The sequence below is a fragment of the Pinus tabuliformis genome, chromosome 2_1 (assembly GCF_031772625.1).
Source record: "Pinus tabuliformis cultivar Carrire ecotype Pingquan chromosome 2_1, CPIR1, whole genome shotgun sequence".
NCBI classification, from domain to species: Eukaryota; Viridiplantae; Streptophyta; class Pinopsida; order Pinales; family Pinaceae; genus Pinus; species Pinus tabuliformis.
Window position 1 is genome coordinate 383866910 of NC_142299.1, and position 72089 is coordinate 383938998.

Below are 72089 nucleotides of genomic sequence, written 5' to 3' on the forward strand. Positions count from 1 at the left end.
ACAGACGATCATCGATCTACCTGTTTGTTCCTCCATTCTTCAACTTAAATAACTCCAAGAGAAGGCTAACTTTCTTTGGAGGTTCATTCCCAATTATGCTTAACTGAACAAAGGATTTAATAACTTGTTAAAGAAAGGGGTTCCCTTCCATTAGGATGATGCTACTCAAAAGGCATTCAATGCCTTGAAAGATGTACTGATTCAGGCATCCTTGTTATATCCCCCAGATTACCAATGCAATTATTTCTTGTACCTCGCCACTGCAGTTACTACCATTTCTATGGTATTGGTCCAGGAGGATGATGTAGGAACTGAAAATCCTATTTATTACTTGATTTAGAATCTCAATGATATTGAAGTCAAGTATACTCATGTTGAAAAGTTAGCTTTGGCAACTGTCTAAGTTATCCAAATATTTCACCATTATATACTGCTCTGTAAAACTATGGTTTTTTCAGATTGCAACCCCATGATGTACATATTATCACGACAACTATTTGGGGGAAAGTAATCCAAGTGGATTGTCATCCTACAGGAGTTCGACTTGGAATTAATCAAATCCAAGTCAAAGAAATCCCTAGTTTTGGTTGAGCTAATTTGAAACCTTACCACTACTAAAACTGAGACGACATCTGGTGATTCTATTATGGACAAGTCGTTATTCATGATGTCATCATATGACCCTTGGTATGGAGACATTATCATATATCTCTAAACCTATACTTTTTGGTCCAATACCTCTCACTCTAACCAACTACGTATCTGATATCAAGCTAGAAATTACATTATAATTGATGACACCCTTTATTGTCGTGGTATTGATATGGTATTTCAAAGGTGCCTCACTCATGAGGAGGATGAGAAAGTTTTAAATGAATACCATTCTGGGGAATGTGGTGGTCATCTGTCTGGTTATGCCACCGCACAGAATATCCTGTGTGCTGGTTAATTTTGGCCTACCATATTTTATAACTGCATCCTTGTCATCCAAAAGTATCATGCATGCCAGATATATGATAGTAATACTCATGTTATTTCCACTCCTTTTCATCATTTTATTGTCTTTGGACCATTTGCAAAATGGGGCATTGATTTCATGACATGTAACCCTCACTCGGCCAGGGAGCATGGATATATCATTGTAGTGTTGACTATTTGACCAAGTGGGCCAAGGCGATGCCTACATACAATAATACCAATGAAACAACCACTCTCTTTTTCTTCAACCATGTCATTGCATGGTTTGGTGTTCCACAGGTTATAGTGATAGATCATGGAAAACATTTTCGAAATCACATGATGTCCAAAATGATTGCCAAGTTGGGACTCTCCCACAAGAGTACCATGCCCTACTACCCTCAGGAAAATGGGAAAGTTGAGGCAATCAATAAAGTTCTCAAAATGATGCTTCAGTTTATGATAGGGGTCAATAAATTAGACTACATCTTATCCTTTATGCAGCCTTGTGGGCATATCGAACCTCTGTTAGGACTACTACTGGGTTCACAACATTCCAATTGGTTTATGGTCTGGAAGTAATCCTTCCAATTTAATGAGAAATTTTATCTCTCAAACTTGATGTTAAACTCCTCTAGGCCACTTCCATAGAAAAGAAACGTATCTTACAACTGACACGCTTAGATGAAACCCAATGTGATGCTGCGATCGATAATGAAGCCCATAAGAAACATATCAAGGCACAATATGACAAGAGTGTCAAGCCTCGTGTCTTCTTGGAAGGAGACCTTGTCTTGTTATACGATCAAGAGTCTGATAAATTAGGATCGGGGAAGTTCGAGCCAATGTGGCTAGGTCCATACATTGTCAAACGTGTTCTTGCTAAAGGGGCCTATGAGCTTGTTGATTTCGATGGAGTTCCCTTGGCACAACCTAGAAATGGGTTGTACCTTAAGAAATACTATGCTTGAGTTTTTGTGTAGTGCATTGTGTACATGTTGTATATAGGTGTGTTGAGTGTGTTTTTAGTGTGTCCTCTTTAGAGTTTCCTATGGTTTTTGTTAATTTTGTTTACATTTGGTTTGAAAATTTTGGTATCCCTCGAACCATATGTTGGTTATGCTGATGGTGCTAGTCGTAGTACTCAGAACCTTTCTTCCGCAGCATGGGCTATATATGCTCTGAATGGAAAGTTAGTGAGTTTACAAGGGATTTGTATCTGTCACTGATAACGTAGTGATCAAGTTATTGTCTAATGTTATTTCCTATGGTATCCACCGTATAATTATCAGACTCGACTCATAACTTGTAGTATTACAGTTGACTAATGTCTATTCAGTTAGGAGTCCAACTATGCTTTGTATGTTCTTGAGGGTTTGCATTCTGGAAAGACATTTTGATTTCATCCAATATCAAGATATTTATAGAAATATAAACACATTGACAGATGCATTGACTAATCATGTTTTAGATATAAATGTGTGACACATGCAAATTAAATTCAATACACATCACGTACATTGAAAGAGATAATAGAACCATAAGAAACACTGAAGATATATATCTATATATATATATATATATATATATATATATATATATATATATATATATATATATATATCAATGTTTGGTTTAACAAAATTTGTGCTCGAGACACATATGCCCACACAACCTAAAATATACATGCAGTCAAAATATGGCTATAAACCTCCTAGTAGACTAATCATAGTGCTCATGGTAGCACAACACTGCGCGAGCCAGCTTGCACAATAGCCGACTAATATGGCTATGAACACTAATAGTAAGTTAGTGCAGTCTCATAGGAAACTCATCGACCCTTATTGTGCAAACGATCGCTCCTATGGACATAAGAAATCACTCTAGTCCTATAAGAGGATCTAGAAACAATCTAGACAAACATGTGCAAACTTTCCTAGTTTATATCAGAAAATACAAAGTAATAGAGATGACCTAGCTCGCTCGGATGCTAACACCTATTGATGTCGTCCTCGATCTTCTCACTTCCAAGTTTAGTCCTCTTTACGTTATCATAGATGAGTACCTACAACATCACAAGAAAACGATGAAGGCATACATGGCATATTCATTTTGACATAAAATATATGACAGATCAAGGAATATCATACTAAATGAGTAATGATTTACACACTTATGGAAAGTAAACACATGATGTATTTATTAATATAAAATGAGGGGAGAATACAGCAACTTAAGCCTTGATGTTGGAAGCCTCCTTTGGGTGAGTTTCCAATTCCTAACCAAGACCTTCAAGCACACCTTCTCCTTAGCAAGATGGGTAGCATTTAGGCATAGTTTCAGCATAGGAATGCAACCAAGCAATGAAAAACCAATTTTGGATAGTAGGTATCTCATTTATAGGTAAGGAGAGGGAGTTAAGGATCCATAAAATGAGGGAGAGGTTCCACAAATCAAGGGGAAGATCTATGAGAGTAGGATCAAGGACCAAGAATGGGAGATCTCGCTCTAATCCTTATTCCTTATTCACCGTTATCGAGGCTTCCAGTAAGAGAAGATTATCCTCCACTTTAGGAAAATTTTCCTAAAGAGATTCAACGCGGATTTCCCTATAAAAGGTTGTGCTGGCAGTGCTAGGTCATAATATTGCAAGAAGTTACCAGCATGGGCCACTAGTGGTGCAAAATGTGTTGATCTTGAAAACTAGGTTTTTGACAAGTTTTCTCAGGAACTCTTTCAGGGAAACTTTTCTTCTATTCTCCAAGGATGGTTCTATGTATGTTTCATGGTGAATACATTGATATCTTTCAACATTTTGATGCTTCAGGATACGTGACGGGAAGTTTGACAAAATACTATGTAACATATGCCCCCTAAAGAATGAAGGCAGAACATGGAGTGACGGGTGAAATGTTTTACAATTCAAGGAAATGACCTAGAGAAACACCATCAGGAGACCTGCAATCAAGCATGATACAATATATCTGAGATCTCTGATGTAGATATGCCTAATAATACATCTTTGAATAGGAATCTAACAATACATGAATCCATGGCATTAACGTAGCCATATGAATAAAAGGGATCATGTGTATGGATCCACGACATGGATGCGGCCATCCGAATAGAAGGGATCATGTATATGGACCCACGGTATGGACACAGCCATCCATATAGATGGAATCATGTGTATAATCACGAATAGCTAATAACTTCATGCAGCCTGGATTCATCAGACGAAATCAAGGGTCTTGATATCTGTCTTGATCCAACCAAAGTACGAATCCTATCATGTGAATAGATGTGTCAAAGTCAAACATGGTAGAAAACCACCTGATTACTAGTCAATGATGTAAACCGTTAATAGGCACGAGAGAAACCACCAATAATGACAATGGTTCTCAAGGTACAACAACACAATCCATAAGTGCAAACAAGGGCGTTGAAGTCGAACACTCGTAGAATCGTTCGATCGAAAGCCAATGATGTGAACATGTTGTCAAATATGAAGAACCTGTCATTGAGGCATGTAAGTTCCAAGGTACTGAAAGGGATTTTCTAGACCATCTTCCTAGATAACGAGCTGAAGTTGATAGAAAGTGATTCATTGAAGGAGGGTCATAATGTTTCCCACATCATCGGCACAAAACATATGATGTAGCAGAGTAGGTAAGAGTGATTCAGGATTGTTGCAAAAAGGTCAAACATGGTACAAGCGGTTAAAATTGCAGATGGGACTTCTCTTGAACATATCAGTGACATGACTTTGAAGTTTGGTAGCATTTGACTCAATCATAGGATCAGAGTTCATGATGAAAATAGAGTATAATCAGATGAAAGGTAAATGGATTCCAAAAACCCAGGAAGGCGGGTGATGAAGTGAGGATAACCCAAACCCAACACAAGTGAAAAATAAGTATCATGTTCAAGAGAAACATGTTGCCATGATACAAAATACAGGACATGTTTACTTCAATTTTTCCCCACTATTTATAGCAAGTAGCTCATCATTTTTTATCACGGGCTTGAAGAGGATAGCATATGCTTGTCGTAGAATTTTATCCCTCGGATAAATCCATCCCAGTAGTTTTAACGAGCCCTAGGAAGGAGTAACTGTTAAGTTATGGTATGTTCTATGCTTATAATAGTTTACTTATCTTTCTTATTATTAACCCCATATTAGCAATCACATGTACATAAAGTAAAGTGCAGATAGAACATTAAACGATCGACAGAAAACAAGCCAAGACAAGAGACACAAGATGTGGTGGCTAGCTAGGGACAAACCCCAATGTGGGGAAACCCTTTGATCAAATCTTCCTTTATCTTCAATAATCCAACAGAGAGAAATAATACATAAATCAGATTTACATTAGCAGCAGCAAACCCTAGATCAGTCCCAAACTAGGGAAAAAAATATCTCGCAAACCGACCGTCGGATCAGCTTGATTCCACCCCCAAAACATGCAACCTTCAGAGGAGATCCAGATGGACCTACAACGCAGTTTTGAGGAGGGATTCTTCTGGTCAACGCTGGTCAAAATTTGGTTCTATAGTTGCTACCCCAAAATTACATCCTTCCTTCCACATGTGTGACAGAGAGTCTCTTTTCTGTGCAGTAGAGAAGAGCCTCTTTTCTGCGTAGGAGAGAGAGAGAGATGTGATGAGCTGAGTGAGTGAAAATGAGGAAAAGTCCTCTTGTATTTATACACAACTGTTGATGTTTGAATAGATGCGACTGTTGGGCTTCTGAGCCTACATGAGTTGTAGGTCCGCTTGATAATAATTCCATAATCAAAATAAATTCATATATCCATAAATACTTATCGGAATCAGATGATCTTTAGATAAATCCTACACTTCTCGATGAGAGGAATCTAATAAAAATATTATCAGCCATGAATAAGATGACCCACATGGAGTTTGTCCCTAGTTTCCAATTTTAACACTCCCTATCAACTAGGGAGAACTCCATCTGTAATCTGTTTTTCAGTCGCTACTATTCATCCATCAAATGCACTACCCTGTACAGCTTGACCCCTGCTCTACTATGCTCTATCCTTCTTGCTCTGCTCTATTCTGTTCTGCCCTATTCTGATCTGCTCTGTTCTGCTATGCTCTACTTTTTCCGAATTATGAAGAGGAAGAAATGATTGAGGATGTATCATACTGACTCATAGTCAGTCTCAGAGTGTGTACCACTGGTCCCAGACCAGTCTCAACCGACCTGAAGTCAACGTCATAGTGGGTACAACTCCTACCACTGGTCCCAGACTAGTATCATCCTCCACTGACTCAAATTTAGTCTCAGAGTGTGTACCACTAGTCCCAGACCAGTCTCAACTGACCCAAAGTCAGCGTCATAATGGGTACCACTCCTACTACTGGTCCCAGACCAGTATCATCAGTCTCAGAGAGTGTACCACTGGTCCCAGACCAGTCTCAACTGACTCGAAGTCAGCGTCATAGTATGTACCACTCTCACTGGTCCCAGACCAGTCCTCCACTGACCCGAAGTCAGTCTCAGAGTATGTACCACTGGTCCCAGACCAGTCTCAACTGACCCAAAGTCAATGTCATAGTGGGTACAACTCCTACCACTAGTCCCAGACCAGTATCATTGATCCCAGATCAATGAAGGTCATCCTAGCATAGGGAGTATGGTAGATACAACAATACGTCCATTGGTACTACTATGGTCCCTATCCTCATTTCCCTGCTCATTAGTCAGATGACAGGTACTTGCCATGAGTCCTAGACTGCCTAGGTAGGATGCCTTGACAGGAGAACTTAATCAATCCTATCCTCACAGGAGAACTAATCATCCTGCTACTCAAATGCCATGGAGAACACATCATCCAGGCCTCACAGGAGAACTAATCATCCTGCTGCATAGTTGTCATGGAGAACACATCATCCAGACCTCACAGGAGAACCAATGATCCTGCTACATAGTCGCCACAGGGTGTACATGTATACCACCAGGGGATGGTGAATCACCTGTGGTCATATGTCGCTCCAAGAAGTATCCTGCACCCCCCCAGAGCTCCTAGAGCTCAATGTATCATACAGGTCCCTCATCAGAGGATCTTTGAACAACACCAAGTTGTTCTCGGAAAGTTAGGAATTTGACTTTCCCTAGGGGCTTTGTCAAAATGTCGTCGACCTGTTCATCTGTATCGATATGTTGGAGCCTTATAGCTCGTTGCTGCACCATATCTCGAATATAGTCATATCTAATAACGGTATTCTTGGAGTGATCATGAAATATGGGATTCTCTGATAAACGAATCCCACTCTCGTTGTCACATAGGATCACGATGGTATCCAATGTAAATCCAAACAACTTACTGAAGAGTTTTCGCAACCAGACTACCTCACAGGAGGCCATGCTAGCAGCAATATACTCCACTTCAGCGGTGCTCAAAGCCACCAACTTCTGCTTCCTGCTCATCTAGGATATCGAAGTAGATCCCAAGGAGAAATAGCACCCGGAAGTGCTCTTACAGTCCTCCACATTTCCTTCCCAATCAGCATCAGTGTATCCAAGTAGTCTCACATCTCCGGCAGTGTATCTTAACCCATATGTAATTGTGCCACGAAGATATCTTAACAAATTCTTGGCACCAATCCAATGTCTGTGGTGAGGTTCAACCATATGTTGACTCAACGTGTTGACTACGAAGGATATATCTGGATGGGAGTTCACTAAGAACATTAATGCTCCGACGAGTTGCCGATACTCGGTAGCATTTCGTAAAATAGGTCCAATAGCACTACTGCTTAACTTCTTGAAGTCAAGCTCCATCGGGGTAGTTACAGGCTTGCAGTCTACCATACCAAATCTTTCCAATATCTTCACCACATATTTTCCTTGATATAGGAAAATTTCCCTTGGCTTCTGCCAGACTTCAAGTCTTAGGAAATAGTGCATCAGTCCTAGATCCTTCATTTCAAATTCAGAAGCCAACTCCCTCTTACATTTGTGAATAAGAGGGTTTGCGCCTGTTAGGAAGAGGTCATCCACATACAGCACCAGTATGAGAGGTTTGTCATCTTCAACCTTAAAGTAAAGGTTAGGATCGGCTTCACTCCTAGTGAATCCCAGCTTCATCAAGTAGCTATCAATCCTCTCATACCATGCTCGAGGTGCTTGCTTCAGCCCGTAGAGAGCTTTCTTCAACTTGCATACATGAGATTTTTTATCATAAATCTCAAATCCTTCGGGTTGCTCCACGTAGACCTCTTCTTTGATTGAACCATGCAAGAATGCGGTCTTGACATCCATTTGATGTAGGTTCCATCCTTGTGAAGCCGCAAGGGTTGTGATCGAGCGGATGGTCGTATATTTGGCAACAGGTGCAAATATCTCATCATAGCCTATACCTTCCCTCTGGGAGAAACCACGAGCAACAATACGAGCCTTATACTTTTCCATACTTCCATCTGCTACATGCTTTATCTTGTAAATCCATTTAGAAGTGACAATTGTCTTGTCCTGGGGTCTGGTAACTACTTCCCAGACATCATTCTTGATAATAGACTCATATTCTTTGGTCATAGAATCCTTTCATACTTGATGCTTGACAACATCTGAGAATGATGAAGGCTCATTTTGTACAATCGTGCTCATGATGGTCAAGTATCCCTGATACCTGTTAGGTTTCTTACTTTCACGGAAGGTTCCTCGGGGTGCAACATGTCCTTCAGCATCATCAAGTAGCCCCCTAAGCCATGAAGGCCTCTTCCTAGAAGAGGAAGGCTCATGTGGAGGAGGATCAATCGAATCCATGGATTATTCCACATCGGGCATTGTTACATCATCTTCCCATAAAATCTTTAGAAATATTTGATCATGGAGCTTGCCACAGACAGCTTTCTTAATCGTATGGTTCTTCCTTTCTGCCACACCATTCTGCTCAGGAGTATATGGTGTAGTAGTCTCCCTCTTAATGCCAGCCTCAGATATATCTGAGTGAACCAGTTGTAGTATATCGGAGGTCTTGCTTTGGCTTGAGGGGAATGGTCCCCTTTTGAGATTTCCTTCGGCACATCCTGGACATACACCTTCTTTCTCTACTCTTAATTCGGGCATCCCTGTTACCATTTGTCTTACATCGGGTAGAGATTTGTAATGAAGGTGGGAAAACCTCTGATGCCAAAGTTCAGACTGAAGAGATGTGTCACAAGACATGACACCCAGCAGACTTCCACCGACCTGATATAATGAATCAACTCGAAACCCACGAGTGAAGGCATATTTAACATTATTTTTCCATATATGTACCTTGCCATCGCTAAAGGTTACCTTGTAGCCTTTGTCTTCCACTGCCGAGATGGACACCAGGTTCTTTTTGAGGTCAGGTACATATAATACATCCTGTAAGTGGATCGTATTACCTTGATTCAATTTGAGAGAGACATTGCCTACACCTTTCACGGGATATTTCATATTATCTCCAAGGACAATTTCTAGGTTAGTTTCTTTCTCTATCAGATTATGGAGAACATCTTTGTAACCAGTGAAGTTCCTTGATCCACCACTGTCAATGAGACAAATTCCCATTGAGTCCGAAGGAGCAGAGATAGATAGAGCAGCTGGTAGATAATATTCATCCTACTTATTTTCAACAATGTTGGATTCATACCTGGAATTTCTAGCCTTCTTGAATGGTTGTCCTCTTCCTTGACTTCCAACACTCCTTTTACCTTTACTATTGAATTTTCCATTCCTTTGATTGCCATGAGAGGGATTTTGATCATCGTCCCGGTGTGAGTCCTTTCTATCAGGGCACTCCCTTGCATAGTGACTTTCTTTGTCGCAAATGTAACATCGTCCTTTTCTTCCACTCTTAGGTCCAACCTTTCTTTTTGATTTATTCCTGGAAGTGTTTCTTTTCTTAGCATGAGAAGAAAAGGTAGCAGGAGGACCTTTAGGCATGGGCATTTCTTTCTCTTCTACCCTTGTTTCTTCTTGGATGCATCTAGCCATTAATTCCTCGAAACAAGGAATTACATTATTGTTCAGAAGAGTAGTCCTGAACACATGCCATTCGGATGGTAATCCTCCAAGAATCGTGAGTACCATTTCTGTATCAGTAATAGTCTCCCCAATAGATAGGAGATTGTTCCTGATCTCGGTGATTCTTAAGAAGTATGCTTGCATACTCTCATCTTTACCCTTCTTAATTTCCTTCAGCTTATTTCGAAGAAACAAAACTTGATTTGCATCATTAACTTTAAATAAACTCACCAGTCTATCGTAGATTTCCTTGGAGGTGTTCAGGTCGGAGATGTAGGCCACCAAGCACTTGTCAATAGAGTCCTGGATGATCTTCTTTGCTTTGACTTCTCTTGTTTTCCATTTGTTCCTGGAAGTAGTGGATGCATTTGATGGAGGCTCAACAATATTGCCTCTCACATGGTCCAACACTCCTTGATCTTCTAGGGTTAGATCAATATACATCTTCCATCCGTGATAGTCAGCTTTCTCACGGAGCTTGTCCTCGGCAGGAAAGAGTGATGAGGACCCCATAGTTCTTTTAGGATAGCCTTGCCAATATTCTCTTCAGTGATTGCTCTTGCTCTTGCTAGGGCTTTGTCTTCACCTCAGCTCTGATACCATGTTAAGTTATGGTATGTTATATTATTATAATAGTTTACTTATCTATCTTATTATTATCCACAGATTAGCAATCACATGCACATAAAGTAAAGTGTAGATAGAACATTAAACGATCGACAAAAAACAAGCCAAGACAAGAGACACAAGATGTGGCAGCTAGCCAGGGACAAACCCCAATGCAGGGAAACCCTTTGATCAAATCTTCCTTTATCTTCAATAAACCAATAGAGAGAAATAGTACATAAATCATATTTACATTAGTAGCAACAAACCCTAGATCAGTCCCAAACTATGGCAAATAATATCTTGCAAACCGACCGTCGGATCGGCTTGATTCCACCACCAAAACATGCAGCCTTCAGAGGAGATCCAGATGGACCTACAACGCAGTTATGAGGAGGGAGTCTTCTAGTCAACGCTGGTCAAACTTTGGTTCTGCAGTTGCTACCCCAAAACTGTGTCCTTCCTTCCACATGTGTGAGAGAGAGTCTCTTTTTTGCGCAGTAGAGAAGAGCCTCTTTTCTGTGCAGGAGAGAGAGAGAGAGATGTGATGAGATGAGTGAGTGCAAATGAGGAAAAGTCCTCCTGTATGTTAGGATATTCCGACACATAGGAAATAGTTAAGTACAACTTGGTCTAGTATAGAGTTAGGTATAGAGTTAGGTAAAGTGTGTTTCTTTACCTTGTACATTTTGTAACTTACAATCTGACGGTCACGATATGTAGTGATCCGACGGATCATTCTCTCCTCGGTATTACCGACACTTGATCCGTGGCTTGACACCCGATTGGCCCATGATTTCTATTTAAAGCACATGGAGGGTCATTTGTAGGGTAATCCGTCTATGAGAGAAGCTTATGTAAATTTTCATTCTTTTATTAATAAATTGCCTGAAGTGGCCGCGTTGGCTCAGGCCGTGGACTGTTTCCCTCTTTGAGGGTTTTAACCACGTCAAAAATACTGGTGTATTGATCTGCGATCTGGTTGTGAGTGGTGTCCTTTGGTGTTCTGTCTGAGGAACTTACCCTGCAAATTCCTACATGGTATCAGAGCTATTTGAGGGCCGCATCCATTGGTGATCCAAATCTGAAGCCGGTAGAACTGCATCCGACTGTTATTTCCCAGATCTACTATTTCTGACTACTTTCAGGCTGAGAGGACTGCTCTATTGTGTTGGGAGCATCTGTTCCAGTGAGGAACCCCTTTCATTTCACGCGAAAAGGTTTCTGGTAGCCCTAGTTGCGTCATTTTTAAGATCTGGAGGTATACAGTGTTTATTTGCAGTTTACAGTTATTTTCTCTCTGTTTATTTCGGTTTCGGTTTATTTAGCCTTTTTTATTACCGGATCTATACCTTTCATTTCTGCGTATGCTCTTTTCCCTGCGACTCTGTGCGATCTGGGCAAATCAGAAACAGAAAGGAAGGATTTTTCTCATGTGTATGCTCTTTTCCCTGCGCCTTAGTGTGATATCAGAAAATCAGAAACATTGAGGAAAATATTTAGTTTCCGGCTAAAGCTAACTTTGAGCCGCAAGGCTCATTTTTGAAAATATTTAGTTTTTCGGCTAAAGCTAACTTCGAGCCGCAAGGTTCGTTTTTTTGTATGTCCGTGTTGGGTTTTGTATGTCTCTCTCTCTCTCTCTCTCTCTCAAATTTTTTGTATAGCTCAATTAGTTCAAAGCTATTTTAAGAGACTAGAGGTCTTGGGTTCAAATCTCCTTTTTGTGAGGGCAGATATTTCATTTCCGCACATTCCCGCACTTCTTCGGCATCTTCAACAACTTTTTTTCCAAAAGCCATAACTTCTTCATCCGGAAGCCGTTTTTAGAGCCATTTTTTTTAAACCAGCCTAATTTTTCGAGATCTATCCATTGGAACACTTAGTTTCAGAATCTTTAGCTTCAGTTTCCATTGAAATGGAAAGTCAATACCAAGTTACCCTTGACAGCACCAACTACTTCCAATGGTTGTCCTACATTGAGGATTTACTTAGAAGTAAAGGTCTCTACAGAATAGCCTCAGGCCAAGAAAAGAAACCGAAGGATGAAGATAAGGCTGCTAAATGGGAAAATAGGCAAGATCAAGCACGTGGATTGATAGGGATGTCTATTTCTCCAGATCTTAGATTCCATATTGCAGAACTTGATACTCCTGACGAAGCAATGAAACAAATCAATAAAGTTTTTGGGATTAAAAATGAACTTAGAGCCCATCAACTTGAAAATGAGTTGCTTACATTGGACCCTAATAATTTTTCTTGCATTGAAGATTTCTTGTCCAAGTTCAAGACCCTTAGATATCTCTTGGAAGGTGTTAAGGTTAAGAAAGAAGATAGTAACCTTATCTATTCCATTCTTACTAAGTTGGGACCAGCCTACTCTGTGTTTGTTTCCACCTTCCATTCTACAAGAGAAGCCTTCATTTCTCAAGGAACAGACTACAAGTCCCCTTCCTTTGACTCTTTTTGTGATTCTTTAATAAGAGAATAAGAAAAACTCTTACACCTTGGTCTTCTTAATCTTGGAAACTCTTCCAAGAAAGCGTTAGCCGCCCAACAGCAACCAAATTCAAAGAATCCTAAGAAGTCATATCCTAAAAAGAATGGTCCTAAACCAAACAAGGGTCCTAAGCAATCTCAGCCTCAAAATGAAAAATCATTTCAACAAAATGATAAGACAAATAAAAACAAATGGAAGAAGACTGATAGACATTGCAACTTTTGTAATCGAGATGGCCACTTAGAATCCAAATGCTTTAATAAGATGGAAGCCTTGGAAGCAGCGATGAAGAAACATAACATCCATTTGGAGCATTCTTCACCTTCAACTTCATCTTCAGGAATGGCACTTTCTACATGTGGTTGTCAATCATCTCGGTCTGGTTATGCATTAAATGTATCTTCTTCTTCTCATTCTCATGAGTGGCTCATTGATTCTGGAGCTTCTTATCACATGGCCAAAAACAAAGCCATGTTTTCTTATTTAAATGATTGTAACACCAAAAATATATATGTTGGTGATGATAGATCTCTTAGTGTTGTAGGGACTGGAACTGTTCATCTAGACAATGGTCAGTTTAATGATGTATTATGTGTTCCAACCTTATCCTGCAACCTTCTATCTGTATATCAGATAACTCATTCAGGTGAAGGTAAAATCGTTGAATTTTCACCTCATGATGTTGTAATCAAGGACCTAAGAGATCCTAAATAGATTTTAGCTACTGGCATTGCTGATGATTCTACAAGGTTGTATAAGTTTCACAACTTTGGGTCATCAAATCTTCCCTCAGTATTTGTTGCTCATAACGATGAAGTGAGCAAACTTTGGCATGAGCGATTTGGTCACTTAAACTATCGCTCCCTTCAGCATCTATGTAAAGAAAATATGGTGACAGGTCTTCCTATGGTATCTTGCAGAGATGGTGTTTGTTCCGGATGTGTACTCGGAAAACATCATCGGGACAGTTTTGAAAAACGTGCCTCTTGGCACGCCTTAGCCCCTTTACAGCTTGTGCATAGTGATTTATGTGGTCCACTTCCAGTTGTTTCATTCTCTGGCTACAAGTATTTCTTAACTTTCATTGATGATTTCTCCAGACGCACTTGGGTATACTTCTTAAAACTCAAGAGTGAAGTATTTAACACATTTTTGGCCTTCAAGGCCTTTGTTGAAAAACAATCTGGACATCAAATTCTTAAGCTAAGATCTGATAATGGCGGAGAATATTTTAAAAACACATTCATCAACTTTTGCACTGAGAATGGAATTCAAATGCAACATACTGTTCCATATACTCCACAACAAAATGGTGTATCTGAAAGGAAGAATCGCACCTTAAAGGAAATGGCTAATTGTATGCTACAATCTAAAGGACTTGGTCTTAGTTTTTGGGCAGAAGACATTAACTGTGCAAATTACATAATAAATCGCACTCCTACTAAGGCTTTAAAGAATATCACTCCAGAAGAAGCATGGAGCTCAATCAAACCAGATGTAAGTCACTTTCATGTTTTTGGAAGTGAAGCATGGGCCCATATTCCAGATGAAAAGCATAAAGCTTTAGAACCTAAGAGTGAAAAATGTACTTTTGTTGGATATTCTGAAGACGTCAAAGGCTATAGACTTATTCCATTTAAGTCCAAAAATGTTATCATTAGAAGAGATGTAAAATTTGATGAAAATATATCGGCCTACGAGCCTAGTCCAGCGGATGTGCCACCTCTCCCTATCTCTTCTACTTTTGAAAACATTTCTTCTTCAGATGATGAAAGTGAGGATGACAATCCTCCCCCACCATCTCAGGATCCTCCTTCAACTCCTCAGCTTCCAAAATGGGTTCGTGCTACTCGAGATGCAGCAGGTGATCTTGTCGGTGATCCTACAGATCAGTGACGCACACGTTCTCAGTTTGACAGAGCCTCTTCTTTACTGGCTCAAGCTCCAGTAAATTATGATCCTGACACCTTTACAGAAGCTTCAGGCCATCCAGATTGGGAAGCAGCTATGAATGAAGAATATCATTCATTATTGGCAAATGATACATGGGATCTTGTTCCTCTACCAAAGGGACGAAAACTTGTTAGATGCAAATGGGTTTACAGAACCAAGTATGGACCAGATGGGAAAGTTGATAAACATAAAGCTCGTCTTGTTGCTAAAGGTTTTTCACAGGTTGAAGGCATTGACTACACTGAAACCTTCTCCCCTGTTGCCAAAATGAACTCTATCTTCCTTGTTCTTTCCCTTGCTGCCTCGTTCAAATGGGAAGTCCATCAAATGGATGTTAAATCTGCCTTCTTGCATGGGGACTTGCATGAAGAAATCTACATGGAACAACCCATTGGCTTCATAAAAATAGACTCTAGCTTGTATGTCGGCTTAAGAAATCCCTTTATGGTCTCAAGCAATCTCCTCGAGCTTGGTATGCCAAAATGGATAGCTTTCTTTTAGAATCTGGCTTTTCTAGGTGTCATTCTGACAATACTGTCTACACCAAGAAAGTGGGCAAGTCTCTTATCACTCTTGTTCTTTATGTTGATGATCTTATCCTTACCAGTAGTGATCCCAACCTTATAAACCATGTGAAGTCCAACCTTAAAAAAAAATTTGAAATGACAGACTTAGGACACTTACATTATTTTCTCGGTCTTCAAGTCTTGCAATCCAAGGAGGGTATTTCCCTTTCCCAGTCCAAGTATGCCTGTGATATTCTACGCCATTTTCACATGGAAGACTGTAAGCCAGCCCCTTCTCCCTTCCAGTCTAGAGTCAAACTTTCAGTCACTTGTACTTCTCCTGAAGTTGATGCTACCTTATACCGTCAACTTGTAGGAAAACTTTTGTATCTAACCCATACTCGACCTGACCTTTCCTTTGTCGTTGGCCTTGTTGCTCGATTTATGCAAAACCCACGTGAAAGTCATTGGAAAGCAGCTAAAAGAATACTTTGTTATGTTCGAGGTACAGTTCAGTTTGGGATTCATTACAGTGCCGAAGCATCTCCTCTATTGGTTGGTTTCACTGATTCCGATTGGGCTGGTGACCCTGATGATCGGAAGTCTACTGCAGGTTATGTGTTCACTCTTGGTTCAGGACCTATTACATGGGCTTGCAAGAAACAAGGCGCCATTTCTCTTTCATCAGCAGAAGCAAAGTATCGTGGTGCCGTAGAAGCTAGTAAGGAAGCCTTGTGGCTTCATCAGATCCTGTCAGAGTTTGGCTTTCAGCAACAGCATCCGACTACACTTTGGTGTGATAATCAAAGTGCCATTCAACTATGCAAAGATCCAGTCCAACATCAGCGTAGCAAACAGATTGAACTGCACATGCACTTCATCAGAAATCTCATTCACGACCATGTTCTTGAAGTGCAATATTGTTCAACAAATGATCAAGTTGTAGACATCTTCACAAAGGCTCTCACAGAGGCGAAGTTCACTAAACTTCGATTTATGGTTGGAGTTCAGGAAGTTGTCACTAAGGGGGGATAGGCTCTAGTGCCTCCTTCCTTGTCCTATTGTGTCATATTTGTAAATCCTTCAATCCTACCCCAAGTTGTTCTTAAGGGGGGATGTTAGGATATTCCGACACATAGGAAATAGTTAAGTACAACTTGGTCTAGTATAGAGTTAGGTATAGAGTTAGGTAAAGTGTGTTTCTTTACCTTGTACATTTTGTAACTTACAATACGACGGTCACGATATGTAGTGATCCGACGGTTCATTCTCTCCTCGGTATTACCGACACTTGATCCATGGCTTGACACCCGATTGGTCCATGATTTCTATTTAAAGCGCATGGAGGGTCATTTGTAGGGTAATCCGTCTATGAGAGAAGCTTATGTAAATTTTCATTCTTTTATTAATAAATTGCCTGAAGTGGCCGCGTTGGCTCAGGCCGTGGACTGTTTCCCTCTTTGAGGGTTTTAACCACGTCAAAAATACTGGTGTATTGATCTGCGATCTGGTTGTGAGCGGTGTCCTTTGGTGTTCTGTCTGAGGAACTTACCCTGCAAATTCCTACACTGTATTTATACAAAATTGTTGATGTTTGAATAGATGCGACTGTTGGGCTTCTGAGCCTACATGAGTTGTAGGTCAGCTTGATAATAATTCCATAATCAAAATAAATTCATATCTCCATAAATACTTATCGGAATCAGATGATCTTTAGATCAATCCTACACCTCTCAACGAGAGGAATCTAATAAAAATATTATCAGCCATGAATAAGATGACCCACATGGAGTTTGGCCCTAGTTGCCAATTTTAACAGTAACTCGGTCTCATCATTGTGACAAGTCTCATTTACGAGTACGACAGAGGAGTAACTTGACATCTTTTTCATGTTTAGAGAGTTCGAAAAAGAGGCAAAAAAGAAAACTCCAGAAGTCCCTTTTCGTAGATAGTCACTCAAATATGAAAAGGTAGAAAAAAATATTCAAGAGAACCTCTTAGCCATGGGTGTCCAAGGTATTATTTTTTCGTACAATAGTCTATCTCAGTCCAGAAAAGGGTTAAACTTATATTGAGTAGACATCATTTCATTTACTTTAACGAGTTCGAAATGATAAGTAGTTAGAAATATTTTCATATTTCGAGTCAGAAAAAAGTTGAAAGATGATTCTAGGGGGGTTCCTTTTTCGTTTCTTTTCTACGAGTCTGAAAAAGTAAAAAAATAGAACTCGCTAGTTAAGTCAAAATCAATCACTATCACCATTTATCCATGACCTATCGCAACACAAGTGAAAACATGTTACCCATTTCAAGAAAAATATTAAAATATAAGTAAAAATGTGCCCTAAATGGTAAAAATATCTTAAAAGGTTTATATAAACTCAGAAAGTAAAAACAAATTTACCATTTGTCATTTGGTAATTTGGAGAGCACTTTTTACCCCAAATTTCCCTGATCTTTAGGCGAGGAGTGTGACCAATCCAGGACACCGTTCGATGATCCATTTGTTGTAGGTAAGAGATTTGTCCTTCCTCTACATTTTGATTGTGTTTTTAAGTGATTTCATCCATAGAGTAGGTAGTAAGGAGGGCTTGAATTTTTTTTTTATGTCGAGGGTGATCAACGCGAGTTTTACCCATCGGACCCACACTGCTCTCCTTGAGCTCAATAGTGCCATTGTGCTAGAAGCGCAAAAAAAATTGGAAATGGTTGCACTAGCGCCGTGGGATATTTTTTTTTTAAACCTCCAAGATTAATGATTTTTTTTCAAATTTCCTTCCATAGAAGCTAATAAAAACTCTGTTTATGGATGTTTCATAGGTTATTCACTAAAAAAATGGTGATTGAATGGAAGGAAAGAGGTCATGAAGTGGAAGACCATCAAGCAACACAAGATCCAAATTGCATAAGGGCTCTTCGGGTATGTGGACTACTCAAATTCTTTTGTATCCCTGGGATTAGGACCCAAATGTAATTACTACAACATTTGATTGGATGGTGGGATGTAGACCACCAACTATTTATCATAGGAGACCAAGAACTCAAGATAGATATTGTAGACATCTATTTCATCACAGGTTTGTCCAGAAGGGGACAACGAGTTCAATTGTCTAGTTCTCGTACTGGGGGAGAGAGTATAGATATGTTGATAGTTAGACATTGCCTAGGTTCTCAAAAAATGAAGAGTGGGAAAATAGATATAAAAACTATCACTAATCCCCCTCTGAGAACGATTCTTCATACCATGGCTCGAATAGCTGGAGCTCATGCCCTGCATGAAGAGAGAAAGTCTCACTTCTAGTATGCAGTTGATTGTATTAGTTCCATAATATTTAACTATTTTGAAGCATTATTAGTAAACATGAAATACAAACTCACTAAATACGAGACAGGAAGATTGAAACAAATTGGCTATGGATCGATCTTGGTGACATTCTTCCTAGAATGCGTACCATTATTCAAGTATCAGTGCGAAGAGGTAGAGGTTCTAGGACCCAGGGATCCACGACTGTTAAGGTGGGTTGAGCTAATGCCTCATCATGGAGGTGGTCATCATATGTATTTTCCCGTGACGTTCTTTGGATGGTTGCAATAACAACGCATCATGGTAGATGATTGGGCATATGCCGGAAAATCTTGGATATCTCGACCTCCCAATTCCACCTGGCACATAGTGGACTGATTCAAGTAAAATATTATTTTTAAGTTTTTCCAAGTTTTTTGATGTTTTTGTTTTATGTGAACTCAAATTGAGACTTATGATTTTTGCAGATGTTGGAAAAGGGAGACCTCCATGGGTTTCTTTGATAGTTAGGAGGGTGGCACGGTAGATTGAGGATGCTCCCTATGAAGAGAGGGTTGATCCCATAGTAGAGGTGGAACATGTTGAAGAATCTAGGGCAATGAGATGTAGAGTGATTCTTCGGGACTAGATAACAATTTGTGAAGTCTTTTTACAATTTTTCTTTGTTAGCTTAATCTTCTTCTTCTCTTATTAATGCATGTGTGTGTACTTCATCAAACGGCTATCAAAAACATAAAACAAGAACATAAGATATTGGCTCTCTACCAGGGCCAAAACCTCTCCTCTCTAAAGAGGAAAACCCTTCAGTAAGTTTTCTCTTATTGAAGCTTCTTTCTTGATCAATGCCAAACCCTAGACCCTTGACTAGAATATCCTCCACGCACAATTCAAGTCCTTCCTTTTCTCTGCACTATGTCTCCTTGACACTTTGTCCACCTTCTTACAACACTTCATTCCCTGACACTTCTTCCTCCTTCTGGTACTTTGTTCTTCCTTCCATTGTTAGTATTCCTTCTAGAAGAGACACTTATCTTTTGTCTTATTGAGATCCTTCACCTAAGGATACTCCTTCCTTATCTTGACCAACAGAGTTCCTTCTTGATGTATAATTGTAGTCTTTGTGTGACAACATTGTAGACCTAATTCTCGCACATGTGAGAGGTCTTGTTGATGTTATATGGCTCCTCTTTCCTTCGCCTGAGGTCCTTCCTTCTTCACTTGGATAGGAGGCCTAGTAGGCCTAGTTTGTAGCCAAAAGGATGAGGTATGTTGGTACATGACTTGCTTCTGTCCTAACCGCAGATAGCCCTTCCTTTTATTCACACGTGTGGTTGTTATTGGCCCTAAAATAGTCCCATAACCTTTTCTCTTCCTTCTTACTTCTTCGTTGCACTAGAGGCTCCTTCTTCATCCCTTTGTTGGCTTCTTTTTCAGTCCTATATCTTCGTTGATTTCAGAGTGAGTTGCTTGTCATTTGAGGGAGTGGACAACCTCTATATATAGAGGATTGTCCCTCCTTTAGGCTAACTTGTAGTCTGACTTGCTGCCTTGAGGCCAACTTGACTTCCTTTGCTTCGATGGGTGATTTTAATGGTGCCATTTCTTATTTTGATTGTGTCTTTCCTAGGAGGAGACTTGACTTTGCTTGGAGGTGTCTTCTTTGACTATTATACATAAGTATACATAATGTAGCATACCCTTAAGGTCTTCAAGATAATTCTTTTGACTCTTTGACTCACTTATAACACTTTCACATGTGCTAGACCTACTTCAATGAGCAGGAAACTCATTGACATATATTATAAAAATAATATTTCTTTTCTTGAATAAATACAAATATCAAAAGTACATTTATGAAGACCGAACCTAGTTACATTTCCTTCAACACTCCCTCTTAACTAGGGAGGTATTAATAAAACATTACAAGGTGTTTGGCTATTATCAATATTGAATAATTTACATAAGAGAAACCATATTGGCAATCCATCTGTTATAACATCATAGTAACCAACATTGTATCCATAGCAAGGCCTTGACTGACAGCTCTATCTCTGGATAGATCAGAGCACAATGTTGGCAAGACCAATGACATATAGACACCATAATCATTGTCTCTCAAGGTACATACCCACCCGTGTGTTCACTGAGTATGACCTTATAGGAATATTCTTATCTTGGGTTCCCATCCCTCAAAGAAAATCGGTCCTCTTTCCTACTCTTTTCTTGGATGCCCTACACATCCTCAAAGAGTATCAGATTCCAAATGATTATCCAATCCTCCCATTATTTCTTCCCAAGTGAAAACAAGAATGTTGTGTCTATCACTTCCTCTCAATTGAGGAAGACATGCCCAAGTATCCTCTGACAAGGTACTTGTCCAAGTTCCTTTGTAATTGGGAACTTGTTATAACTCCCTCTTAGCTAGGGACTTGTCCATTCATCAACAACTTCTTCTTTGTGGGTCCTCCAACCGCTTGATCTCCTTCCTTCCTTTTTGAAGTCTTTGTTTGAACTTCTTCTTGGTAGGGCATCATCCATCAATCACTTTCCTTCCTGGTTAGTCATGTCATTGCTTCCTTCGTTGAAAGTTGCTTTGCAATATATCAGGTTCTCTTGTCATCATGGCTATTCCTTTGTCATTTGTCCATGCATCGAAATATTCTTCTCATGGATGCTTCGTTGTACTTTCTTGTTTACATGATTCTATCTAGTAGCCCTTCATGACTTCATCCCGATATTGCTTCAACATTAAATGGTGCTTTTGTTGGATGGCTTCTTCATCATGACATCTTTGTAGAGTAGAATCAGTTATCTGCACCTTTCATATCTCCAAGGCCTTCATAGGTGTCGAGGGACCTTTGATCATTTTCTTCCCTTGTCAGAGTTGTCATGCCTTCTTTCGGGAGATGTCTTCAAAGTATTTTTTTCAGATAGTGATTCTTGGTGATCATGGTGTTCTTCACATTCTTGATCTCTTTCTTCATTTGCTTCTTCATGGATAGATTGTTCAAACACCTTCTACTCCTTGTGGGAGCACTTCTTCATCTTCTACTAGTCAACATTTCTTCTTGCTTCTATTTAGCAATCTTATACTCCTTATGTGAGTATTTTTCTTTTGTTAACCTTCATTGAATTGTAGTACATTCCTTCGAGCATGCCATTGGTGAAAGAGATTCTTTCATACTTGATCATGTCATAGAACTATTTCCATGACTTCAATAATACACATATGATAACATGACATAAATTTGATGCATATATACCTCATCTTGATTCTCCTTTGATCATCTTGACTTTATTTGATTGGTCATGGTGTGGCCCTTCTTGCTTCATCTTAGCTTGCATGCACATCATCTTTTTATTGAGTCCCATGAATGGGACTTCCCAATGAGACATCTGCTTCTTATTCATGAATCTTCTTTTGAATACTCCATCTGAGGATCTTGAAGACCCTTATTCTGCACATGTTTCTTTATTTTGATGATGGATTCCTTATAATATTCTTGCTCATGATCAATTTTCCTTTCATAGTGGATGAGGTCCTATACTAGGTATGTTCCTTCTATATGAATATATTGAGCTATATATACCATGCTCCTATATTCTAGAAGGTATATTTTTAACCATGCATCCTATTCTATTCCTACATGCTCATATACTACTTAAAACTTATAAAGAAGACTTAAACAACAAGGATGACTTAGTCATAGTAGAGATCTGGAGGATCTTCCTTCTTTTGCTTCTTGTCTTCTTCTTTTATTTCTTGAGTCATATGAGCTTATTCCCTTTTTCTCTCATTGTTGTTGTCCTTCTTAAGTTTAGGACAATTCCTTTTGTAGTGTCCATATTCTTGGCATCCAATACATTGGATTTTGGACATGTCTTTGTTGTTTGTTCTTCGTGAACCAAATTTTCCAAATTTTCCCTTTCTCTTGGCCATGGTAGAAAATTCTTGCTCCTTTGATCCCACATCTTCCTTAGCTTTGAGTCTGGATTCCTCTGTCTTGCATAGAGACCACATTTCACTTTGTGTGGTAGCTTCCTTCTTGGCATATATTCTTGATGTGAATTTACCCTAGTCCTTAGGTAGAGCATTGAGTACTACGGTTTTCATTTCTTTGTCGAACATGACTTCCCCTAGCGCTTGAAGTTGATCCCTCATCTCAGAGATTTTCATGAAGTCGGGATTTATTCCTTACTTTGTTATATTCATCTTTTACAATTCATTCCTTAGAAATATCACTTCTCCGGATGTGGATACAAAGAATAGCTCTACTATCTTATCATAAATTTATTTTGATGTCTCAAATTTGGAGACATAAGGGATGAGAGAGTCCTTGATAGATTCTATTAGAATCCTTTGAGCTCTAGTATCATCCTTATTATACTTGGCTAAGGCTTGAGTTTGTTCCTTAGCAGGGACAGTGATATTCCCTTTGATATGTTCTAGATTTCATTCTCCTTGAGAAGCATATTAGTCACCTTCTTCCATGCAAGAAATTTTTTGGTACCTACGAATTTATCGCTTCCCTTGAAAAAAGACATTGATGTATATTCAGAAGGGGACATATACTTACTTGATACATTTTGAAATGTAGTTGACTTCTTTTCTCCTTGAAGTCTTGATGGCTTTCTTTCCTTGAATCTTGATGTTCCTCAAGATGTTTTGTCTAAGTGGGCTTGCTTGATGATGAGACTTTCTTGATGATTTGTGGCTTGATGTAGGTCCCTCTTTGATCAGCTCTTCTTTGTAGGTACCTTTATATAAGGCTCTTCTTCTAGCTTTGTAGTCTCCCCTGATGAATGATAGATGATATACCTTCTTGTCCTTGATGTGATAGAGACTTCTTGGCTTGATCCTTCAAATTTTGTAGATGTCCTTCCTTGATGAGTGTTCTTGAGATGCCATTTCCTTGATGTGTCACCTTAGCTCTCATACCATGTTGAAGAATCTAGGGCAATGAGATGTAGAGTGATTTTTTCGGGACTAGATAACAATTTGAGAAATATTTTTACAATTTTTATTTGTTAGATTAATATTCTTCTTCTCTTATTAATGTATGTGTGTGTACTTCATCAAACTGCTATCAAAAACATAAAACAAGAACATAGGATATTGGCTCTCTTCCAGGGCCAAAACCTCTCTTCTCTTGAGCGGAAAACCCTTTGGTAAGTTTTCTCTTATTGAATCTTATTTCTTGATCAATGCCAAACCCTAGACCCTTGACTAGAAGATCCTCCAAGCACAAGGCAAGTCCTTCCTTTTCTCTGTACTATGTCTCCCTGGCACTTTGTCCACCTTCTTCCCACACTTCATTCCCTAACACTTTGTTCTTCCTTCCACTATTAGTAGTCCTTCCAGAAGAGATACTTATATTTTGTACTTAGTGAGATCCTTCACCTAAGGATACTCCTTCCTTCTCTTGACCAACATAGTTCCTTCTTGATGTATAGTTGTAGGCTTTGTGTGATAGCACTGCAACCCTAATTCTCACACGTGTGAGAGGTCTTTTTGATGTTATATGGGTCCTCTTTTCTTCGCTTGAGGTACTTCCTTATTCGCTTGGATATGAGGCCTAGTAGGCCTAGTTTGTAGCCCAAATGATGAGGTATGTTTGGAGATGACTTGTTGCTATCCTAACTGTAGAAAGCCCTTCCTTTTCTTCGCACATGTGGTTGGTATTGGCCTTAAAACAGTCCCAAAACCTTCGCTATCCTTCTTTCTTCTTTGTTGCACTAGAGGCTCCTTCTTCGTCCCTTTCTAGGCTTATTTTTTGGTCCTCTATCTTCGCTGATTTCATAGTGAGTTGCTTGTTGTTTGAGGGAGTGGAAAGCCTCTATATATAAAGGATCGTCCCTCCTTTAGGCTGACTTCTAGGATGACTTGCTGCCTTGAGGCCAACTTGACTTCCTTTGCTTCGATGGGTGCTTTTAATGGTGTCATTGCTTCTTTTGATGGTGTCTTTTCTAGGAGGAGACTTGACTTTTCTTGGAGGTGTCTTCCTTGACTCTTATACATAAATATACATAATGTAATATACCCTTAAGGTCTTCAACATAATTCTTTTGACTCTTTGACCCACCTATAGCACTTTAACATGTGCTAGACCTACTTGAATGAGTAAGAAACTCATTGACATATATTATAAAAATAATATTTATTTTCTTGAATAAATACAAATATCTAAAGTACATTTACAAAGACCGAACCTAGTTACATTTCCTTCAACAAAACACAACCTGGAAGCCTTGACAAGAGGAATTCCAGAGTATGCGACTATTGATGAGGTGCCACTGTGGTAATAGAGGCCTATCGTAGGAGTATCAGCGAGACTACGTCAGTTATTGAATTGAGTTATCAGAGTTGTTTCATGCTATCATGAGCACCATGTCGATGGATAGCCATATCTCTAGTTTTTATTTTCTGCAATTTTGTAGGCTCGAGAAGCCATGTGTCTTAGAACATTGCAGTATTAGTAGGGAGAAGCCATGTGTCTCAGAACACAGATTTTGATTGTTTGATGTAACAAACATTTTGCAAACTCTATATATATATATATATCTATATATATATATATATATATATATATATATATATACATAGATGTTATACCTGTCATATCTACTGTTCCTACTATCTTATGGTTTTATTTTTACATGCGTCGCAGATTGTAGGGACCACTTCTATACTATATATATATTTATATTTTTTTTTAAATAAATCACAATAAAATACAACCAGAAGAGAAAAACATTGGGAATTCAAATTTATTCAGCACTGTCTAACACATTCCTGAATTTCATTTCACTGAACATATCATAAAATTTACATATATTTAACTAACGCCATAAAGAAATCATACAAAATAATATTGCAACACGTGTACCATTCACCAGAAGATGAGACTCCACTTGATTTTCCGTTACTTGCCCTCCCTTGTTGTCGGTCACCTCTGAGAGTGAATGACGACGTACTTGATCTGAATGCGATGACCCACCGGTTAACCTCCCAACCTACTCCTTGGGTACTCTTCTTCCCCGCAGACCCCCAAGCTGCAATGGGGTTGTACAATGGAGGAATGCAATAGCTGGTAGAGGAGAGCACTCCTTAGCTCAAGAGTCCCCTATCTAAAATCCTCCACCTCACCAAACTTACTATAGTTTCGTAATCACTGCTATGACATAGTCTTGTCCATCCAACAATAGGGTTTTCCCCCCTAAAAAGTCCCATCTCCCATGGCTTGCCCCTTATTTTATAGGAGTCCTAATAGGTGACACTTGGCATGTCATGCATAATTAATTTTTTTTTATAATTCAATAGTTTGATTATTCACCCACCCATGTGTCACTCTCTCATCAAGGGTCTCCAAAATTATTTACTTAAATTTTAATTTAAAACTAATATTTTCCTCACCTCAACAAGATTCCTATTTCTTCTCCTAGTTGCCTCTTGATCCCCCTTTTTATTCCTTAATTTGTGTTCATTACTAAAGTCAATTAATGAGTCAAGATTTGATCCCCTATCTACTCCCTAATTTAACTCAAGTTATCTCTTAGATGGATATTCTTATGTTGGTTGTTGCCACATGGAAGTTCTCTACATTTATCTAAAATTTAATTTATTAATCTTATTTTAATTCACCATCCTCTTCTCTTAATTAGGTTTAACTATTTTAGGATTAATCTTTATCCTTACAATTATGTCCCTCTTTCCCCTTTTTCCTAACTAAACTACATAATCTACCTAATATTTTCCAACATGGGAAGGGTAGAGTTTTTAAGGTAACATATTTTATTTCTCCCTATGATCCTCTTAACCCAAGTTTTATTTTTGATTTAATTACCTCGGTTTCTAACATCATTTACCCTAGTTTTCATTTCTTGATTATATTTATCAATTCATTTATTTTTAATGATTCCAAGGGTGCCAAGTTTGGTCGTGCCCTTCAAGAAATTCCCTTGAAGTTCCAAGGGTGCCAAGCCTAATAGTTTATTTGTGATGCCAAGGGTGCCAAGTTGGTCGTGCCCTTCAAGAAATTCCCTTAAAGTTCCAAGGGTGCCACACCACTTGCCCTTCAAGCATTCAATGACTACGAGGGGGAAGTATAGGTGCAACATCATAGACCACTATCATCTCTTATGTTGCCTGCTATAGTGAGACTAATGGTGTCAGGGATCAAGGAATCCACCTTGATGCACGCCCCCCGGTAAAATCCTCATGAGCGAACCAAATTTAGGACTTGCCCTCATGGCATTGTGATCTTCAAGGCGAAGGTGTTTCAACCTTTCTAGCCCAAGTCATGGCGGGAGTGCTAGTGGGTGAGATCAGGGACACTGTCCCACCCCTCCCATATAGTTCCATCCACTTGTCATCCATATGTGAGTCATTCGGCCAAGAAACTAATCTGTTCCTGCAACCATTAACATATCATCAGAATATAGATAAACATATATAGCAGGCTTCAAAATCGAATTACAATTTCAAAGATAAAATAATATAAATTTTCATCAAACCAAGTGTCATCGACTCGTCATGTGTGAGTGCCTCTGTTGGTTTCCTGCCATACTCAATAATAATTAGTAACAAGGTTTCTCAGTGTTAGTTATTGTCATAATAGCATTATTACCATCACCTGGTCATTCACATCAATGTTCATTATGAACCAGAACTAATGAAAGTAGGTAACATAGGGGGCACATCCATCAAAACATCAATGGAAACATACATATTCATTAAGCTATCAACCTCGTAACATCAATAGAAATATACCTATCCATCAATTTATCATCATCATGATTTTAATAGAGAGCATACATATCCTTTACTGCCATCATCATCATAAATTGAATAGAAACCAAACTTAACCATTTAATGTTACAATCATCATAATACCAATAGATAAAATACATAACCATTCATGTTATCTCCATCATAATATCAATGAAGAGCATACATAATCATCATAACCATGAATATCTCAATCACTAATAATAGTGTCATGTGCCCGGATCCTCAACCTGAGGTCCTTAAAGTATAATGTGTGGGCCAGTCCACTAGAGCAGGGCACTACATACACCCCCTCTTAATAATGGACTTCGACTCGAAGTCCTTGGAATAGGTAAGGAAAACGGTGACGCATCTCTTCGATGTCCTCAAAAGTAGCTCAATTGGGACTATAGTTGTCCCACTAACCTTAACTTGGTCCACTAACTATCATCTAAACTGCAAGGTTCGCTGGTCTAGTATGTGAACTAGTTCGGCCATTACTATTCCCTTGATCGAAACCTGCAAATGCCCCGAGTCAATAACATGCGAAGGATCTGAAATATAATGACGCAAAACATAGATATGAAACACATCATGCATACGTGCTAAAGATGGAGGTAAGGCAAGCTTATATGCCACCAACCCTTTCCTTTCTAAGATTTCAAAAGGTCCCACAAACCGTGGAGACAATTTTTCTCCCATTCGAAATCTTATAGAGCTTATTTTGGGGCCTTACTCTCAGGAACACCTTATCTCCCAATTCATATCTTCGGTCTGCCCGATGAGAATCAACATAGCTCTTTTGTCAATATTGTGCTTCCTTTAGCCTCTCCCTAATCATAGTCATTTGTTCTTCCATATCTTGCACTACTTCTGGTCCTATTAATACTCGGTCTTCTAATAGATCCCAACTAAGAGGTGTTCTAGAAGGTCTTCCATATAAGAACGCAAATGGCGCCATCTTGATGGAACTCTGATAACTATTATTGTAAGCAAATTCCACGAGGCGTAAGAACTCCTCCCCTCTCTTTTGTTGTTTCATCACATACATTCGAAGCATGTCTTCAAGGATTTGATTAGTCCTTTCTGGATTTAAGACATCTATGGTATATATCTTTAGACATAGTTACCAGAGAATCCATAGTAAAACTTATTTTCTGCCCATCTGTCTCAGGGTGATAAGCAGTGCTGAAGTTCAACTGGGTTCCCAAGGCTTCTTGGAAACTGGTCCAAAACCTTCCTGTAAACACTGCTCCCCTATCAGATATGATCTTCATAGGCACTCCATGCAGTCTCATAATCTCATTAATTAAAACTCTGGCTATTTTTGATGCCTTATATGTAGTCTTAACTGGTATGAAATGGGTGCTCTTGGTCAACGTGTCCACCGCTACTAGAATGGAATCATATCTTCTTGAGGTCATTGGTAGTCCCATAATGAAGTTCATTGTTATAACTTCCCATTTAGATTTTGGTATCTCATGGGGTTGCAATAATCATGCTGAATGTCTATGTTCAACTTTTACATCGTTGACACTCTAAGTATCTTGCTACCAAGTTTACGATGTCCTTCTTCATCCCTTTCCAAAAGAAGAGTGGTTTCAGGTCCACACTCATCTTCTTAACACCAGGATGTGCCATGTATACTGCGCGATGTGCTTCATTCAAGACTAACTAGCGTATATCTACATTCGGTGGTACATATATCCTTCCCTGAAATTGTAGTAGCCCATCGTTATCAAGGGAGTATTCTTCATATTTTTGGACCCTCATTTCATCCTCCCTCAAACTTTTTCTAATCTCCTGGTACCAGGTGTCTTAAAATTGTAAGTCAAGTAGTTTCTCCCTCAACTTTGTCCTTTAAGGGAATCACTGAAAATATCTGAGGCCTCCTACTTAAAACATCAACCACCCTATTTACCATTTCTTTTATGTAAGTGATATCAAAATCATATTCACTAATTAGCTCAGACCATTGTCTTTGTCTTGCTTTTAAGTGGTCTTGAGTGAATATGTGTTGTAGTCCATAATGGTCAATCCTAAGATCAAACTTCCTTCTTAGAAGGTAGTGTCCCCAAATCTTTAGTGCATAAACAATTTATGCCATTTCTAGATCATGGGTTGCATAGTTTTTTTTAGTGCATAAACAATTTCTGCCATTTCTAGATCATGGGTTGCATGGTTTTTTTTTTTTTTTTTTTTTTTTTTTTAACATGAGTCATATCTGCATCAATGAAGGAAATGGTTACGTCCTTACTAGTGCAACTTCAAGACATTCCTACCCTAGGAAGACGATTCTCGTTTATTTTTGTTAAATAAATTTAATTTATCATTACTGGTATTTGTATCAATGAAGGAAATGGTTACGTCTTTACCAGTGCAACTTCAAGACGGTTCTACTCTAGGAAGGGATACTTCAAAGACAACTGAATACAAAAACAGAGGTAAGTGTGCTTACTCCAAAAAGGGGCTGCTATATTCTTTTTTTTATAAATGGTTTTTAACTGGTTGATGTTTTGTTGCGAGATTGTCAATGTGCTTTTAATGTAGGCAACTAGCTCGGTGAAGGAATTGTTTTACATGGACCTGATACCCTTCAATTGATAAACTAGGGTAATTTCAAAAAGAACTAACTTATTTAGATTTGCCACTTACTGAATCAACTGTTATATCAAATTTGGGTATAATTTGTTTCTGCTTTTATTTTATTTTATTTTATGTTATAAGATACTTCCTTTAGCTATTACTATAAACAGAGATCTACCAGTGCATTATCAACCCCAAAGAAGGCCCCAAATCTGGTCGCCACGAGCACCATACAAACTCAAAAACTGGATGGTTTAGAAACAAAAACGGCCCATTAGATGAATATTGGCCCATTGGCAGTACAATAGCTTAACAATCCATATAGAGTCCCGTAAACATCATAAACACACAACACAAAGTGCAAGAATAATCACAAAACAAAATCATCAACGGCTACATGAGAGGCTCAGCAGTGGACAGTGGTTTATAGGAGTCTTTAGGAATTTACACCCCAACAAAATAGAACTTCTCTTAATATTATAGGTTTTTTTTTTTTTTTTTTTTTTTTTAACATGAGTCGTATCTACATCAATGAAGGAAATGGTTACGTCCTTACTAGTGCAACTTCAAGACATTCCTACCCTAGGAAGACGATTCTTGTTTATTTTTGTTAAATAAATTTAATTTAACATTACTGGTATTTGTATCAATGAAGGAAATGGTTATGTCTTTACCAGTGAAACTTCAAGATGGTTCTACTCTAGGAAGGGCTACTTCAAAGACAGCTAAATACAAAAACAGAGGTAAGTGTGCTTACTCCAAAAAGGGGCTGCTATATTCTTTTTTTATAAATGGTTTTTAACTGGTTGATGTTTTGTTGCGAGATTGTCAATGTGTTTTTAATGTAGGCAACTAGGTCGGTGAAGGAATTGTTTTACATGGACCTGATGCCCTTCGATTGATAAACTAGGGTAATTTCAAAAAGAACTAACTTATGTAGATTTTCCTCTTACTGTATCAACTGTTATATCAAATTTGGGTATAATTTGTTTATTCTTTTATTTTATTTTATTTTATTTTATAAGATACTTCCTTTAGCTGTTACTATAAACAGAGATCTACTAGTGCATTGTCAACCCCAAAGAAGGCCCCAAATCTGGTTGCCACGAGCACCATACAAACTCAAAAACTGGATGGTTTAGAAAAAAAAATGGCCCATTAGATGAATATTGGCCCATTGGCTGTGCAATAGCTTAACAATCCATATAGAGTCCCATAAACATCATAAACACACAGCACAAAGCGCGAGAATAATCACAAAACAAAATCATCAGCGGCTACATGAGAGGCTCAGCAGTGGACAGTGGTTTATAGGAGTCTTTGGGAATTTACACCCCAACAAAATAGAACTTCTCTCAATATTATAGTTTCTTTCTTTTTTTACTAGAGAAATCATTAACTAGCTGGTCATGTATTCATGTGATATAGGGTTGATTCTCACTGCTACCACTTTAACTCGTAAGTGAGCTACACACACCCTCACACATGACTTGTGGACTAATAAAGAAAATTTGAATCTTAGATCACATACTTTACATAATACTTAATAACACTGACAAGACCAATTAAACTACCTCCTTAAAATTATAATTATACAATTATATATATGACTTTATGATCAATTTAAAATTTTAAGCATTTATTTTTAATACCCGTTTCACTTTCTTAACACTCTTGGCCCTTTTTTTTTTTAAATCTAACTTTTTAAACAACTAAGTTTCTAACATCAAACATTAGTTAGCCATTTTTCTTTACTTGGATAAAGCTTGCCCACTTAAACTCCTAATCATGTTTGAAAATCTTATCTTCTTAAAATGTTATCTTTTTTTTTTGTCGGTAAATCTATTTTATTTTATTATGTACAGAAGAAAAACATTACAGGCATATATTCAAATTTCCCAAGGCCGACTGTGGCTCTTTGGAGCAAGATTTCTCAACACCAGACCCGCCCTTGCAGGGGTTGGTCGACCAGACAAAACTATCCTCACAGTACATTAAAATATGACAGTGAATCTTTGCCATGCAAAAAACATCCCGCGCAGGGGCACCGGAGCAGAGTAGAACATCCCTCGCAGGGGCAACAAACGAGTTATAGACATAGCCGGAGCCGACATAGACATAAACGTAAACTAGAGGGACATAGCCATAGCAGACATAGACAGAAACATAAACCAGAGAGACATAAACATAGATATAAGACCGGAACAGGACCTGCACAATTGTGGAAAATGACAGATTGAACCAGTGGAGGTTAGTCCTCCAGCTTCTCCTCGACAATTCTGCACCATCCATACTTCTCTCGCTCTTCTGCAGTGGGGAAGGAGTCCCAGTCTTCAGCAGTGTTCTCCTTGGATGTCGACGCCTGCTGAGCCTGAGGGCTGATGGAAGCTTGCACAGGAGCCCCCGCCGGTCTTTCCTCGTCACCTTCCATGCTTTCGTCTGGGACCTCCTCCTGATTGCGCGAGCCACCCTCACCATCCTGATTTTCCTCGATGAATAAGACCGAAATGTGAGCATTAATACGTGGTTTATTCTTCGAGATGCCGAAAGTGAAGATGGCTGAGCCAAACGCAGGAAGAGGGTCTGGTTCAGAGCTTGGACTGCTCGCATCCATGAACTGGCTCGCCTGGAGGGGATTGGCCTCTGCCCTTCTGTGGCAATTACAGCGGCAACATTGGAGATGGGGCTCTGTAGCTGGAGGACGAGAAGACCCTCCCTGAGCAGAGCCTCGTCGACTGAGCAGTCTTTGCCGGGGTCTAACCATAGTTGCAGGAGTACCAGCGGCTTGAAGCAGTATTGCGATTGAAGACCTTCCCAACTGGATACAGCCCCCAACTGAGTTAGCGTTGCTCTCAGCAGACCTGGGACAACACTCAATAGAGCAAAGGCGGCAACCAACAGAGTTTCCGGCCTGGAGGCAACCCTCTCCACCTTGAAAACTGGCCTTGACAGCAAGAGCTGTGGCCTGTAGAACAGAACAACACTCAGGAGCCTGAACCTTGTTACCACAACACTGAGTTTGACCCTGCTCCATACCTTCAACCACCTTAATAACCTCAACATTCCCTCGATACTTGTTTTCCATAATTGCAGATTGCAGTCGCACCAATGAACCGGACGCTGCATTGAATTCCCATCACCCTCACCTGGGCTTTTAATCTTCGGCGGTGAGAGATGCATTAGCATTTAAGCTTGAGCTTAAGGCTCCACATGGCTGGCATGTGTCTCCTCCCTGCCACCCGTACTATCACCCGCATCCAAGACTTAAAATGTTATCTTTAAGAACTAGATATTTTCTCATTTTTCTTCATTTATCCAAACCCCACTATACTTGAAACTTCCATGTCTTTTTGAAAATCTAATTTCTTGAACCACTCATGCTTGCGCCAATTTTATTTATTTAAATTCCCACTTTATTTAAAATTTAAATTTTAACTTCTTAAATATCTATTCTCTAAGCCTCAATTCTTTATCTTAATTATATAAAATTTTACATAATTAATATCTTAAATCACCCTTTAAAAATATTAAATTACCAAATATCTAGTTCCAAACTATAATATTTAATATATTTTGAACACTTGGAATTTAGCTTGAAAACATAAATTTGTTAATGTTTCAATTTAACTTCCTAAAAATACGAAGCTTCTCTCCACAATCGTTTTCCCTTAAATCTCTCATGCTCAATCAAACTTTTGTGAAAAGTCATATGCTTATATTAACAATTTCAAAATGTGGATATGATACCGAAGCCAATAACCTTCCTCTAACAGGTAACCAAATGAATTTAATTCATATTTTTTTTCCAACAACGAAAAAACCAACAAAAGATCTATTTTCCACAAAATAACCAAAAGTTAACTGAAGCCCACACATTATGCCTTTTATTACATCTTAGAAGTCCATATTAACTTTATCAAATGACAAAACAAAACTAGCAGGGGACAACCCAGAGCTCCATTGGCCGAACCATAGTGACATTAATACCAGCGTATAATAACTAAAAGTTATGACAATATCACAGGCCAGGAATGTGAAATTTTGGAAGGAGGTGTATAATATTTCACCAAAATGATAATTATGCCAAAATCTTAGACAATGAGTCAACGATTCCATTTGCTTCCGTTTGTAGACCAACCCACATCTTAAGCACCAAAACACAGAGAAAACCACCAAAGAAATCAAGTTGTAGAACAGAGGAGAAAACCACAAAAATCTATGCATAGAAACCACCATAGCATGGAGCCTTATGCGTACTACTCCAGATCTGCATAGAGAAGACTATGTGTACAGAGTATGGTGAATTGCGTGGGTATAGAAGGGAATTGAACAAATTTTTAACCATGCCTTTGCGCAGAAGTGATGGAAAGAGATGAGCACCATAAAGGAAAAAAAAAACATTCAAATCAAATGAATTTGTGCACAGTCAACTGTTTGATTTTTCTATATAATTTTTTTTTAAGAAAACAACTTCCCCATGTGTAATTAATGCTCTTCACAAAATTGAAAGGGAAAAATATGTTAATTTGCATTTTCTGAGTACCTATCACCACAATTTGGAGGGTTGAAATACTCAAAAAAAAATAGAAGATTCACAACAATAGTGATAATAAAAGATGAGAATATTCATAACAATATAAAAGAAGATCACATTGGTAAATTTCAAAATATTCATAACAATATTAAAAAAAGATCGCATTGGTAAATTTCCCAAAGAAAGATGAGGGCATCTGTGAAAACTTAAAACGAATTCTGACAAAACGAGGCACTACTTCACTTAACATTTTACAAAATTAAATGAGAACCATAAGGGGAAGCTAGGCTGTGGATGAAGCAAAGGCGAGATCGAAATGCTAGCAATCGCAGAAGCTTTTGGGGAATTTAGGTGATTAAATGTGTTCTTCAAATTGATGGATTGTTTGATAGAATAATGCATTTCCCGATCATTTTCCAAATTTAACAGAGTAAAATCTCAATCGTTACAGAACAGAAAAAGCTCAATTGGCTCACACACTTTGCGTTTCAACTCAGGTTCATACAATTTCTTACAAATTTCAAAAAATCTTCGAATGAAAGTATGTCGATGCCAGGTTCCGTAGCCTAGAATTTGTGGTCGTTGTTAAAAATGTTTATTGATTTAGTTTCTTGTCAAGATCTCATTTATGCTAGGTTCATGAGCCTGGAGTTTGTAGTTTTTCATTATAAAGAAAGCATGTCTTTATTTAGTATCGTCAAAAATTCCTTTGACATTAATGCGGTCAATTAAGCTTCTCGTTAGCATGCACAATCAAATCTGTAGTTACACATGAGCGATTGTGCATGGACAGATGCCCTTTCAAAATCAATTCTCATATGTGCTCTAGATGCCGGGTTGCAGAGTGTCATCTAAATGTGCCTCCGTTAGATACTCTTTGACATTAGGCCGGTCCAGATCAAGTTCTGACTTGGAAGAATTCATTTTCGAAAACTCGTCGGATTAAAGGAAAAAGAAACCTCGTGCAGAGGTTTCAAGATGTATGAGATGAATAGCACAGATTCTAAGCCATGGAGAAATCAAAGGCAACAGTTTAATCAACGTATCCACAACGTTCAGAATTTCAAGAGATAAAAACAAAGCAAAACAAAATTTATGAAATTAAATAGTGTTTCTTAAAAATGCCATGGAATTTCAGGCTATTGAAGAAGGAAAAGGCCAGAATTTGTGAAATTTAAACAGAGATGCTTTAGATTTCCCTAGCGAATATAATTTCAAGGGAAGCAACAGGGTAACAGCTAAAATTGATGAATTCGTGAGCAGAGATTCTTTAAAATCCCCCGCCAGATGAAATTACAAGGGATAAACGAAAGAGGAGGTCGGATTTCGTCACATTAGTTAGAGATTTTCATCATATTATTTAACAAAACTAGCCATGCATGCATGGGCCCATAGGCCTCAAGGGTTCAACATAGCTCTGATACCAAGTGTAGGACCACTTCTATACTATATAAATATTTATTTATTTTTTTAAATAAATCACAATAAAGTACACCCAGAAAAGAAAAACATTGGGAATTCAAATTTATTCAGCACTGTCTAACACATTCCTGAATTTCATTTCACTGAACATATCATAAAATTTACATATATTTAACTAAGGCCATAAAGAAATCATACAAAATAATATTGCAACACATGTGTACCGTTCACCAAAAGACGAGACTCCACTTGATTTGTTGTTACTTGTCTTCCCTTGTTGTCAGTCACCTCCGAGAGTAAATGACGACATACTTTATCCGAATGCGATGACCCACCGGTTAAACTCCCAGCCTACTCCTTGGGTACTCTTCTTCCTCGCGGACCCCCGAGCTACAATGGGGTTGCACAATGGAGGAATGCAATAGCTGGTAGAGGAGAGCACTCCTTGGCTCAAGATTCCCCTCTCTAAAATCCTCTACCTCACCAAACTCACTATAGTTTCGTAATCACTGCTCTGACATGGTCCCGTCCATCCAACAATAGGGTTTTTCCCCCCCCCCAAAAAGTCTCATCTCCCATGGCTTGCCCCTTCTTTTATAGGAGTCCTCATAGGTGACACTTGGCATGTCATGCATAATTAATTATTTTTTTATAATTCAATAGTTTGATTATTCACCCACCCATGTGTCACTCTCTCATCAAGGGTCTCCAAAATTATTTACTTAAATTTTAATTTAAAGCTAATATTTTCCTCACCTCAACAAGATTCATGTTTCTTCTCCTAGTTGCCTCTTGATCCCCCTTTTTATTCCTTAATTTGTGTTCATTACTAAATTCAATTAATGAGTCAAGATTTGATCCCCTATCTACTCCCTAATTTAACTCAAGTTATCTCTTAGATGGATATTCTTATGTTGGTTGTTGCCACATGGAGGTTCTCTACATTTCTCTAAAATTTAATTTATTAATCTTATTTTAATTCACCGTCCTCTTCTCTTAATTAGGTTTAACTATTTTAGGATTAATCTTTATTGTTACAATTATGTCCCTCTTTCCCCTTTTTCCTAATTAAACTACATAATCTACCTAATATTTTCCAACATGGAAGGGTAGAGTTTTTAAGGTAACCTATTTTATTTCTCCCTATGATCCTCTTAACCCAAGTTTTACTTTTGATTTAATTACCTCGGTTTCTAACATCATTTACCCTAGTTTTCATTTCTTGATTATATTTATTAATTTATTTATTTTTAATGATCCCAAAGGTGCCAATTTTGGTCGTGCCCTTCAAGAAATTCCCTTGAAGTTCCAAGGGTGTCACGCCTAATAGTCTATTTGTGATGCCAAGGGTTCCAAGTTGGTTGTGCCCTTCAAGAAATTCCCTTGAAGTTCCAAGGATGCCACACCACTTGCCCTTCAAGCATTCAGTGACTACGAGGGGAAAGTATAGGTGCAATAGACCACTATCATTTCTTATGTTGCCTACTATAGTGATACTAATGGTGTCGGGGATCAAGGAATTCCCCTTGATGCGCACCCCCTGGTAAAATCCTCATGAGCGAACCAACTTTAGGACCTACCCTCATGGCATCGTGATCTTCAAGGCGAAGGTGTTTCAACCTTTCTAGCCCAAGTCATGGCGGGAGTGCTAGTGGGTGAGATTAGGGACACTGTCCCACCCCTCCCATATAGTTCCATCCACTTGTACAACCCCATCACCCATATGTGAGTCATTCGGCCAAGAAACTAATCTGTGCCTGCAACCATTAACATATCATCAGAATATATATAAACATATATAGCAGGCTTCAAAATCGAATTAGAATTTCAAAGATAAAATAATATAAATTTTCATCAAACCAGGTGTCGTCAACTCGTCACGTGCGAGTGCCTCTGATGGTTTCTTGCCATACTCAATAATGATCAGTAACACGGTTTCTCAGTGTTAGTTATTGTCATAATAGCATTATTACCATCACCTGGTCATTCACATCATTGTTCATTGTGAACCAGAACTAATGAAAGTAGGTAACACAGGGGGCACATCCATCAAAACATCAATGGAAACATACATATTCATTAAGCTATCAACCTCGTAACATCAATAGAAATATACCTATCCATCAATTTATCATCATCATGATTTTAATAGAGAGCATACATATCCTTTACTGCCATCATCATCATAAATTCAATAGAGACCAAACTTAACCATTAATGTTACAATCATCATGATACCAATAGATAACATACATAACCATTCATGCTATCTCCATCATAATATCAATGGAGAGCATACATAAACATCATAACCATGAATATCTCAATCACTAATAATAGTGTCATGTGCCCAAATCCTCAACATGAGGTCCTCAAAGAATAATGTGTGGGCCGTAGGGTTAAATAAATGTTAGTGACATATCATTGCAAGTCCACTAGAGCGGGGCACTACACAGATGTCTATCTAAAACATGATTTGTCAATGTGTTTGTTAATGTATTTAAATGTCTTAGAATGCGTTGATAGGTAATGTAATCAAAATTTCTTTCCAAGAGACGAACACATAAGTACATCCTTAAAATATTAAGGTTTCTGAGAGAATTGTGCCCATTTAACTATAATACAATGAGTTGTGAGTCAAGTTTAACAACTAACACCCTAGTACCAAGAGCAATAGATTATGACAATAGTTCGACAACCGCACTATATTCGACAATATTGTTGGTTGTACGACCTACTCATATGCCATGTAAACTAGCTAACTCACCATCACGAGCATAGAGTGCCCATGCAGCAGAAGAGAGATTTTGTGTACTACGGTAAGCACCATCAGCGAAACCGACATGAGGGAGAAGGTTTGTCCACATGTGCAAACCAAGTGGAACACATGGTAAGCAAGAGAACATGTTCAAAAAAATGCAAACATTCACACAAAAATACTACACCCTAATGTACAAGGTATCTAGGAAAAATCTAGGCAATTTGTTTTTAAGGTAGAGCCCATTGCAAGATCAGACAACCGATTGCCATCATAGTCAACTAACTTGTATGCACCCTTTTGTAATACGCTTTTAACAAGATAGGGCCCATGCCACATAGGTTCGAATTTCCCAGCTCCTAATTTGTCATTAGCTTGATCATATTATATGACTAAGTCACATTTTGCATGTGTACGAGGGTCACAGTTTTGTCATCTAAGCTTTAAATCATATTTTCTAAGTCTCAATTACCAATGCAGTAATTCAATGAGTCTCATCAAGATGTTTTGAATAAAGTAACCGTTATTCCTCGAGTGAAGTACCAGGGAGTAATTCAACAGCTAGTTTTAAAGATGGGATTTCACATTAGATAGGTAGGGTGGCTTCCATCTCATAAACCAATTGAAAAGGTGTGAATCTAGTTGTCGTTTTGGCAGCAATTCGATATGCCCATAATGGCGAAAAAAGCATGAGATGCCAGTTCTTTTTATGCATCCCAATGGTTCGTTGAAGCATCATGACCAAAAATTTGTTAACAACTTCAACTTGGCCATTGGCCTATGGGTAATACGGAGTTGAGCTATCGTGATGTAAGACGTCATGTGATTTCATAAGTGGGAGCCATGGTCGATTACTACGACTTGTGGTACACCAAACCGAGTTATGACATGGTTGAATAGAAACAAAGCTAAATTTTCACCATCAGCATTGTAGGGAGGCATCGCCTCAGCCCATTTTGTAAAATAATCTATAGCTACGATGATGTATCCATGTTTCTCGGACAAGTGAGGGTTACAAGTCATAAAATAAATGACCTATTTGGAAAATGGACCAACGATGATAACTGGGTGTAGAGGAGAAGGTGGAGTTCACTGTTTCTGATTGTAGATATGGCAAGAATGACACTTTTGGACTACAAGAATGCAATCTTTGAAAATAGAGGGCCAAAAATAATTGGTGCGAAGGATATTTTGAGTGGTGGCATATCTTGACATATGACCGCTACAGGCTCCAGAGCAGCAGTAATTTAAATATTTCTTAGCTTCCTCATGTGTTAGACACCGTTGAAGGATTGAATCCACACCAAAGTGGTATAAGGTATCCCCAATAATGCGATAGGTTTGGGACTAGTACCAGATTCAACATCGCTCAGAGCGATATAACTCTAATCTAAGGGTCTGATTTTGGAGATATATGATGATATATCCATACCATGGATTTTGGGTGCTAATAAGGAAGAGATACTAGTCAGGAATCAACTCATTAGATACAACAGTCATGTTTGCGGAGGGAAGGTCACGAATTAATTCAAAAAAAACAAGTGATTTCTTTGACTTAGCTTTAGTCAACTCTAATTCAAACTCCTACAGGATGCAATCCATTTGGAGTATTTTGCCCCAAGAAACTGAGATAGAATATAATTCATGGGGTTGCAATCAGATATCACTACAATTTTGCGTAAGAGAATATAGTGGCGAAAATGTTGGACAACATGAACTTCTTCCAATGCCAAATTCTCTATATGAGCATATCGAGTTTCAACATCCATGTGGTTACGGCTCAAGTAGTATATAACATTCTCATTTCTGTTGTCATCATCCCAAACAAACACCATACCAATGGTATTGTAAATGGTGACCAAGTACAGGAGATAATCGCGATGGTAATTCGGAGGATGCAATAAAGGTGTGCTAATGACTATGGCCTTTAAATCATCAAAGGAATTCTGAGCAATGTCATCCAAAATTAATGGAACTCCCTTCTTTAGAAGGTGAGTAAAACCCTTGGCAAGCTTGACATAATTTGGGACGAAGCAACAAAGAAACTTTTCCTTTCCCTGCAAACTCTGAAGTTGATGTAAGGAAGATGGAGGTGGAAACTTGAAAATGACCTCCATTTTGAGAGGATCATTATAGATGCCTTATTTGGATACTACGAAGCCTAAGAGACGACTAGATTCAATGAAAAAGACACACTTATGAGGATTCAACTGAATATTGTAGTGTCACCCGAAGGTGAGCTAGATAGTCTTGATGTTTAAGAGAGTGTGTGGGTAAACTTTCAAGATATGGCTGAACAATATTTTTGGTATCGTGGAAAGCATAAGACATGGCCCATTGGAAGGTTGCACCAATGTTTTTTAGGCCAAATGGAAGCCTTTTGTAGGAGAAATTCCCCAAGGATAGATAAAGGCAGCCTTGTGTTGATCAACAAGAAGGATATTACTATGATTATATCCAGAGAATCCATCCATAAAGGAGCAAATTTTACTTCCCGAATATTCGTCGATAATCTGGTCGATAAAAGGAGTAGGGTAATTATCCTTAGGACGGGCTCAATTAATATCTTTATGGTCAACACAAACTCATATGGTTCCCTGTTTTTTAGTTACCAGAATGATATTGGAAACCCAATCTGTTAGTTGTATAGAGTAAATAAAGCCATCTTTGAGAATTTTTTCAACTTCAACCTTAATGGTAGTTTCCTTTCTTGGGTGCATCGGACGAAGACGTTGTTGCATAAATTTCACATCTAGGTAGGTAGGGATCTCATGTACCACAATACTTAGATTGATGCCAAGCATCTCTTCATAAGTCCAGGAGAAGACATCACAATTTTTTTTGAACATGGTTGTATAGATCTTAATCTCATCAGGAGAACAAGAAGCCCCTATGTGAATGTTTTCGACAATCCCAGGTTTGACCTAGATGTTGATGGGCATGGTTGCCGAAATGTTCCCTAAATTTCCTTCAGAAAACACCTCGTGAACCAAGATGGGTGCCTGAAATGGAGTAGTTGTTTCAGGGAAAGTAAAGTACCTAGACCAGTTGGAATTGATCTAAGGCTAGGAAGAAAAGAGGAACGATGGTGAGTATCATTCCAAGGGGTTTCTTCAAGAGACATCAATTCAATAATGCTTTCATCAGTAAGGAACGTCTCATTCAAAGGATCTTTGGAATCAAAAGAACCAAGCCAAGAAATTCATAGATATGAGTTTAGAACAAATCTCAATCGATTATTAGTTTCAAATGCAATCGTAGAAGCCAAAAGGGCTAAGAAAGATGGTGTCACCAAAATTATTGATCTGGTTAAGACTAGGGATGATCTATGGGTCATTATTAGAAGAGATCATGTTAATTGAGGCAGCATTGGAGGGAGAAGGAAGGGAAAAAGTTCCCATTAAGGAAAAGTATTTGAAAAGACCTGCTCCGACATTTTCATAAGGAATGTTGGGTTTCCCAACATAGGGCACATTACTAGTTGAAGAGCCGGAGGAAAATAAGGCCAATTGATCAATTGTGAAAATTTTACCTTGGTGGGGAAAATGAAGCACATGGAAAAGGGAAGAAACCACACAAAACATTGCATGAGTCCAACTCTGACCAAGTATAAGGTTCTAATTGAGATTAGTGTCAAAACCCTCTACTTCTAAATTGACCGTCTTTCCTTCCAACTGAATGGGTAAGGAGTTGGGAATACCATATGGGCGGAACCTCGACCATCAAAAGACTGTTTGACGGGAGGGGAACCAATGGCTTTGCAACATGATATGGACATGATGCATGTGGAGGCTCCTTCATCAACAACATTCTGGTGGATAGTCTTTCCCATAATATGAGAAAAGCAAGTTGAGGTGGTAGACAAGGAACATGGTTTTCAAGATCAAAAGTAAACAAATTGGAATCTGCGGGATCAATTCCTCCAATAGTAGATAGAAAAGCTTTCTATTGTGACAAACACGTCTGAAGGACTTCCAAGGCCAACATCACTGAGGGTGCTTGAGCCAATTCTTCTACAATACTGTAGTGTTGGGTAGCTCGCGCACTCGGATTATAGGACAGTTTCCGAAGAACACCTTTAGGGGTTGGTTGGATTATGGAATCAGTGCTAGGTTTCTCAATATGGAGAGGACTGGAACTGGGTAAAGTGGAGGAAGAAGGTACATCAGTGGTACCTTTCTCCACTACAGTCTTCTTAAGATGTGAATAATATTTTGAACTCATGGCTATGAAAATTTGTTCTGATCCACTCATGAACACTTGAGAGCTTCCAGAGGTTTGAGCATGGGGTTGGTCTACCAATTGCGTCTGCTGAGATGGGAAAGGTTCCTTCAACACAACTAGCATCCCTGTGGTGCCTTTCAAAATATGACTTACCTCAGCATGTCAGGGGAAATCCTTAATGTAATGATCTTCATCACAAATAAGGTAAGGATATTTAGGCTTTCGCTTAGATGTATCATCAATTGACAGTTTTGGGGAATCCTATTTAGGGGTATCTTGTTTAGCTTTCCCTTTACCCTTCTTCTTTCCTTTCAAGGATTTATATACTATGGTAGACTAGATCAAATTTACATTTGAGGCTTTACTAGGATTCTTAGGATTATCAACAGTATTGGAAGTTGCAACGACTGGAGTAGATTTAGATTTCGAAGAAGTAGCCAGAGTACTACTAGACCGCTGAGCCACAGATCCAATGATGCCATCAATAGGTGGTGAATCTATGAGTTTGGAAGATGTAGGGCCAGTCGAAGGTCACTGGGCACCAGGTAAGAGTTCACATAACATGCCAGATTGTGAATAAAGAAAATCCAAATACTGGGCACGGGCAATGGCTTGTTCCTCAGTCACACAACTGCCCATGGCCATGTCTATAGCAATAGGAGGGATGAATGATTTAGTAAACCATTCAGTCAAAAGTTGATCCGAGATATCAAATTTGATGAGACGACACCTACACCTCCATTCATGGATATGATCAGAGATATGAGTAGAAGTCGTATGTTGCAAAGACATTAAGAGATGGGTTCCAGTCTCATACCAGATAGGAAATTGGAAATGGGCGAGGCAAGCCATGGAAAAAGTATTGAAATCTTGGAAAGCACCACGAGGGATCTTGATGTACCATTTAGTGGGAGTTCCTGTTAAAGTGCACTAGAAAATAGGTAATCGAATAGAATCGTTGACCCAAGAGTTAGAGGAACACCAAAGGTGCTAAGTCATAATGTGCGCTTGGGGGTCTTCTCCAAATTTACTTTCGAATTTGGGGCAACCACTACGTATTTTAGTTGGTACTGGAGGCCAATATGGTGAGTTAAGTATTGGGCCATTCATAAGCCTTGACACGTCTGACAATTCCAATGTTGCCAAAAATGGCAGATGTGGATTGTATGGGCTATAAGGTCTCTGGTAAGTACCAAACTGAGTGTTCCAACCTTGTTGAGTTTGGGTTTGCCATCAATGTGGTGGGTTTTATCCATAAGACGATTGACCATATGGAGATTGACCATATGGAGGTTGACCATAAGGAGGTTGACCATATGGGCGCTGACCATACAAAGGTTGACTATATGGAGGTGTTGTGGCCACAACTACCACCCTATTAAAACATGCTCTGATAACAATTTTTTGAATGGGTCCCCTAGAAGTTTGATTTCTCATTTGTCAGAATGATCTGTTTTATCACAAGGATGTTAAATATTTGCCCAGTCAGATTTTCCATGCCTGATGGATAAGCCATTGAATAAACCTCCACTGCAATGGTTCATTCCTGACACAGCCTAGCTCTTTGTTCACTCCCTCCATGAGGACTTTTTAATCTTCGCAAACATGCATGATAGTTTATGCCCACACAAACAATCACCCCCACCCTTATCATAATCTTCGATGCGCTTAACTCATGAAATATTCCATCGCATCCTTTTTCTATCATAATTCCTCATAACCGAAATACTCCACAAAACAAGCGTAAACCCTTTTGGGCCCATCAGAAATAACATAAGGCATTCATGGCTTCCGGACCAGACGAGTTTTATTAACTCAAACGTATACGTTTCAGGTCCGGAGCCCATCGCAATTCACTATCGGCCAAGGCCCAAAGCCATGTGTATAAACAATGCACCCCTGGTCTCTAGACTCGCCGACCCTAGGAACCGCATTGTATATATTGTTGGGTTCATCCCCAATCGCATATCGGCGGAGCCCCGAGTCTTATACATATTACGCGCAGCGACATAGCAGACTCGCTGACCTATATATATATATATGATATATATATATATATATATATATATATATATATATTGTCGGGTCTAAAAGCCCCGTCGCATATCGCAATCGGCCTAAGTCCAAGGTCCATACATATATATGGTTTGCCCCTGGCCTCCGGACCCGACGACACTATGAACTGCAATATATACATTATTGGGTCCAGTTCTCAATCGCTCATCGCATATCGACGGATCCTAGGGTGATGCAGTTAGCGAAGGGGCGAAAGCCGGACCCGCCGATGATTATAAATCCGGGCATATTAATTTTCAAATCCGCCCTAACAGCCATACACAAGTTTTCCCATTTGTCCATGTGTTTGCAATGAAACATTAAAGTCAAGGTTTTCCAAAGGGAATGGTAACATTGCGGACCCGAAGGGATTTATGAACATTGACATATATGTGTTTTCGGGTCTGCCTCCCGTATCGCATATCACAATCGGTGGGGTCCCAAGGATTGAACATAAGGTGTGCAGCGATGTGGAGGACCCGTCGATCCTATTAAGCATATCATATAATGTATCTGGTCTGGAGTTAATCACTTATCACTATCGGGAGGCACAGGGCTTATGTATATGGCGTGATACCATCTACCAGACCCGATGTTTTATCAAACACGATATATATATATATATATATATATATATATATATATATATATATATATATATATATATATATATCAAGACCGGATCATTTCACATATCGCAATCGGCCTAGTCCAAATTTTTATATATAGCACACCATAACCTCCTGGACCCGCCAATAATTACAAAGCTGAGCATATAATTTTTCAAGTCCACAATTGGATTTCGACTATGTTTTGTGACAGTTTTTAGTGTAAACCGAGTTTGGCTTTCGAGGCTTAATTTATGCATAAATCTAAAAACCAGGGGCCGATTCTCTTGCAATTGTCATTATTTATGTTATAAATGTTTCATGGATGTGAAATTTGTGTTTTTTAAGCATTTTGCAGCATATCTATATATGCGTAACTGATGTTAGTTGTCTCTACAGGTGAGGACCGAGAGAAGGCAAGCGAAACCTCAAGATGGATGCATAAGCTTCAAGTTCGACTCCAAATAAAAGATGCATGCGCCGATCCAAAGAGCTTGCCCCCACGGATATGTGTATTTGAAGATCGGGTTCTATGGTGTGGCAGTCATATGTCCAGGTGTTTCCCATGTATTCCCAAAAGATAAAACCGCTCCAGATTGCATCATGAAGAGATCACAAACAGTCATCCTCTCTAATCAATAACCATTCAGTGCCCAGGAAATGAAGCGCCCTTATGACAAGAAACGCCCTTTACGTGTCGACAATGACACTGACTGTTTCACCTGCTTCTTCTGATCAGCATAACGAAGGAAGGAGAGGGAAGGCGAAGAGGCAGGGAAGACCAAGAGCGAGAATATTTTAGCATAAATATTACCTCCGAAGAGGAAAAATGGCTTTTGATTCTGGAGAATAACAATGTTGCTTTATTGTGAATGAGGAGGATTGTTTTTTGAGGGAAGAAGAAGCCTTTAGTTCCAGACTCATTGTAGTGTTTTGGATCAGAGTGTTGTTACTGGCATGACTGTAAATATGATTTATATTTATGCATATTGATGACTTACAGTTCACTATTAGTCTTGTTAAATTGAATGTGATTCAGTTTCATGGTTAACTTGTGAATGGTCTCTGATTTGAAACTAAATTAAACATCAGTTGCAGTTTTAATTCCATAGAAGAATGTGGATTCCTATATGAGTGATTAGATTGCAATTTAGCTTTAATATGGTCTTGTCCAGCTAGTATGAATTCAGTGATTGATTCATTTGGACTTGAATCTATGCATGATGTTTAACCTTCTTTATCACGCTCATGCTGAACATATATATGATGTTTAAACCTCTGTATCATGCTCTTGCAGGATAGATTAGAGTAGTTAGAAGTAGTATAGATAGGATTTAATACATAGAGGTTAGCTGTTTCATTTTGTTGATTTAATTGAAGTCTTCCTCCTGGAAGCAATCTTTCGACATATTCAAGTGGTTTACGGGGTCCCTTAAAACCCGTCGGAGCTAGCCAACCCAAACAAAAGCAAGTCTAATTGGGGCTTGCGATCAGGTTAGTTCCCTTTGTTGGCATCATGCACATTTTCCATGTCAACAGGAGGTTGACCATAAAGGGGTTGACCATACTAAGTCTGGTGACCATATTGGACGTATGGAGTTTACGAGGAAAATTGACCATATTGTTGTTGGTAAGGTCCCCGTTGCATCTATTGCAACTGTGGCCATGGTTGTTGGTAATGTCCTTGTTGGGATTGGTAGGAAATATGTTGTTGTGGCTATGAGTAGGGTCATGTTGTAGCGGTTACAACCACCCTCCAAAAATTTTACTTAGCTTCGTTTTGGAGCCTACCTACCAACCATCCTTGCAGCATGTCTTGCACTGTCAAGTACATAGGCTTCATTTGTTTTTCAATGGCTTGCCAGCCTGTGCATGTCAGTTTGCTTCACTTCTTTCACAGGCTCCCATTTTGGACTTAAGCTAGTTGTTGGCTAAGCAGCTCCCTCAGAAAATTGCACAATTCTGAAGGGGAACCAACCTTCCCTTCAGAAATTGTGCAAATCTGTTGGGCAGCTTGTTGGGCTCAGAAATTGCACAATACAGTGAGACAGGTTTCCTTGAGAAAATTGCGGAATCTCGCCCAGCACTGCATCTCAAACCAGAAATTTCACAATTATGGGAAGCAGTCACCTATTGACCCAAAAAATTGTGCAATACCTCTGGGATAGCCAGCCCAACTCCTCCCAGAAATTGCGCAAAACCCTCTCTCAGTCTTGCAGGCTATTGCATGTGCCTTCTGGTTGACCAGTTCCCTCCGGGACCCAACAAACCTGATTTTCATGCATGGGCTTATTTTCCTGAAATAGCAAAAAAGAAACATGCAAAAAGCATCCCTAGATTTTAAGGATCTATTTTTAGGAGTTAGAGGTTACATGCAAAGATCGTTTTAGAAACTTTCCTCCAAATGTCACTTTTTCCTAGATTTGTGGCATGCACGTCATAAGCCTCAAACTTATTTATTTGATGCTTCAAAGCTCATTCTTCACATCGACCTTGGAGCTTTGACATCCCATAGAACATCTACGAGTCTTCGACACATCCAGCTCAACTATTTCCAGGGAAGTGCGCTTTACTAACCTTTTGCAACATTTTTGTTTCTTTTTTTGTTTTGGCTTGTGTGAGTGCGGTCTGCTTGATTTCTATGAATGCTAGTTTTCGTTCGCATGCATGTTAGCCTGTACAAGAACCGTTTCAGTTTTCATTTGCATTTCACTATTGTCGCATGCATGACACTGTGTTTCCCAGACGATCGCCGATTCGGCGACTCGTTTCACACACATGCATGTTTTCCTGTTTTCTGAATATTTCATTCATTGTCTGTATGCATGATCGTTGACTCTTACCTACACTCAGTTTCGCCATGCATTCAGATCTTCATATGTTTTCAGTCACCCGTCGGTAGGTCTGGGCAACCTTGGCCCAGACTCTGCCTTGCCCGGACAACATTACACATTTCTGAGAGGGAAGGCTTTGCTTTCCTCATAGAAAATGTACAAATCTGGCTAGATAGTGTCCTCCAGACTTGCTTTGTGCAATTCTGAGAGGTAGTGTCAGCTGGCCCAGAAAATTATGCAATGCAGTCCCTGGGCCTGCATGACCTACTAACTGAAATTGTGCAATGCGCAATCTCAACACCCAACAGGTCAGTCTAGATTGTGCATTGCACAATTTCGGAAATCAACTGGCCTCCCGACAGTTCAGACTACCTTTTGTGTAGTTCCGGCAGTCAGTCTTCAGGCCTCCTAGTGAAAATTGCGCAATCCTTTCCATCAGTCTCCTGGGTATGTTGCCTGTCAATCCTCAAGTTTGCTTTGTTTTAATTGACAGATTGCTTGCCATGCATGTCACATGTCTCTAGGTATAGAAGGTGTTCGTCCATCTCTCAACAGTTCAAGATCAATGGCCTCCAAGAGAGAAGGGTCAGAGGACACCAACGGAAGCGCAAATGGAGATGCAGTTGAGCGAGTGTCTACGCGTTTGCCAATTTACGAAGACACCAAGTTGATCCTAGACAAAGAAATCATTGAGCTCAAATGACAGGAGATCAATGATGCATTCTCAGGCACATTTGAGGAATATCTTGAAGACTGCACAGTCTTTTTGAACATTCATAAGTCCAACTTGTACTGGATTGTATGCAGGTATCCCATGTTTCCTTGCATAGACATGATACATTGGATCGTATCACACACTGATCCCGAGACAATGGCGTTAAGCAGTGTCAGTTGGACAGAGATTGCTACCTTTAGGGCAGAGGACTATCAGCAGATGTACCACTTGCCGAAGCTAGTGATCACCATGAAGACACCCTTTAACATGCCTAGCAGCAATGCAAACTCTAAGGATATCTTAAAGAGTTGGGTGAAGGAGCCAGCCAAGTTCAAGATGAACCCAACCATATTCACAAGACGAAGATACTGCGGAAGGCATATCAGTACTTGGTCATCTTTGCATGCTACTTGTATGGCCAAGAGAGCACGAAGACCTTCCCACAAAGTTGCGTGATCATGTTGGACCAACTAGCCAGTGAAGGAAAAGAATGCAACTCATCCAACATGTTGGCTCACAGGCTGAAGGAACAGGTAACAAGAGCTTGGAAGCCGCCCAAAGGTCAGCAAGAATAAATCTACATGTCTGCATACATCTTGGATGCAATATGTGCCCGTCAGTAGTTCCAGGGCTTAAAGTGGGCATGGACATTAGCGGAAAGCTCTATGAACACTTATTGCATATTGTTTTCTGAATGCACCTTCTGTGAAGTCATCACATAGTTTTCAGACCATTTTATCACCCCAGTGTACAAGATGATATTTGAGCAGGATCCACCTTGCATGTCAAAGGCATCAATGGAGGCCTTGATCGACTAATTAGTCGCTTGTTATGATGAGTAGCTCTCGCTATCGTCTACTACCATGATCATCATGCGTAGCTGCTAGTCATAGGGCTAGATTTTGTTTTTTTGATGATGTATCGGCATGTTCGGACAATAAAGGCCACGGGGCCTCATGGCTTGGATGACATTTTGTAAAGCCACACTTTTTACAAACATTTAACTAATAAAAACTACTTTTATCTCAGTTTATCTTGTACAATATATGGATGAATATTGTTTTTCCTTTCTTACGAATTTTACAAATGCCAATTTAACACATAATTAGTTAATGCATCAGTTAATGTGTTTAAATGTCTTGGAATGTGTTGATATTCAATGTAATCAAAATATTTCTCCAAGAGACGAACCTGCAAAAACATTCTTAACGTTACAAAACTTCTTACTAAATAGACATCATTTAAATGTAATATTGTGAGTTGAGAATATAACCTAATGATCAATCGACGAATACCAAATTAAATGGCATCAGATAATAGCTCAACAACTGCACTATATTTTGCGATGTTATTCGTTGTTCGACCAAGGCATATCCCATGAATAGAAACTAACTCTCCAATGGGTGAATAAATGACCCAAGTTGCGAAAGAAAAGTTTTGAGTACTATGACTAGTGCTATCGGCAAAGCCAATGTAAGCTTGAGGGAGCGTCGACGTCTACAAATCAAGTGTAACACAAGATAAGCAGGAGAAGTAACAAAAAATTGTAAAAAGATACAAAAATTGCCACACACAAAATATGATACAACAATATACAAATTCTTCAATAAGTGATTTAAGCATAATATCTCTTTAGGTAAAGACCATTTATGGGCTTTCCTAAAGAAATGTCATGATAATCAACTAGCTCATAATCCCCTTTTGCCAATACACGTTTTACAATATAAGAACCATGCCACATGGTACCAACACTTAATTTATCGTGCTCTTGATCATAGACCAAGACTAAGTCACCTTCTGAATATGATCGAGGATTTACATTTTGATCAAACTCTACCTTAACTCGTCTCTTATGAGCCTCACTAGCTAATACAACATCATGGCGAGTCTTATCTAGTCATGCTAGGTACCAAAAATGTTCCTCCTCTATAGAAGTGGCTGGTAACAATTCGATTGCCAACTTTAATGACGGTATTTCACATTCAATAGGCAAGACTACTTCCAGACTGTAAACTAGCTTGAAGGGAGTAAAACCAATTGAAGTTTTTGTTGAGGTACGATATTCCCACAAGGCTGGAAAAAGCATCAGATACCAATTTCGTTTATGAATTCCGACAATTTGTTTAATCATGGTGGTCAAGACTTTGTTTATAGCTTCTACTTGGCCATTTTCCTAAGGGTAATATGGAGTAGAATTGTCATGACGTGAGCCTAGCTTCACAGTAAGTTCGGTCATCATAAAGTTTCGAAAATGGCTACCATGGTCTATGAAAATGGCTTGTGGAATACCGAACGTAGAAATCACATAATTGAATATGAAAATAGTTGTTTCGCCATCATCCTTATATGTAGGCATCACCATGTCCCATTTCATAAAATAATCCACTACAAGGATAATGTACCCATTCCCCTATAAAAATTCCACAAGAGGAACCCCTACTGCAACAAACTGATGTTACTCCTCCTACTTGTTAATTCATGCAAGTTATTTACTGTGATATACGGTAAATATTGAAGAAAATACATCTGAAGCCTTCACTCAATTAACATATATGCGGAAACAAAATACTGAGCAAGAAATAAAAATACAACACATAGGACACAATTATTTTTGGACAAATAGTCCTTGAAAAAACCCAACTTGGGAAAATTGGTGCGGCAGCTCTGAGGGTTTTATTATTATGCAAGAGAAATTTTAAGTACAATTCTAGGATGATCAACTAGAAATCCAATACAGAGAGAATACTGAGCAAAATATTGGTGAAATGATCTCACCCTGTCACTGGAGAATCAGTGATTGATCCTGCCGCTTTGGAGGCTTTGTGTGGCCTCTGTGTAGAACTGCATCACCCTGGGAAGTTTTTGCATCACCCCTCCTAGGTATTATGTTGCCTCTCCTCTAGATCTTCTATTGGCTGAGAAATCGACTTTCTACCTCCCATACTCACACCTTAGCTTCCGACAACTGTATTTTGACTTCCCTCAGCAAGAACTTGACTTCCCCTCAAGGACTGCACTCTCTCTACATCAGCAATGCATGGGCCAACATCATCCTTCCTCTAGACGTCTTTTTGTTTTCCCTCTACCTTGTACTCTTCGGAAGTTCCTTCTCCCGTATTCTCACTGCCCCTTTGCTCCAAGATCTCCTCAATCGATTTTCCTCCTAAGAACTTCTCACTTCATAAAAAATATTTTCTCAATCTCTGTGTTTTCCAAATGAACCTCAAGCCCCTTCTTATATCTTCCTGTTGGAAAACTAGCGGCCTAGATTAAAACATAATCAAAGGCTCAGATTGTTTTGGATTGATCCATGATTTTTTCTAGAAGTTTCACCCTTGATTAGATTAATACCCATTAATATTTTAATTTACCTAAGTTTAGACTTAGGAACCCCATTAAAAATATTAATTATTTTAATAAAATCACTTCTTGGTGGAATTTCCCAAAATTCTTTCTGGGTTCTTTGGAATACCTGTGCCAAATCCTCCCTGCAAAATGTGAGGCTTATATCACATTTAATGCTACCCCAAATCAACACTCCCTCTTAGCGAGAAATGTGCTCTAGCAATACACTGCCTCTCTGCATACTACTTTGACTTTGAAGCATCGTCTCTGCACTGCTGATGTATGACATGATGTCCATCAACCACTACATTGTTGTTGCTACTATACTGCTTCCTTTGAGACTACCACTGCCAATGCTACATCTATACGGAAGCTCCCTCTACATTCGTGTTTTTTTTTTCCTTCCTCCCAACACTACATCTGCACTGCATCCTTCTCCTCCTGTTGTTGCTCAGCTACGGAAAAACCTCCCAAATGAAATAAGTGTGCATACCATGTGAATGTTGGAATTTGACTACTACTAGTCTCTACGCTGACCCTCTGCATCCTCTATGCTGCTACTAACCTCTGCTCTATGTTTCAACTACAATGTTGTCAACCTTCCTCTGCGCTGCTCGATCCTTGGTGCTACTAGTCACTACAACTGTACCTACTACACTCTTCGGCACCATCTGACACTATTTCATCCTGCTACTCCAAATCTGGGCTAATGTAGCTAGGTGATTATCCAAAAGGTGGACTCCTCAAGGATCTTGCCCATCTACATTCTTCCTGACTACAGCTCTATATCAGCCCACCTCCTTCCTGGAGGTATATCGGCTGTCATGGTGAACTCCTCCTCGTCGATCTTTGCGGCCACAACCTTAGGATAATGCTTCTCATCCTTGTCCTTTTTATTCAAACGACACGAGGATGCATAGTGGCCCATTTCGCCACATCTGAATCACTTCACCTTGGAGACGTCCTTCTTTCATCTTTGTTGTCCCTTCGATGCAAGGGTTGCGTTATCCTCTTCCTCCACTTTGGGCTTTGACCCAATGCTACTACTGCTCTCGTCATGTTTGACCTTGAACATGTCTCTCCTCATCTCTTCTTGTTTCAGAGCTGCCCACATCTCGTCCCAATTTGGCAATGCTACTCTGCCCATGATGCTCTGGAAAAAGATTTGCCAATCATATGAGATGGAGTTTAGATTCAGCCTCACTAACTCCGAGTCCTGAGGTGTATGTCCCATAGCTGACATCTCATCACGGGTCTCCTTCAGTTTCGTGAGGAACGGATCCACATGTTCTCCATTCTGCATCTGAGCAGATATCATCTTTTGCTCTAAGTACATGTTTCGCTGCTCGAAAGATCCCTAATACAATGTGGCCAAGGCATCCCACATCTCCTTCGTGGTCCCTTTGCTTACAACATGGCATACCATGTGATCCTTGACTCCATCCAAGATCATCCTCTTCGCCTTCGCCAGCTTAGCTCTATACTTCTTTAGAGGATCTTCATTTGCTGGGACATCTACCACATTATGAACGTACATCTTGAGGGCATGCTCATCTAGAAGGAAAATCATCCTAACCTTCTAGATGGCATAGTTGGAAGCCCCATCCAACTTGTCCTGATCCCTCAAGCCACTGGTTTCCATATCCTCCGAAAATTGTCGAACAACTCCCTCTTTCTCCCTACTACGTAGCTCCTAGGCTATGTTACGCACTCACTAATGGAGTTGGTAAGTTGTTTCTCCTCTGCTGCTCAGTGAATGAGAAATTTTGATTTCCTCGATAAGAAATCGTTGAGGAAGCATTCAATATAAGTCATTAAAAGTTATTATGCCCATATAGCATTATTATCAAGACAAATCATCAATCGTCAAATCAAATCATTAGTGATCAGGTCAAAACCCAAATTTGTTATCACAATGAGATCTATCACTCAAAACATATCTCAACATCAAGTCAAAGTTCTAAATCATTATCAAGCATCATGTTAAAATTCCAAACACTGTTTATTTATAACAATCAACTAAATCTAGACAAACCCTTTCAACTATTATCAAATATTGTCAAACACAAGCATCAATGATCAAATCGAAATAACATACTAATATTCATATTTTAGTCATCTTCAAACACAATTTTAGTCAACACATTCACATTTTCTATAGTAAGTTAAATATTCAAACTTCCCCACTCGTAGAACTTCTTGTTGTCTGCTCCATGTTTGTAGGGTTGTCATCCTTCATGTGAACTTCTGATTTCATGTGCAAAGCTTTACTTTTGTGTCCTACATGCATAACCACACCCATAGGCCTTCTTCTGTGCAGTTGAGAGGCGACAGTAACACCCTTAAGCTTGATTCCATGCGACTGGGGCCTAATCTAAGATAAACCCTCTCTTAAGAGACCAGAACTTGTTGCAGACCAACAATGTCATATATTTCTCTGTTTATGTCCATAAATCTTACTTCAACAAAAGAGCATATAATGCAAATGATAATAGGTGTAGGGATCTTATGGATAGCCTTTGAATGGGAAGCCACTTCATTCATCTTCATTCAAGTCACAATACTGTTATGCATCAGCGAATCTGTTAGATCATAAAGTCAGAGTATATCATATATTTATCATGGTCGTATCATGTTAGCATCAACTACTTCACCATTACATAATGACATCAAACTTTTATCAACGGTTAGTGTCAAATAGACAATAGGAGTATACTTCAAGAATCATGATCACAATATTACTTCTTTGTCACATAACTTAATCCATCAAGTGTTATGCTCTTGACCTGCGAGATATCCAAAATACTAGAAATACGAAACAATATAGCCCAAAACACAAAATTTTCACATGAAATGAAACAAACTGCAAGATATCTTATTATTCATAAGAATATTACAATGTTCACTTGTCTCTTCGAGGGGGCAACCTCCAACATAACAGAGCTCAATTACAATAAGACTCAATGATTTTCCCTTACTAACTACGACTATTTATAGCTTAATGACATCCAAAACCCTAAATACTAGTGGTCCCTTGCATAACACGGGTTAACCACTTTATTTATTAACTATGGTCTGTTTACAACTAGTTGTGGTCCCTTTTCTATAATGTGGGTCAACCACTTACAATTACTATTAATGAGGATAATTGCTTATGGATTTTATTGACTCTCTAACTAATTATGACACTTATTAGGCCCCTTGGGCTCATTACAAAATTAAAGGGTTAGGATTGGACCCTAACATGTCTGAGCATTTAAATTTACCATATGCCATAATTACCAAGCTCATCAAAACTTAACTACGATCAACAAGAAGATCATGAATATCAATCTCATCGTTACATTTCTATCATCATGGTTACCATGCTTATCACAAAAATTATCAATAGTATCAAGTTACCATTTACTAGAATCAAGGTGCTAACCTTCTATGGGATCAAGATGTCCAAAATAATAGAAATCCAAAAATCAAGTATACCAATATATTAAAGATTAATATTAAGTAGCTTCATAGAATCATGAAGTTCATTATGTCTAAAGGTAATATACTTGTTCACTACCAAGTGCATCATTTCATCATAAGAACCATGAATCCAAATCACTTTCATATGCATGAGCCATTTGTGAAGGAGACATTCTTATTATACCTTAGGGCTTACCTTGTTGAAGAAAGTGTAACTAGGTTCGGTCTTCATAATGACATGATCTTTGTATTTAATGTAATAAAAGAGAATAAATTATATTTGTAATCTTGCTACATGGTTTTCATGAGCAAGAGGTGTCATTAGACGAAAGACTTCTTCTTGATGTCTTTAGAATTTATTTCTATGTCAAAGAATCATGTCATCAGTCCATGTAAATGTGTACAAGTCTTCAACTAGTGTAGCAACCCTCCAAGACCAAGATCAATGCCTCAAATCAAGCCCTCTGAAGTCCACAAGTGAAGGAATAAGGAGATGATCACGTCAGCTACAAAGAAATGAATTAAAATGTATAAATACATGTCATGTTAGCTTGAAATAATGGACAGGTCGATTCATGAGTTAAGGCCAGCTTACATATATGGATGACCACTATAAATACCCATGAAGGGTAGACGAAAATGACAGAAAATTTTGGATGTCTCTGATGAGCCGCGGTGAAGGGTAAGCCACAGTCAATGGAGGAAGAGGAGCCACAGTAAGTCGTAGTCAATGGAGAAGGGAGTCGCATTAAGCCGCAATCAAGGTTAAGGAGCCGCAGTAAGAAGCTACATCAAATCCACATTTCTCTGTGGGATAGATCTAAGGTTAAGTTGCCTCCTCGGATGGGTATAAGGAGCAGCAGAACCAAGGCCTATCCCTTATCGGCATATATATGATCTAAAGGAGATAAATTCAGATGAATAGAGAAGGGATGGATGAGACTGGGCATATGAAAATGATGAAGTAATGTCATTGTCTCATTCGCGGCATACACAGTAGGTGGACTATCCTCAACCTGTCTTGGCTCAATAAAGATCATGTTGGTAGAACCTACAGTGGTGTAGAACTATATTATCTCGATAAGCTTCCATGATGGCAGAAACCCTCAGCATACCTGTGGCAGAAACCCTCGGCATACCTGTGAGGAGAGACATACAGTCTCATTGGTTACCACATCATTCTGATTAAATGTGATACAGCCTTGACGTGCTACAAAGAGCAGTGATGGATATTGATCTTGCAGATCAGTGATCTCAGTTTTGATGTAATGAGAAGGAGCAGCCTCACCATAATGAAAAGAAGCAGTGTCAAGGTCTTGGTGACTAAACATGATGATGAAAGGATCTCATCATAGTATAAGATTATCTCAATCTAGATTAATGTACAGTCATGACAATACTTCAATTATGATCTTGATCCTATAGATCATAACCTCGACGAAGGCTACAGTAGTGAAGAAGACCTTAATGAACAAATCATGGTGCAACATTGACCTAGCTGGAGGAGTAGCAAGATGATGATCTCAACAGTGCTTGAGTAAGAGGATTGGTGGCATGGTCTTGGAGAGGCAGAATATGTCAAGGGTCATGGTCTTGGTATTTGTCAATGGAATCTCTATAAGAAGAATTTACGCATGGGTTTTCCTCTCCAAGAGGGAGAGGTTTTTTCCTTGGCAGATAGCCAAACATTTGTGTTCTTGTCTCTTTTGTTTTTTATAACAGTTTGATGAAGTCAATATACACATGCTAATAATGAAGTAAACATCAAGCTAAGATAAATTGTTATCATGTAGCGAAGAATCAATGTAAGTATGCATACCCTAGATTCTTCAACATGGTATCAGAGGGTTTGGTTCAGCACTTAAGGAAAGGGGCAAAAAAGAGACATTCAGAGGTCAAGGAATCAATCTAGCTGAAGGATCTACACTCAAAGGACGAGACCTAAATTCAAGAAGCAGTATACATCATCAAATCTACAGCAATAAGGGTTGTTGAATAACAACAGTTTTTCAGATCTCACAGCTACACCTTCAACATCTCAGTGATAGTTACTATCTCAGACTAAATACCTTTCAAATTGATTCGAGAGCATATGGACAGTACTGAAATCAGATGATGCAACAACCTCTAGTCCATGCTGCAAGGATCAAATATTCAAGACAATATTTTTGAATGTCTGAAGATAAGCTTCAACAAGGATCCTATCCAAGCATTAATGCATCTACCAAGGTGAAGATCTCATATTCACGTATCAAGTATCTTTTATTTCATAATCAAGTTTGGTTTCATCATTGCAAGAAGATCTATGGGTTAGATAGGTCATCAAAAGGTCTTGCAGTAGGATTGACAAAATTGTTTATGAAGTGAAGTCAGTACATCAAGGTCTCCTTTGAAGTCATGAAGGTCCTATGAATTAAGAAAGGAGACATAAGAAGGTTGCATAAGGACATACTATCTGAAATGCAGTAAAGAAGAATGAAGAAAATTCTTCATAAGATCTCAGTTACGAGATCTGGGAAAAATGGTGAGAAAATAATCATCATTGATTTTGATATTGATAAGCAAGGTAACAGATGTCCATGAACAAGAAGGTTACCTCAATCAACAGTCTATGGTCTCTATGTCAGATAGAGAAAGGAAAAGTGATGAGTCACATATAAGTGCAAATAAGTAAGGTTGATAAGACAAAACAATATTATCGAAGAGGAACTCATATCGCCAGAAGGATGGAAGAAGCTGAAGAAAGGATCAGGGAAAGAGGGAGTAATAGATCTCCATTATGAATGAGATGGTGTCCCTCTCAAAAGGATCCTATTAGAAGTCCTTGCAGATATGATCATAGTAAAATGCATTATGGCATCATGGAAGCAAGAGCTCGTATGTAACCATGAAGAACATAGCTCTTGGGAATCTCATTGTACATTAAAGGAAGGGAAGAAGTCATCTGGGTCAAAGGAAGCATTTTCCAGAGAGGGACATACTAGATCCTGAAGGACCTCTGATAGAAACTTTAGCGGAGGATCTTCTAGTTCGAGAAGGCAGCAAATGTTTCCTACGGATCTCTAACTTATGGAAATCATGAACTAATGACATGATGAAGCAGATCCAAGGATTGAAGATCCGTTCAATCAAGGAAGTTGTAGGAAAATACCAGAAGAAAAATAAGGTATGTATGATTGTATTTGTATTTGCATCTAATATTGTAATGTCATTAGATATGGTTGTAGATAAAATGGAACAAGCATGAAAGGATCTCCTCCTCTGAAAGGATGCAGAAAGACATAAGTTAGACTAGATGAAATCAACATAATATGTCCTCAAAATATAGTATGAGGTAGTTGATGACCATTGAAGAACTATGAGAGTTCCTGGGAATGGAAGACATGAGGATGGAAGAGATCGTAAAACATGCAACCATGACGAAGGTAGTCAACATCCAAAGGATCAGGAAGACTTGACCAGGAAACCTCCCAGAATGATGTGAAGACTTTGATGGAAGTCTGAACAGATGAGGACCCTTGACAATAGATATCATTGGGAGATGTGTCAACATGAATGCAGGATGATTGAGATCTACAAGAAGATGTCACTGGAAGAAGGCCATCACCAAAAGGTAATATGTGATTTGTTTTTGGTGTCTGACTTCTTGGAAAAATTTGGGTATGTGTGCAGGATCAAGGAAAGAAGAGTTGTGAAGGATGTCACAACTATGTACCTTGTGATCCAGAGAAATCACTGTTGAAGAAGAGTGAAGACAGATGAGATTATGAAGGAAGCCCCAGATATGAAGCCAAGGAGGATACTTTCTGGAAAAGAAGGAAAGACATGACAGAGGAAAGTAATGGATGGTTGACCCTACATGTGAAGAAATTGATGACATCGAAGTCTTGAATCATCAGTCAACTAGAAGACCCTATAAAGCACTGATGATAGAATCCCTAGGTAAGAGGGAGCTCTAGGAAGTTCCTATGAGAAAAGGAACTCGAGCAAGTTTTTGAGTAAAGAGAAACTTGGAACTCGTCCCTGGTTAAGAGGGAGAGTTAGACACGACATTATTGTCTTCAGTTTGGAAGAAAGAATGGAGGATTATGTAATCATCTGACATCCGACACTCTTTGAGGATGTGGTAGGGCATTCAAGACAAGAATGGGCAAGAGAACCAATATTCTTGAGAGCTGGGAACCCAAGATGAGAATAGTCCTAGTAGGGCATACTCGAAGAACACTCGGGTGGGTATGACCCTAAGAGAAACAATGATGATGTGTGTCTATCATTCATTGGTCTCGCCAACATTGTGTGCTCCGATCTAAGTTAGAGATAGAGTTGTTAGTCAAGGCCTTGCTAAACGGAAACAATATTGGTTGAAATTATGCTATAACATATGGATTGCAAATCTGATTCTTCTTATGAGAAATTCTTCAGATTGAGAATGACCAAGTACCATTATGAATACCTCCCTAGTTAAGAGGGAGTGTTGAAGAAAGTGTAACTAGGTTTGGTCTTTGTAATGACATTATCTTTGAATTTGATGAAATAAAAGAGAATAAATTATCTTTGTAATCTTGTTGCATGGGTTTCATGAGCAAGAGGTGTCATTAGATGAAAGACTTCTTCTTGATGTCTTTAGAATTTATTTCTATGTCAAAGAATCATGTCATGAATCCATGTAAATGTGTACAAGTCTTAAACTAGTGTAGCAGCCCTCCAAGGCCAAGATCAATGCCTCAAATCAAGCCCTCTGAAGTCTGCAAGCGAAGCAATAAGGAGATGATCACGTCGGCTACAAAGAAATGAATTAAAATGTATAAATACATGTCATGTCGTCTTGAAATAATGGACACGTCGGTTCATGAGTTAAGGTCGGCTTACATATATGGATGACCACTATAAATACCCATGAAGGGTAGACGAAAATGACACAGAAAATTTCAGATGTCTCTAATGAGCCGCAGTGAAGGGTAAGTCGCAGTCAATGGAGAAAGAGGAGTCGCAGTAAACCGCAGTCAATGGAGAAGGGAGTCGCAGTAAGCGCAGTCAAGGTTAAGGAGCCACAATCAAAGTCAAGGAGCCACAGTAAGAAGCTACATCAAATCTGCATTTCTTTGTGGGATAGATCTAAGGTTAAGTTGCCTCCTCGGATGGGTATAAGGAGCAGCAGAACCAAGGCCTATCCCTTCTCGGCATATCTATGATCTGAAGGAGATAAATTCGGATGAATAGAGAAGGGTTGTATGAGATCTGGGCATATGAAAATGATGAAGTAATGTCACTGTTTCATTCTCGGCATACACAGTAGGTGGACTATCCTCAACCTGTCTTGGCTCAATAAAGATCACGTTGGTAGCAGCTACAATGGTGTAGAACTATATTATCTCAGTAAGTTTCCATGATGGCAGAAACCCTTGGCATACATGTGAGGAGAGACATATAATCTCATTGGTTACCACGACATTCTGATTAAATGTGATACAACCTTGACGTGCTACAAAGAGTAGTGATGGATATTGATCTTGCAGATCAGTGATCTCAGTTTTGATGTAATGAGAAGGATCAACCTCGCCATAATGAAAAGAAGCAGTGTCAAGATCTTGGTGACTAAACATGATGATGAAAGAATCTCATCATAGTATAAGATTATCTCAATCTAGATTAATGTACAGTCATGACACTACTTCAGTTATGATCTTGTTCCTGTAGATCATAACCTCGATGAAGGCTACAGCAGTGAAGAAGACCTTAATGAAGCAATCATGGTGCACCAGTGACCTAGCTAGAGGAGCAGCAAGATGATGATCTCACCAGCGCTTGGGTAAGAGGATTCATGGCTTGGACTTGGAGAGGCAGATTATGTCAAGGGTCATGGTCTTGGTATTCGTTAATGGAATCTCTATAAGAAGAATTTACGCATCGGTTTTCTTCTCCAAGAGGGAAATGTTTTGGCCCTGGTAGATAGCCAAACATTTGTGTTCTTATCTATTTTGTTTTTTATAACAGTTTGATGAAGTCAATATACACATGCTAATAATGAAGTAAACATCAAGCTAAGATAAATTGTTTAAACACTTCACAAATTGTTATCATGTAGCGAAGAATCAATGTAATTATGCATGCCCTAGATTCTTCAACATAACTTTCCATCCAATATTACAGTTCAAAAATAACATTGTAACAATATACCATGCATACGTTGTAGTATTCAAAAACTTGTGCACCTTCTTATTTTACATAAGCAGCTTGTAGTACTTTGTAACTTTTCATCAGGTACCTCTTTACCTTTTATGATACTAGTTCTTCTTTTCTTGCACTAGCCATGATCCTCAAGAAGGATCCACTTATCACAACTCATCAGGAGGTTAGAAACATCCAAATACTTAAATATACATGCAGGAAGTATGAGTAATAATCAAAACAATAATCAAACCCATAAGTTCAAACAAAAGTACAGACATAAAGGATCACCATAAATCAAAAAATACCTATAGAGGTGATCATCTCCCTCTTGAATCAACCTTCAAGAGCCATCATTGTCCATTGTCCATCTAACAATGTTGCCTTCAATATTTCAACCAACTTTATCAACGACCATGCCTAATAGAGACTATCCCATCTAGGGCTTCATCAAATCTAACACAAGTGCTTGAACATATTCACATTAGTCATACTATGGTTTCTAAATTGCATATCTCAAATATTTGCCATAAACTAGGGTTTCTTCGAAACCCTAACCTCATAGTATCCATCAAACACTGATAACCAAATTGCCCATGGTTTCCTTCAAACCCTAGAATTCTTTTAGGTCTCCTCCATACTCTCTTGCTTCCATCAATGGTGTCTTCATAGGGGTGATATTCGTGAATTTTCTTTAGCCTAGCTCTTATTCCATATTAATTTTTCGTAGGGTTATATTTTTCTTTGCTTTGATAACAACATTTCTTCATTAACACATTAAATTGACCCCACGACATCATAACATTATTCAGATTTGCATCATTATTCAACAACATATGCAACCATATAGAAATAACAATATCATGATAATAAATGCAATGGAAAATAAAAGAACAATAGAAGAAAAGAATACACACATAGAGACACAAGGATTGGTCGGAGACTAAGGAAAAACCCACTATGGGGAAAACTCTTTCAAATTCTTCTTCTTATTAGATTGTCATTGAATGATTCAGCAAAAGAGAGTACAATGATCCTTATCTTCATCCATACACCTATCTAGGAAATAAACTAAAAAATATCCATGAGATGAACCCAATAATGTTAATACTCAACACACTACATCAGAACCCTTAAATCAATTGTCACTGTCTGCGGTCAACTATCGAACGCTGCAGTCAACGAGTGCAAACTTCGGTCAACAGAAAAATGCAACTTTAGGTCTAAGTCGTAGGGAGGATGTGGGAATGCGAGCAACTGGGAGCTTTCAATCACTCCCTTGAGCCTTCCAGCCAAAGACCAATTGATCTATCCTTTGGGAAGCTTGCGACTGAGAAACAAAAGCCTAGAAAAATACGTAGGAGCTTCGAACCCTGCAATTTCACCTTTGAGTGAACCCATTTCTCCACGGACCTACCTCATACCTGTGCTAGCCAAAAACAAGAAATAGAATAAAAGAATGATACTTGATGATGTCCAAATGAGGTGGAGGTCACTTGTATTTATAGCCTTACAAGGGTGTCCAATTTTCTTTAGGGCCAACCTGATCAAATATGTACATGTGGGCTTAGAATTCAAAAATACACTTTCAATTGTCCAAATTTGATGATCTTTAGGTTGTCCTCTCGAAAGGAGGAATTCAATGCAATCATCACCTCCATAAAATGATCTGTCCAAAGTGGAATTTGGCCCTATTTTCCAATTTTAACAACATGAACCTATAGCTCATAGTCTAGGTGGTTTATCAGCTTACTTGGTAAGCATCTAAGTGGTTTATTAGCTCTCTTTGGAAGATTTCAGGGATGTCTTTGGTAGATTTCAAGGTTTTTTAGGGAAGATTTCAGGGATGTTTTGGGAAGGTTTTAGGGATAATCCAAGCACATAGCTTTAGTTTTGACAATCATGGACATTGATGATTGAACAATATGATCATTTTTCCCATTCATTTTTTTTGGAATGCATTGAATCTAAATATTTTGTACAAATTGCAACTCAAAACATGGGTTTTGTATGATGGGTTTCATTTTGGATTTCTAGTGATTTAGATATTGTATTTTCAATGGTAAAATTACAAAAAGCAGCCTCCATGTCAAGAAAGCGGAAAATACAATGTTTTAAAGGTTGATCCTTGTGGTTATTTTTCTTGTTTTTTCAGTTTTTGGATCATCTCAACTTCATATGTTTTATGTGGGTTTTGATAACTCATTCAAGTTCGGTGCTTCCATCATCCCAACCTCGAGCATTGTGAAAACAATCAGGTAGTAGTGAATTGGATTGGATACTAAATGTTTAAATAAATTCCTATTCAATCCCTTAATCTGAAATATGAATTTAATATCTTTAGAAAACCAAAGTATTTTATAGTGGTTTTCAACACCGCTGTAAAAGTTTGCAAAACCTATTAAAACGGAAATGCCTTTTATTTTAACATAGTCATCATTAACAAGAAATATGAGGAAAAAAATTGCTATAAAGACAGTTCTATGTGATAGATTGTTCATGGACCTTATTACAAATTTAAAGTAGTTACACTTAAGTTTCTTAAAGCTAAAGCTCATGTCTAGTGGCCAATAATGGAATGTCATTCAACCCTTTTTTAAATTGTTTGATATTTTAATTGGAGAGGGTAAGGGTTATGCATAATACTATAAAGTATAGCTTGTTTTGCTTACAAACTTGAAACAACTACAAATATATATCTTTTGTCCCCTAAAAATTTGGGGGTGCACTCTAATCGTTTTGGAGACTCGTCCCCCCATCCCCATCCCCAAAACTAGTACAACATAGCTTATCTCCTTATAGTTTTACTAAATTTCAAGTGTAGACACTCGTTGGGTGCAGAATCAAATTCCACATCCAACGAGTACCCATTATGCATACTTCTGAGAAGATCCACATTGATAAAAATTGAAGATACGTTAAAAAAAAAACGTGTTGAACACGTTTTTTTAATGTATATTCAATCTTTATCAGTGTGGATATTCTCATAACTATGCATAATAGGTACTCGTTGGATGTGGAATTTGATTCCACACCCAACGAGTGTCTACAATTGAAATTTGAGTAAACCTGTAAGGAGATAAGCTAAAAATACAATTAAAAAAAACAATTTTTTTCTTCTTTTCCCTCCAAAATATTTACATGTCCCTCTTTTTAAATTTAAAGGATTTTGATTGGTCGACATGCAAAATTACATGAAAATTTCATGGGTACTTTTAGTCTGGAATTTCCTCTACTACAATTTGAGTCTAATTTTGAATTATAATATAGGCTCAAAAAGAGAAGCAGCCATACCCTAATTTTCAAAAAAAATTCCCTATCGATTTCAAACATTTTATTCACATATGTGCAACTTAACCAATCACATAATACACACACACAAATATATATATATATATATATATATATATATATATATATATATATATATATATATATATATAATGATAATGTATAGGATAGGTTAAATACATATAGCTTTTCGTTTTTTTGGCCTTATCTCCAAACTTGTAGTTCATGAATGGTATTCCGATTTTTCTTTTTTGGTTTCATGGTACCATTCTGTTGAAGAAAATGTAACTAGGTTAGATTTTCGTTATGACTTGTAATTATAATATTATGAAGAAAATTAGTATTCCTTGCATCATGGGTTTCATGAGGAAGATGTGTTTACGGTCAAAGACTTCTTCTTGATGTCTTTAGGATTTTATGTTTCATCATAAGTATTATGAAATTCATAAGGTCAAAGGCTTACGCTCCAAGACAAGTGTCACTATCCTTGTGCAAATCTGGTCTACAAAATATAGTGATCTCCTTGATATATCGGCCTAGATTCAAGGCACTCCTGTCGGCTCAATACACCATCGTTGACCCATATATATAAGGAGTAACGTGGAGTCAATTGACACAAGTCTTCGGATCAATTCATATATTACAGTCAGTGAAGAAGGAAACGAATACACAATGAGAAAGGTAATATCTCGAAAGTGTCAAGTTCTCGAAAGTTTGTTCTTGGAATACATAGACAGCGTGTCAAGTTCTCGAAAGTCTGTAAGACATCCACGGTGATATATCTCGGAAGTCTACAAGCCATCCACTGTGATAAATATTGAAAGTTCGTAAGCCATTCACTGTGATATATCTCGGAACTCATTGAACAACTATGCAGACATATACACAGTGATTGTGTTCAATACAACTCTCGGTGGTGGTCTACCTTATCACTATTGTATGTAATAACATAATCAAAGAACTGTGGCAGCCAAGCAAAGAAGGCGTCGAAGACAATGACTGGACAGTGAAGACAAAAGGAGGAGTACAATGATATCAAGAAAGTGAATTGTATACCAAACAAAGCAGAGGATAGTGACAAACATCTTGGAGGTAACATTGTGTCTATTTTGTCAAGGGTCTTGGTATTCATCATCTAAATATCTATAAGAAGAGATTCAAGCGTTTTACTCTCAAGAAGAGAGGTTTTTCCCTGGCTTGGAGCCAACATCTTGTGTACTTGTTCTATTGTTGATCTTCTATTTTTGATAACTGTTTGATGATTGAAGAACACTAACATAACAAAGTTAAATGAAGAAGACAACACAAATTGTTATCTTTAAGTCTGAGAAGAATCACTAAGCCATGAATTGCCCTAGATTCTTCAACATGGTATCAGAGCTATGGTTCATAAAGGGCATGAAGGAGATCAACTATATCACAAAAAATCTTGTGAAGAAGTGTTCATCCCAGTGAAGGGTCACGATGCCTATCTATCACAGTCAACATTGTCTCGGAAGAAGTGTATATATCACAATCAACGAGAAAATATCTACAATACAAAGATGTCTATATCACAACCTTGGTCTCGGGCATATCATAGTCTCAGAAGAATCACAGTATGTCACAATCCCAGTGATCCAAATGGATCCTAAAACACTCTCTAAGTTTTTATGAACTCTTTAAAAATAATGCCAAAGATTCAAAGTCTTATAAAGATCAAGCTATCAAAGGGAATCCTCAGACAATTGCAATGGCGATCAGCGCGGATCAACGAGGGTCGTCGATCTAGCGCGCAGAGCGGCGGACCATGGTAATGCGCGCTGACACCAACCAGCAAATGCAAGGACATATTTAAGCAACGAAGGTAGTTTCCAATATGCAATTAGCGACAAACCTCTCAGTGAAGAGAAGCCCTGAGCACCCGAACCCGAAATAATTATAAAACGCAGAAAATATTGTTTCGGTTCCGTCAGAGCGGGATTCCACAAAAACGGCAGGATATCAGACGGGCTTCGACCAGTAAGCGGTTTCAACCGAGTTCTCCCCGATGCCATACAGTGATTGCCACGCGTCCCGGCGGAAGAGAGAGGGAACCGCTCACATCAGACAGGTAAACATCATGCTACTCAGTCGTTCGATATGAACGACAACCGTAGGATCTGGGGCCCCCAGATCAATAGTGGAGACATGTTCCAATGGATGACCGGATTTGACAAGATTATAAAGCAAGATCACATAGGATTTGAAGTCCAATATGGACGATGCGTTGGCAAAAGGTCGTGTTTCGCAGGTATTCTTGGAGTTAACGGAAAAAATGGTCGTTTCAAATATGTCCAAGAGAACTGACACTCATCCATTATGAAATAGGTGGCCACCTCCCTGTGAGGCGTTATACAGTGACTGATTACACAGGACAGAGGGATTCAAACGAACAGAGGCAGGGGAATCGGAAAGCCAGGAAGCGGAAATGAACAGCGGGGAAGCAGAATGACTTTAAAGCCACAAACTGACAGTAGGCAGTAAGCCGAAAGCAAAGGGAAGAAGCAAGTTAGGAGCTGACCCGTAGAAGCAAAGGCAACGCCGAGCCAGAGTTACGACAGAGACAAAGAGAGTCAGAGAGTCCGTGTACTCCAGAGAAGGCTTGAGAGGTTCAAGCAAACTCCTTTGCACACCTGTCATGTATTGAGTCTCAGATTGGGCTCATACTATTTTAATCAACAGAGACCGAGAGTCAGTGAGGAGAGTCTATGTACCCAAGAGAGAGACTTGGGGGATCCAAGTACGATCTTACTGATTTGTATCTGCTGTGTGAGACTCAAATTGAGCTCACTATTGTAAAAACTCTGCTACGAAGACATAATAGAGAGACCACTAAAGGCTGGACCAGGAGACGTAGCCCAGGAGTATTGGGTGAACTCCTTATTAAACTTGTTATGTTTATATGTGTTGCCTATTATGTTTTCTTTTACTGCTTCATTGCATGTGTATTTCGCAATCTTATCGATCCGTTGCACAAAATAACATAGGCACATCCATGCACATGAGTCTGTAATACCTTATTAATTGTCTTAGATCAATTTCAGATCAAGTGGTATCAAAGCTTTAGGTTGCTAAGGTTAGACAAGCTTGTGCTAGTTTTTTTTTTGTTGAATGCTAACTAGGACAAGGCTCAAATTAGGAGAAGGAGAGTTGGTTGAAGCTAACCCAAAAATTGGAAGAGTCTATTCTCAGAAGAGAATGGCAGAAGAAACTCCACGAGAGTCAGAAGCCCAATTTATGGAAAGCTTTATGACCATGAGAGCCATGGTAGAAGAGATGTATAGAGAATTTAAGAAAGGTAGAGGTGAAGATTCTTCAACCTCCAAACAAGATAGAGGAACAGAAGAACCTCTTCTGGTTGCCCACCCAGAAGGCAAAGAAAAAGAAGAAAAGCCCTCTCCACCATCTCCCCCATCATCACCTTCATCATCCTCATCATCTTCTTCACATAAAGAAAGCCCTGAAAAGAAAAAGAAGAAACCTTATTTGATTAAATTAGATGTGAAGTTTGATTTGCTAGTTTATGACGGAGAATTAAATGCAGAAAAGCTAGATAACTGGATTAGACAGATTGAAGTATATTGCAGAGTGCGGAACATCGATTCGGAAAGGAGAAAGACTCAGCTAGCTGGCCTATGCCTTGGAGGAACTGCCCTAGTGTGGTGGGAAGGTAGGACACAAGCTGATTTGAAGAAGCATGGTAAAATTCTTTCTACCTGGAATGAATTTGTTTCTGCTATTAAAAACAATTCTTTCCACTAGCTTATATGCAGCAAGCTATGATGAGTTAGCAAACTCTTCGCCAATTAAAAGGGCAAAGTGTACAAAGCTACACCCAAAAATTTAGAAAAAGAGCTTTGATTCTAGGCATTTCTTTAGACTCACCTGAAACTCTGCTGACGTATATAGGTGGTCTACACAGCTATTTAAAGCACACCATTCTCATGTTTAATCCTACTAGCATAGATGAGGTATCTATTCAGGCTACACATCTAGAGGCTAGAGGCAAGAATGTGAACCAAGAGATTGGGGATCATCAAAACCCACTGCAAGCAAGAACAAGGAAAAGAGAAAGCAGAAATGGAAAGAGAGGAAGGCAAATGCAGTACAAAAGACCAAACCTTCGTGCACTCACTACAAGAAGGATGGGCATGATGATGAACACTGCTGGATTTTACATCCGGAGCTGAAACCCAATAAGTTCGATGGCAAAAAGAAGAAGACTGTTGTAGTGATTCAGAAGGATTTGGGATCAGACTCAGGGGATGAAACAACAATCACAGCCACAGGTATAAAAGGTAAAAATTTTGTGGCATCTACTAGTAATTCTGCACAAACTATTGATAGTGAAGAAAATGAGAGAAAAAGACATGAGCTTTTTCATATTAGAGTTATTTCCAAACATCAAAAGATTGATACTTTATTTGATAGTGGTTCACAAGTAAACTTAATTTCTGAAGCAATTGTAAAGAAACTGGGATTACTAACCACACCTCACAAGAAGCCATATCCATTGGGTTGGTTATGTGATAAAGCAAAGTTACAAGTGACTAGACAATGTAAACTTAGGTTTGCCATTGGTTCAGCATTTGTAGATGAGGTTGAGTTAGATGTAATTCCCCTGGATATATGTGGAATTGTTTTAGAAAGTCCTTACTTGTATGATAGAAAAGCAATTTTCTATATAGCAGAAAATAAGTATCAACTTGTTAAAGATGGAATAGAATATATTGTAAGAGCTCATCAGCTAAAAGATAACTACACTCTCATAAACTCAACGCAAATGAAAAGAATTATAAATTCATGCAAGCAATTTTTACTGATGGTTGTAAAGGAAAGGAAACCTAATAAAACCAGTATATTTGAAGACTGTGATGCTAAACAGAACGCTGATTTAGAAAAAGTTGTTTCAGAATATGATATATTATTTCAAGAACCTAAAGGTCCGCCACCCAAAAAGGAAATAGTACATGATATTAATTTGCAGTGAGATGCTCCATTGCCTAACATCGAAATGTACAGGTTATCCGCTTTAGAGAATGCAGAAACCAAGAAGCAGGTACGGGAGTTGCTCGAGAAAGGGTTCATAAGACCTAGCACATCACCATGTGGGTCTCCAATTGTCTTGGTGAGAAAGAAGGATGGCTCATGGAGAATGTTCATTGATTACCGAGCACTGAATAAGATAATGATCAAAAATCATTATCCCCTTCCTCGCATAGATGATCTATTAGATCAGTTGAAAGAAGCTGTTTACTTTTCCGAGTTGGACTTGCATAGTGGCTACCAACAGGCCAGAGTTGCAGAGCAAGATGCACAGAAGACTGCTTTCAAAACAAAGTAAGGACTGTATGAGTGGTTAGTTATGCCTTTTGGCTTAACTAATGCTCATGTTACTTTCATGAGAGTAATGAATGATGTACTCAAGCCTTTTAGTGATGATTTTGTCATTGTATATCTGGATGACATTCTTTTATTTAGTAAAACATGGGAAGAACATTTGAAGCATATAAAGCAGACTCTCGATGTTTTGAAAAGAGAAAATCTTTATGTTAAGCTATCAAAATGTGAATTTGACAAAACATCTTTGAATTATTTGGGTCATATTGTCGGGGGTGGTGAATTGAAGATGGATCCCTCTAAGGTTGCAGTCATTGTAAACTGGCCTAAACCAAAATCTGCTATAGAGGTTAAAAGTTTCCTAGGAGCAGCACAATGTTGGAGAAAGTTTATTGTTAACTTTTCCTTGATTGTAGCTCCCTTACACGCTTTAACAAGATTGAACAAGGTGTTTCAGTGGGGAGGCAAATAGCAAAAAGCGTTCGACACCTTAAAAAAAAAAATTAGTACAACACCAGTACTAGCATTGCCAAATCTTCAAAGACCATTTGAGATTGAAACAGATGCCAATGACTATGCCATGGGAGCAGTGTTGATGCAGCACGGTAAACCCATATGTTATCATTCTGAGACATTTAATTTTGCAGTAGTTAATTATCCCACATATGATAAAGAATTATATGCATTAGTACAGAGTGTGAAAAAGTGGAAACATTATCTGATGGGCAAAGAGATAGTTATGCATACTGATCATCAACCACTTCAATATTTACACTCACAAACTAAGTTGCAGCAATCAAGACACTATAGGTGGATGGGTTTTCTACAATAGTTTCATCTTGTCATCAGATGTAAGAAAGGCATACACAATAAAGTTGTAGATATGTTGTCCAGACCAATCATAAATGCATCTACTATACTTAAGCATAACTCAGTATTGCATGAAAACTACATTGAACAATATGCTCAAGATATAGATTTTAAAGATGTATATGCAACTTTGAGTCATGGCAAACAAGTAGAAGAATTGGATTATCATATTAAGGACCAACTCTTGTATCATTTGGGAAAGCTATGCATTCCTCAAACTGAAAGAGTAAAGATAATTCGA